General features: G+C 42.0%; 1 long non-coding RNA gene across 1 annotated transcript; it reads left to right on the forward strand.

Moving 5' to 3' along the window:
* The first annotated feature begins 30,339 nt into the window (after positions 1–30,339).
* On the forward strand, positions 30,340–39,237 carry LOC112445826 (uncharacterized). The gene is made up of 3 exons (XR_003033822.2): positions 30,340–31,348; positions 33,081–33,212; positions 34,462–39,237. It is a non-coding gene; the product is annotated as an uncharacterized lncRNA (long non-coding RNA).
* The last annotated feature ends 32,852 nt before the right edge of the window (positions 39,238–72,089 follow it).

The following is a 72,089-nucleotide window of genomic DNA, read 5'->3' on the forward strand; positions in this document are numbered from 1 at the left end:
TATTGGGCCAACAGTAAGTACTGTGTCACAAGAACCAAGTTCACCCAGTTACAAGGAAGCGAGTGGCTCTTGCTTCGGTGGTGTCAGCTCCACAGGGAGTGAACATTCACAGCTCTCACATGAGAAGGCTGTGACCAAGAGTACACTGAAAGCCAAGTATGAAGGCTGATGGTTGTTATTACTTAGTAGGTCCACGGTAAGAACTAACCAGTAAAGACTCATAAATCTCAGCATGCTGAAGTAATGTCACCTCAAATAGTCCTAAGGCTACAGTAAGTCCGTGTCATCTTAATAGTCCCGAATAATATTTTAATCAATTCTATCCATTTGACAGTCAGCTTGTAACTATCGCTCTCTTCCTTCCCTTCACCATCGCCCCTTTAAGAAGACTTGTCTGTATCTCCTTCCTGCATGTCTTAACCCTGCTCCTTAATCCCTTGTAATTTGGCTCCTACCCTCAGCACTCTACTCAAATGCAGTGTGCTAGTTCTCAATCACTGCATCACAAATTAGCCCAAAGTTTAATGACTTAAGACAACATACGTTTATTCTCTCACAGTTTCTGTGGGTTGGGAAATTGGCATGGTATAACTGGAGCCTCTGGCTCAGGGTCTCTGGAGCTGCACTCTTCTGGAAGCTTGACTGGGGAAGGATTCAATTTCAAGTTCAGTCATGTGATTGTTGGCAGGATGCAATTCTTCATGGACTCGGAATTAATGAGGGCCTCAGTTTTTTGCTGGCTGTTGGCCGGAGGCCACCCCCAGTTCCCTGCCCTGTGGGCCACTCCACAGAACTGCTTGCAACATGGCAGTTGGATACATCAGCCTCAGCAAGTGAGAGAACAACAGAGAGAAAGCATGTCAGTAAGATGAAAGTCACAGTCTTTTTAAACTTAATCTTAGAAGTCATATCCCATCATGCATGCATGCTAAGTCACTTTACTCTTGCAGCCCAATGGACTGTAGCCCACCAGGCTCCTCTGTCCATGGGATTATCCAGGCAAGAATACTGGAGTGGGTTGCCCTGCCCTTCTCCAGGGAATCTTCCTGACCCAGGGATCAAACCCATGTCTCTTTTGTCTCCTGCATTGGCAAGCAGGTTTTTTACCACTAGCGCCACCTGGGAAGCCGCATATCCCATCACTTTCACTGTATTTTGTTCGTTCAAAGGTATTCTATTTGCTAGAAGCAAGTCACTAGGTCCAACTCATAGAAAAAGGGAAGGGCTTACACAAGGGCATGAAATCCTGGAGGCAGAGATCACTGGGGTCATCTTAGAAGTCTGTCTACTACATGGAGATCACTTGAGACCTCATTGGCAAACCCAATGAACTCTTAGTAGGCTTCATCCTCTCCAGCCTTTCTGGAGCCATTCATTCTTGCAATAACTCCAGCTTGAAATGCTCTCTTCACCGCAACTGCATGGCACTTTATCTTCCCACCTCTCTGTCACTCCTTTCTTGTCTCCGTCTCTCTTCCTCTCCCTCCTCCTCCCCACTAAATACGTGGCCTAACTCAAAGTAGGGACACTAACAAAAATTTGCAGACTGACAGGGTAAGTACGGAGTCTCTCAAGGGTCAATCCTTGACTCATACCTACCTCTTCCCTTTCCTGCCATGACAGTCCCCTCCCATCTCCCACCTCAGTTATCATCTTTATGGACATACTTCTGAAATCTTGATCTATTGGGTTGGTGAAAAAGTTTGTTCGGGTTTTTCTCTTACGTTACTGTATGGGAAAAGTTGAACGAATTTATTGGCCAACCCAATACAACTTTGGTGCTTTGCCTGAGCCTCACTTTTGACTGACTGCTGTGAGACAACCCAAAGGATGGTGGGCTGGGACCTCAAAATCGGCTTACCTTTTCCCACCTTTTCCCACCTTTTCCCACCAAAGCCTGCTAGCACCGCCACAATTCCCAATTTCAGGCACTGCCATTTACCCAGTCATCCAGACATAAAACGTCAGCATTATAATATGATTCCTCTTTTCCTTCCACCTGTCACATCCAATGAATTAATGCTGCTGTGCTGCTGCTAAGTTGCTTCAGTCGTGTCCGACTCTGTGCGACCCCATAGACGGCAGCCCAACAGGCTCCCCCGTCCCTGGGATTCTCCAGGCAAGAACACTGGAGTGGGTTGTCATTTCCTTCTCCAATGCATGAAAGTGAAAAGTGAAAGGGAAGTCGCTCAGTCGTGTCTGACTCTTCGAGACCCCATGGACTGCAGCCCACCAGGTTCCTCCGTCCATGGGAGTTTCCAGGCAAGAGTACTGGAGTGGGGTGCCATTGCCTTTTCCGAATGAATCACTAGATTTTGTCTAGTCTTAACCCTTGCATCATCTGTCCTCTCCGCTTTGTCCCCAGAGTCTGTAATTGGTCTCCCTGCCACTGGACTCTATCCTTTTTCATCTCTCCTACGCATTCCCTTCAAAATGAATCTTCCTGGAGTACATCTCTGATCATTCCACTTCTTCGCTTACCCACCATCAATGGTTGCCATTGTTTGCAGAATAAACGTCAACTTCTTTGTCTGTTCATTGAAGGCCTGATGTAATCTGGTCCTATCCTTGGTCCCTACTCATTTCATTATGCTGTGTCCTCAATCACGTGGAGCCCCTATCTTCTCCTCCTGGAGCTCTCATGCTTTCCTGCCTCAGTGGCTTTGTTCCTACTCTTTGTTCCTTCAGCCTGAAATTCTCTTTTCCCACTCTTTACCCCGATTCTCCACAGTCAGCTCCCTACTTCTCCTCCATGGCCTGCCTCACAAGACACCGTCTGCCTGGAAGTTTCCCTGACTGTTCCACACTCTCCAAAGTCTAGCCTGAAGTTTATACTTTCGTTCTGAGACCTCCTAGGCTCCTTCACTTCTCTATCTTATGGCACTTTCCTAGATATTTCTGTTCAAATGTACCTTTCCTACCTACACTGGGAGCTTCTTGATGGTAGGGTACATGCTTGATTCTTTTTTGTCCTCTGCATCTCATAGTTTTACTATATCTGTATCACCAATAGATTTTTAAATGTTTTTGTAAAATCCCCATTGTATATGTATGCCCATTTGCCACATGGTCACAGAAAAAGAGGGCAGATCCAGTTAATGCACTGCTATTGCTTAAAGTGTAATTTTAGATTTTGATGACATCTTATTATTTCTTTTTATGTTCTTGATTATATCTGAATTTGTTCTCAAAAGGGTAAACAATACATACTTCAACCCTAAGAAATGATGTCCAGGTTTTCCTGTTGGAAATACTAAATTAATAAGTGTATTAGTCAAACAGTTCACTGGAAGACAATTGTGGTATTAAGCTCAATACAAATAGTCATCGGGCATCTGCAATAGATGATAGAGAGGTAAGCCCTAACTCTTTAGAAAAACCTTTCAGTGGGGGAATGGGACTGTAGTACAAGAACAACAAGTAATATAAATGCTGAGCCTCTTCCCTGCAGTTTCCAAAGACTGCCACCATCAATTAAGTGCATAAACTCATTTGCTACAGTGGTGGGAGAATCTCTAGGCAAGACTCAGTCACTTATAGAGGTAAGGGCATCGGACTCCTAAGTTTTAGGTGGTTTACCTTATAGCAAGTGGTTCTCAGTGTGGTGCCTGGACTGACGGCAGCATCACCAGGAGCTTATGAGTGATGTAAATTCTCGTGCCCCAACCTAGACCTACTGATTTGGAAACTCCACTGGCGGTTCTCAACAATCTGCATCTCAATAAGCCTTCCCACCCAGGTGATTCTGATGCACATTACAGTTTATGAAGCACTGACTTAGGATTTACTTCAGTCTCTCCAAGTTCTTCCAGTTACACTTACTCCTTCTTTAAAGAGATTCCACTGGTCTTCCACCTAGGACTTGTATTTTTCTGGGAGTACATGAAGACTCTCCATGAAGTGATTTTTTAAAAAATATTTATTTATTTGGCTGTCTCAGGTCCTAGTTGCCACACACGGGATTTCGTTCCGTCATGTGAGATCTTTCCATGCAGTGCATGGACTCTCTAGTTGAGGCAGGTGGGCTCAGGAGTTGCCCCTCTGCATGTGTGATCTTAGTTTCCCGACCAGGGACTGAACCCGTGTCCCCTGCATTGCAAGGCGAATTCTTTAAACCACTGGACCACCAGGGAAGGTCCTTCCATGAAGTTTTAAGGAAACCAAGTTCCAGATCCTCAATTTCACTGTGTACTTTTCCTGAAAACTTATCTACTTGAGGAAGTGTCCATGGCGGGGGCAGCAAACCAGTTTTACTTTCTCCCTCTCTTTTACCATAAACCTTCTCTCCGTTCACCAAAGAAAAGCTAACTTTTACCCACCATAACTCTCACTATGGTGCATTCACCCGGGAATGTAAACACCTCGGGGAAAACAGTCAATTTGAAAAACTGTGCCATGTTAAAAAAAAGCCGATGACTCTTAATCAATACCAGGTAACAAGTCTCTTTTCAAGTAGGTAGTATCCAATTCTTAGCTTTTAACAAAATTGCAGAAGGGCCCTACTTGCATTGTCACCTGACTGATCCTTAAACCTGATTTTAATGGCACTCTTGTACATTTCTGGTGGAATGTAAAATGTACAGCCACTGTGGAAGACAGTAAGACATTTTCCTCAAAAAATTAAAAATAGAAACTACCATATGATCAATAAATTCCTATTCTGGGTTTAAACTCAAAATACTAGAAAGCAGGACTCAGATATGTGTACACTCATTATTCACCATAGCCAAAAGACTTCCCTGATGGCTCAGATGTTAAAGAATCTGCCTGCAATGCAAGAGACCCGGATTTCCATCCCTGGGTTGGGAAGATCCCCTGGAGAAGGAATTGGCAACCCCACTCCAGTATTCTTGCCTGGGAAATAACATAGATAGAGGAGCCTGGCAGGCTACAGTCTATAGGGTTGCAAAGAGTCAGACATGACTGAGCGACTAACACTTTTCAAAGATAGGAGCACCTCAGATGTTCACTGATGAAAAATGGATAAATAAATGTGCTCTTTTATACAATGGAATATTATTCAGCCTTAAAAAGGAAAGAAGTTCTGACACATGCAACAACATGGGTGAAACTTGAAGACATTATTCTAAGTGAAATAAGCCAGACACGAGATGAAAAATGTCATGTGGTTCCCACTTATCTGAGGTGCCTATGGTATTCAAATTCATAGAGACAGAAACTAGAATGGTGGTTGCCAGGGGCAGGGGGGAATTGGAGATTTAGTGGTTAGTGTGTATAGAGTTTCAGTTGTGGAAGATGAAAAAGTTCTGGAAATGGATGGTGCTGATGGTCACTCAACAATGTGAGTATACTTAATGTCACTTAACTATACACCTTAAGTGATTGCAATGGTAAATTTTGTGATATATATTTTGCCACAATTTTTAAGTTTTTAATGATAAGCATTATGTAATTTGGGGTCGTGGTAACATGAAAAGAGTTTTAAAAAATCAGGGTGACATTGCTTGAACAAAACTTCACTCTTCCTTCTAATCTAGTATACTTAACTTATAGGAATAAGGTTTCTTTGAACTTACATCTGTAAAAATAAGAAAATAGAAATAAAATCAATGTTGATTCTTGTCTCATTTTAGCATTAAGTAATAATCTCAGGTACATGAACTAATTTCACAGAAAAAAAAACCTCATCAATAATTGATGACAAGACTGGAAGAGAAGGTAACCTGTGCACTACTGATAGGAATGTAAATTGATGCAGTCCCTATGGAAAACAGTATGAAGGTTCCTCAAAAATTTAAAAATACAATTACCACATGATTCAGTTCAGTTCAGTTCAGTTCAGTCGCTCAGTCATGTCCGACTCTCTGCAACTCCACGATCACAGCACGCCAAAGCCTCCCTGTCCATCACCAACTCCCAGAGTTCACCCAAACTCATGTGCATCAAGTCGGTGATGCCATCCAGCCATCTCATCCTCTATCGTCCCCTTCTCCTCCTGCCCTCAATCCCTCCCAGCATCAGAGTCTTTTCCAATGAGTCAACTCTTCTCATGAGGTGGCGCCCACTTCTGAGAATATATCTGAAGTAAATAAAAACAGTATCTTGGAACAGTCATATGGATCAATTGAGACAGAAGAGGGAGCCCGGAAATAAACCCATACACCTATGTCAATTAATCTTCAACAAAGGAAACAGAAATATATACAATGGAGAGAAGACAGTCTCTTCAGCAAGTGCTGCTGGGAAAGCTGGACAACTGCATGTAAATCAATGAAGTTTAGAACACACCCTCACATCATACACAAAAATAAACTCAAAATGGCTCAAAAGACTTAAATATATGACAGGACACCATAAGACTCTTAGAAGAAAACATAGGCAAAACATTTCTCTGACATAAATCAGAGCCAGTTTTCGTAGGTCAGTCTCCCAAGGTAATAGAAATAAAAGCAAAAATAAACCAATGGGACCTAATCAAACTATAAGCTTTTGCACAGCAAAGGAAACCACAAAACAAAACAAAAAGGACAACTTATGGACTGGAAGAAAATGCAAATGATGCGACCAACAAGGAGTTAATGTCTAAAATATACAAGCCGTTCATACGGCTCAAACAAAAAACCAAACAACCCAATCAAAAAATGGGCAGAGTTCCTAAACTGACATTTTTCTAAATAAGACATGGCCAATAGGCAGATGAAAAGATGCTCAACATCACTAATTATTAGAGAAGTGCAAATCAAAACTACAATTAGGTACCACCTCACACTGGTCAGAATGGCCATCATCAAGAAGTCTACAAATAATAAATACTGAAGAGGGTGAGGAGAGAAGGGAACCCTCCTACACTGTCAGTGGAAGGTAAATTGGTACAGCCACAATGGAGAACAGTTATGGCAGGTGCTCAAAAAACTAAAAATAGAGTTACCATATGATCCAGCAATCCCACTCCTGGGCTATATCTGGAAAAATCTCTAATTAAAAAAGACACATGCACGCCACTGTTTATAACAGCACTGCTTACAATAGCCAAGACATGGAAACAACCTAAATGTCCATCAGCAGAACAATGAATAAAGAAAGTGTGAGATATATCACACACACACACACACACACAAACATATATATATATATATATATATTCAGGCTTCCCTGGTAGCTCAACTGGTAAAGAATCTGCCTGCAATGCCAGGAGACTGCAGTTTCAATTCCTGGAGAAGGGATAGGCTACCCACTCCAGTGTTCATGGGCTTCCCTGGTGGCTCAGCTGGTAAAGAATCCGCCTGCAATATGGGAGACCTGGGTTCGATCCCTGGGTTGAGAAGATCCCCTGGAGGAGGGCATGCCAACCCACTCCAGTATTCTTGCCTGGAGAATCCCCATGGACAGAGGTGCCTGGTGGGCTACAGTCAATGAGGTTGCAAAAAGTCGGACAGAACTGAGTGACTAAGCATATATGTATATATACTGGAATACTATTCAGCTATAAAAAGAAGGAAATAGTACTATTTTTAGCAACATGGATTGACCTAGAGATTATCATACCAAGTGAAGTAAGTCAGAAAGAAAAAAACAAATTTATCATATGATATCATGTATCAATAATTATATAAGGGGATGGAGATATTCACTAACATTACCATGGTAATCATTTTCCAGCATCCATTTCAAATCATTTTTAAAATGTTTATTTATTTATTTTCGGCTGCATCAGGTGTTAGCTGCAGCATGTAGGATCTTTCATTGCAGCGTGAGTGTTTGTTGCGGCACGCCAGTTTCTCTCTAGTTTGTGGCCTGCAGGCTTCAGAGTGCCTGTGCTCCACAGTGGCCGCCCGTAGGCTCTCCAGTTCAGGTTAGCATGCTCAGTTGTGGTATTTGGCTTAGTTGCCTAGCAGCTGTTCTTCGGACGGGTCACCACAGGGGCCCAGGAACGACCTGAGGAAGGTCACCCAGAGCACCTATGCCCAGATTGTGCAGTTCGGGATGAGCGAGAAGCTGGGCCAGGTGTCCTTCGATCTCCGCGGCCAGCGAGGCGCTGGTGGAGAACCGTTCAGCGAGGCCACGGCCCAGCTCATAGACGAGGAGGTGCGGCGGCTCATCGGCTCCGCGCATGCGTGCACCTGGACCTGCTCACGCCCTGCCACCAGCAGGTGGACAAGGTGGGCAGGCGGCTTGCTGGAGAAGGAGTGCTGGAGCGGGCCGACATGGTGGAGCTGCTCGGGCCGTGGCCGTTCGCCAAGAAGATCACCTACGAGGAGCTCGTGGAGGGTGCGGGCGGCCCTGGAGGAGGCACACGGCCCCTTCCCGAAGGTCTGCAGGGCTGGCGTGGGGGGCCCACTGCAGGAGAGCCCAGCCTAGCGCTTCCGCCTGGAGAGCAGCCTCTGGGACCCCCAGGAAGCAAATTAAAGCACATGTAACTGAAGCAATGGCACCCCAACTCCAGTACTCTTGCCTTGGAAATCCACGGACAGCAGGAGCCTGGTGGGGCTGCAGTCCCTGGGGTCGCTAAGAGTCCGGACACGACTGAGCGACTTCACTATCACTTTTCACTTTCACACATTGGAGAAAGAAATGGCAAGCCACTCCAGTGGTTCCTTGCCTGGAGAATCCCAGGGACAGGGGAGCCTGGTGGGCTTGCCGTCTATGGGGTCGCATAGAGTCGGACACGACTGAAGTGACTTAGCAGCAGCAGCCTGCAGTATGTGGGATCTTAGTTCCCTGATCAGGGATCAAGCCCGCATCTCCTGCACTGAAAGGCCGGATTCTTAACCACTGGATCACCAGGGAAGTCCCACATTGTACACTTTAAACTTGTACAGGTTATATGTCAATAATAGCACAATAAACTGGGAAAAGTTTTGAAAGGCTTGTTTTTTATTGAATGAGTGGATCTATGTAATTGCCGTTGTTGTTCACTCTTTGTGATCCTATGGACTGCAGCATGGCAGGCTTCCCTGCCCCTCACTATCTCCCAGAGTTTGCTCAAACTCATGTCCATTGAGTTGATGCCATCCAACCATCTCATCCTCTTTCTCCTCCTGCCCTCAATCTTTCCCAGCATCAGGGTTTTTCCCAATGAGTCAGCTCTTCGTATCACGTGGCCCAATATATTGGAGCTTCAACTTCAGCATCAGTTGTTCCAGTGAATATTTAGGGTTGATTTCCTTTAGGATTAAGTGGTTTGATCTCCTTGCAGCCCAAGGGACTCTCAAGAATCTTCTCCAGCACCACAATTCAAAAGCATCATTCTTTGGCACTCAGCCTTCTTTATGCTCCAGCTCTCACATCCGTACTAGAAAAAACCATAGCTTTGATTATATGGATCTTGTTGGCAAAGTGATGTCTCTGCTTTTTAGTATACTGTCGATGTTTGTCCTCTTGCCTTTGGAGTACCCTAAAAGCCCTCAACTTTTTATTTGCTTGGGTTGCTAAGTCACTTCAGTCGTGTCCAACTCTGTGCGACCCATAGACAGCAGCCCACCAGGCTTCCCCGTCCCTGGGATTCTCCAGGCAAGAACATGGAGTGGGGTTGCCATTTCCTTCTCCAATGCATTGCAAGTGAAAAGTGAAAGTGAAGTCGCTCAGTCGTGTCCGACCCTCAGCGACCCCATGGACTGCAGCCTTCCAGGCTCCTCCATCCATGGGATTTTCCAGGCAAGAGTACTGGAGTGGGGTGCCATTGCCTTCTCCGTTGCTTGGGTTAGGGGTTTCCAAGTCTTGTCACTTTCTTCAGATATTCACCTGAAGCTCTCATCACTGTAAAAACTTCTGCTTTCTTTTAATTGAAATACAGTTGTACAATATTATATTAGTTTCAGGTGTTCTACATAGCGATTTGACATTTTGCATGCATTATGAAATGGTCACCACGATGTCTAGTATCATCTGTCCCCATACAAGTTATACCATGTTATTCATCACATTCCTTATGCTGTGTATTACATCTTTTGTGGTTATTTTTATATAACTGCAGGTTTGTACTTCTCAATCCCTTTCATCTACTTTGCTTCCCCTATCCTCTCTCCCCACTGGCAGCTACTCATTTATTCTCTGTAGCAATAAGTCTGTTTTCATTTTCTTTTGTTTGTTTTTGTTTTTATAGATTCCACATGTAAGTGAAATCATTAGTATTTGTTTTTCTCTCTCTGATATTCATTAGCACAATATCCTTTAGATACATCCATTTGTTGTAAATGGCAAGATTTCATTTTTAATGGCTGAGCAATATTCCTACTGCATATATATATATATATATATATATATACACATATATCATATCATATATATATCTATACACATCTCACATCTTTTTCCATTTGTCAATTGATGGACACTTTGGTTGCTTCCATATCTTGGTTCTTATAAACAGTGATTCAATGAACACAGGGCTGCATATATTCTTTTCAAATTAGTGTTTTTGTTTCCTTTGGGTAAATATCAAAAGTGAAATTTCTGGGTCATATGGCAATTCTATTTTTAATTTTTAAAGGAACCTCCATAGTGTTTTTCATAGCAACTGCACAAATTTAAAATCCCACCAACAGTGCACGATGGTTTCCTCTGCTCCACATCCTTGCCAACACTTTTTATGTGTTGTCTTTTTGATAATAGCAATTCTGACAGGTGTGGGATTATATCTCATTGTGGTTTTTAACTTGCATTTCTTTAATAATTAGTGACATCGAGCATCTTTTGATGTGTCTGTTGGCCACCCATATGTCTTCTTTGGAAAACTATTCAGTTTCCCATTTTTTAATTGGGTTGTTTGATGTTCAGTTGTATGGATTCTTTGTATATTTTGGATATTAACCTGTTATTGGATATGTTGCTCACAAATATCTTCTCCCATTCAATAGACTCCCTTTTTATTTAGTCAATGGTCCTCTGCTGTTCAAAAGCTTTTTAGTTTGATTAAGTCCCATTTGTTATTTTTACCCCTTGTATCCTTTGCCTGAGAAGACAGATCCAAACAATATAACTAAGATTGATGTCAAAGAGCATCTTGCCTGTTTTTCTTCTAGGAGTGTAATGGTTTGAGGTCTTACATTTTATGTTTTTAATCTATTTTGTGTTTACTTTTGTATATGGTGTAAGAAAGTAGTTCAAACTGATTTCTTTTGCATGTAGTGGTCCAGTTTCCCAACACCATTTATTGGTAACACTTCTTCCCTTTAAAACATCCTCATGACTCAACAGCATGACTCCTGACTGAGCTGCTGCATTCCCACCTCTCTGGTTTCAGTCGGCTAGCTGACAGCTGAGATCACTGCAATCACCCTGGGGAAGGGCTCTTGCCCTAAATATCTCTTAAGAAGTACATATACCATATACAGCCTCATTTACAGACTTGATCCCTGTATTTTTCACCTATGCTTAATTTGGTGGCATCTGAGAATGTCCTCTTCTAAATGGTTGGTAGATAAGTTTAAACAATAACTACCAGCAGTCACTTGGCAAAGGACCCTAAGAGGCTGATGTTTGCTTCAGTCCTCCTGCTGCATCCTGAGTTCTTAGGGCCTGACGAGTCTGTGGGAAGATCTTCACATTGGGAGCCTACAGACCCAATCTTTAGTAATGCAGCCTTTTGGCAACATCTACAAATACAATGGGCTTCCCTCATAGCTCAGTTGGTAAAGAATCTGCCTGGAATGCAAGAGACGCTGGGTTTGATTCCTGGGTCAGGAAGATCCCTTGCAGAAGGAAATGGCTACCTTACTTCCAGTATTCCTTGCCTGGAGAATCCCATGGACAGAGTAGCCTGGTAGTGATCATCCAACCATCTCATTCTCTGTCATCCCTGCCTCCTCCTGCCTTCGATCTTTCCCAGCATCAGGGTCTTTTCTAATGAGTTTGCTCTTTGCATCAGGTAGCCAAAGTATTGGAGCTTCAGCCTCAGTGACATCAGTCCTTTAATCAATATTCAGGATTGATTTCTTTTAGTATTGACTGGTTTGATTTTACAGTCCAAGGGACTCTCAAGAGTCTTTCCAACACCACAGTTCAAAAATCATCAATTCTTTGGTGCTCAGCTTTTCTTTATGGCCCAGCTCTTCACATCCACACGTGGCTACTGGAAAAACCATAGATTTGACTAGAATGGACATTTGTAGACAAAGTAACGTCTCTACTTTCTAATATGCTGTCTGGGTTGGTCATAGCTTTTCTTCCAAGCAGCAACGTCTTTTAATTTCATGGCTGCATCACCATCTGCAGTGATTTTGCAGCCCAAGAAGATAAGTCTGTCACTGTTTCCATTGTTTCCCCATCTATTTGCCATGAAGTGATGGGACCAAATGCCACAATCTTAGGTCTTTGAATGTTGAGTTTTAAGCCAGCTTTTTCACTCTCTTCTTTCACTTTCATCAAGAGGCTCTTTAGTTCCTCTTCATTTTCTGCCATAAGGGTGGAAAGGGCAGTAGCAGCCCAAAGAAAGCTCTTCTCCATGGCCATGGCAGAAGTGCAAGACAGCAAGTCCAACTACTCAAGCACATTCAAGCCCTTGCTTACATCACAGCTCTATTGGTCAAGGTAAGTCACGTAACTGAGTCCAAAGCTGAAGGGTGGAGAAGTAATATTCCGCCTCTAGTGGAACTGCACAGCTACATGCATAGTGTGTAGATACAGGGAAGGTGAACAATTTTGGAATAACCACAGAAATTTCAGGCAGAGGAAAAGTGCAAAAAGATGATCAAAAGCAAGGAAGTATGATGAATATGGATCGTTTAGAGGGAGATACGAAGAATAAAGTATGAAGTTAAATTTTAAAAAGTTTCTAGCAAAATTATGTAGAGCCTTGAATGTTATGCCTTGAATGTGGGCTTTCTTCTGCAGGTTCCAGGGAGCCCCTGGGGTTCACATGATTATATCTGGGTTTTAGGACAAATTGAAAGTGAGGAGACAATTTAGGAGGCCAGTATAATGGTCTAAGAATGCATAAAGTTGGGTAGATATGAGATGTTTAGGAGATTTAAAGATATGTCCATTAAATTATCTGATACACCTCCTTTCAAAAGGACTTAATTGTCCTCTTTTAGTGTATATTCAGTAACTTGTCTCTACTGAATAGAATATGGTAGAAGTGAGGGTGTAAAGCTTCTTAGACTAGGTTATGAAAGACACGTGGTCTCCTTACTCTCTCTTGGGTTACTCACTCTGGGGAAGCTAGCTGCCATATTATGAGGTCACTCAAGCAACCCAGTGGAGAGACCCATCTTACAGAGGAATTAGTACTTTTGCTGATAGCCAGTGAAGAAGTGAGGCCTCCTGCCCATGGCCACTAAGTGAGCAATTTTTACTATTGATCCTGAAGCTCTAATCAAACCTTCAGATGACTACATCCTCAGCCAACATTTGACTGCAACCTCACGAGAGACTCTGAGCTAGAACCATCCACTTAAGCTGTTCATAGTTATCACCCACAGAAACTGAGTGAGATAACAAGTGTTGGCGGGCTTCCCAGGTGGCACGAGTGGTAAAGAACCCATCTGCCAGTGCAGCAGACACAAGAGACTCAAAGTTTGATGCTTGGGGAGAAGAAGATCCCCTGGAGTAGGAAATGGCAACCCACTCCAGTATTCTTGCCTGAAAAATCCCATGGACAGAGGAGCCTGGCAGGCTACAGTCCATGGGATCTCAAAGAGTTGGATGTGACTGAGCATAAGGTACCTATTGTTAGTAAGATGCTAAATTTAGGGATTAATTTGTTTACATAGAAATACATATGCAGCTTAGATGTAGAAAGTGATGTTGCTCAGTCATGTCCAACTCTTTCTGACCCTGTGGACTGTAGCCCACCAGGCTCCTCTGTCCATGGGATTTTCCAGGCAAGAGTATTGGAGTGGGTTGCCCATTTCCTTCTCCAAGGATCTTCCCAACCCAGGGATTGAACCTGGGTCTCCTGCATTGCAGGGAGACGCTTTACCCTCTGAGCCTAGATGTAGAAGTTGAGGGAAAAGAATAAGGCAACGATGATTCATTAAGTTTTTGGCTCAAGCCACTGATGGTATGATTTACTGAGAAGGAAGAGATGGGTAAGGGTAAGTTTGAGGGACAGTGATAGAAGAAATAGGATAAAGAGTTTATTTTAGGACAGTTTTAGCGCGAATGATTGTGCCCCCAAAACAAAATTTATATGTTGAAGCCCTAAACCCCAATGTGACCATATTAGGAGATAAGACCTTTAGGGAGGTAACTAAGATGAGGTCATATGGTTGGGACCCTACTTGATACGACTGGCATCCTTATTAGAGAGGAAGAGATACTGGAGATCTCCTCTCTCTCCCCTCATGTACGCACAGAAAAGAGGTCATGTGAGGACCAGAAAGAAGGTGGGATTTTCAACTCGAGGAGAGAGAGTTCTCATCAGACACCAACCCTACTGGCACCTTGATCTTATACTTCCAGTCTCCAGAGCTGTGAGGAAAGAATCTTATGTTGTTTAAGCCACCCAGCCTGTGTGTTCTGTCATGGCAGCCCAAGCTGACTAACAACACAGGTTAATCTGTCTCAGCAGGGCACTTACATTGTGGATATGTAGCGGTCGTTGGAAATACACCTGGAGCTCAGAAAAGAGTTGTTGCTGTGGGAGTCATCTCATCCACTGGCATTTGGAAGTGAATGAGAAAGATCATCCAGAGAGAAAAAGAACACAGAAAAGAAAGAGGAGAGCCCAGGATGGAACAAGGAGGTGGGGACAGCAATCTATGACTGAATGGTTCACTGAGGAACATAGAGCAATGACTTGGAAGGAGTTTCAGAAAAGTTAAAAGTGAACTACAGCAGAAGTGAGGGAGGTTTCAAAGCCAGACAGTTGATTAACAGTGCCAAGCGCTCAGGAATTCATGTAAGAAGAGGATCAAGACAAGGCTGTTGAACTTTCTACTGAGGGGTTCGTTGCTAACCTTGGCAAGGGCCAATTTAGTTGGCTTTCTTGAAAAGCCAGCCTGCGGTGGGTTGCAGTAGCCACTGTGATGCACCACCCAGATCTCCCTTCAATGAAAGTATCTGCTTGCTCAGCTGCTGGGAGGACTATCTGCTGAGTCCCAGCAGCCCCTTCAGAGATGGCTTCAGCTTCAGAGAGACCCTTTACCCAGAGGTCACACTTCTTTTCATGGAAGCATATATCCAATAACTGATCTGTGTGGGAGCGTAACGTTCCCAGTCATCTCAGTTTAACTCAGGGCAGCTCTGAGAATGATCTCCATCCGGAGAGCCCTGTGAGGTTGGCTGAGCAACCACTGAACCTGCATTATGGCCCTTCTCCAGAGAGAGAAGTGCTTCCTCTTCCTGCTTCCCAAGCCTGCTTCCTCTCCCTCCCTCCCACAGATGTTAATCCTGAGGGAACTCACTCATAAATACCCCACATTCTACCTCTGTCTCAGACTCTGCTTCCCAGAGAATCCAACCTGAGACATAGGTTAAAGGAAAGACACAGAGGCTTCACGCATAGACTGCTCTTCAAGGCCTCAAAGGGCTGAAGAAAGATGGGTGGTAACCTGAGGGCAAGGACCTTGTGCTCCAAGCCTCCCTCTATATCAGGAACAGAGCTGGACACAGAGTAGGTGTTTTCCCCTTGGCTAGATCTCCGATTGGCAACTGGATGACTCACCCCTCAGATTTTTTCCTTTTCAAATATTTAAATGAAAGTATGGAGCCAGAAAAATCTTTTAATTGATTTGTGTTGCCCCCTCCCTGCTCCCCAAACCCACTGCGCACTTACGCACATGTGCGCGTGCACACACACACACACACACACACACACACACACACACACACAGGTCTTCTCATCTCTAGAAATAACTGATCCCCTTTTAGCCTTTCCCTGGTTTAGGTCAGAGAGTAAAAGGTTATTATGCTGTCTATCTATTTCCCCTAACTGAGACGGTTATGGGGAAAGGAAAAGAGAAGGAGACAGATGACTGCTAGAAGCACTTTCAGACTTGAACTACTTAAAACTTTTCCTCAGATGACAGGAAGGCAGTCATCTGGGAACAAACACATGGCTGGCTTGAAATGTCTAGGAGAATCATGGGGCAGTCCAGACGGGAAGCTATACCATTCTCAACAGCCCTCCAACATGACAGACCCCAAGTCTGCTCTCTTTAGAAAATGAGGCAGAAAAGAATGCTTAATGAGGTGCGTTGTGATCACTGAAGAAGGAGCTTCCCCACTAAGGCTCCAAGCCCTCAACTCAACGGGCTCCTTTTTCATAGAGTGCTCTGACTGGGAGCCAGTCACACAAGCTCTGACTTGCAAGGAAGTCTTGTGTGTGAGAAACATGCAGGGAGACAGGTGGGACCATGGGTGTCATGATTACCCAGCACCAGAGCAGCAAAAGGCAGGCCGCTGGGGCATTTTAGGAGGTGCAGATGCTGACTGCAATCTGCCTAAGCACAAAGTTAAGGGCTAGTGGAAAGATGATGAATTAAAGGACACAGGAAAAAAAAATAGGAAGTATTTTCACAGGACACTTGACAATCACCCACGTGAAATCATCAGTCCTTGGAAGCTTGTTAAGTGGAAAGATAACAAGAAAAGAGTGAGATATGAAAGGTGGCATATCAGTCAGAAGGCTGCGATCCAAAAGTCTACAAGCCAATAAAGGCTGGCGAGAGGGGTGGAGAAAGGGAACCCTCTTACACTGTTGGTGGAATGCAAACTAGTTTCAGCCACTATGGAGAACAGTGTGGAGATTCTTAAAAAAACTGGAAATAGAACTGCCATACAACCCAGCAATCCCACTGCTGGACATACACACCGAGGAAACCAGAATTGAAGAGACACGTGTACCCCCAATGTTCATCGCAGCACTGTTTATAATAGCCAGGACATGGAAGCAACCTAGATGTCCATCAGCAGACGAATGGATAAGAAAGCAGTGGTACATATACACAATGGAGTATTACTCAGCCATTAAAAAGAATACATTTGAATCAGTTCTAATAGGTGGATGAAACTGGAGCCTATTATACAGAGTGAAGTAAGTCAGAGGGAAAAACACCAATACAGTATATAACACATATAATGGAATTTAGAAAGGATGGTACATGACAACCCTATATGCGAGACAGCAAAAGAGACACAGATGTATAGAACATCTTTTGGACTCTGTGGAGAGCAAGGGTGGGATGATCTGCGAGAATAGCAATTGAAACATGTATATTATCATATATGAAACAGATCACCAGTTCCAGGTTCGATGCATGAAACAGGGTGCTCAGGGCTGGTGCACTGGATGACCCAGAGGGATGGGATGGGGAGGGAGGTGGGAGAGGGTTCAGGATGGGAACACATGTACACCCATGGCGGATTCACGTCAATGTGATGGCAAAACCAATACAATATTGTAAAGTAAAAATAAATAAAACCAGGGGAAAAAAAGAAAGGTGGCAAGATGAGGGTGCATTTAGGTTTAAACAGTTCCCTAGGAAATGTGTGTGTGTGCGGCGGGAAGGACATGGTTCAAACACTGTCCCAGTATAAGAGACTCTTCAAAATTTCTCTGATGGTGTTTGTATTTGAGGTTAAGAGGATGCTATTCTAGAAATACAGAGGACTTCCCTGGCAGTCCGGTGGTTAAGACTCCATGCTTCCACTGCAAGGAGGTTCGATCCCTGGGTCAGGGAACTAAGATTCCACATGCCACTCGGTGTGGCCAAAAAAAAAAAAAAACCAAAGAAAGAAAATACAGAGGTGTTATGGGCAGAGAAAGAGATGGAAAAGAAGTCAGAAAAGCTATAGAAAAAGGAATTGGAACACACAGGAATCTAAATGGCTGGATACTATAAGTCAGTACAACTGGAAATGTAATGCTCATTTCCCCAACAATTGCCTTTAAGTAAAAAAGCTTCACACTATTAAAAAAAAAAACCCAAACCAAAAAAGAAGAAATAATTCAAATCCAGGAATATAACCATATGTTTTGCAGCCACTCACTCCCGCCTCCCCACATGCTAACCTCATACTGGTTTAGTTTCCCCACATTATTTTTTTCAGGTTCAAAAGCATTTTTAAATCTAAAGAGCAAAAAAAAAGAAGAAGATAGATAGCTAGAGATATTGAGCTGGATATGTATTATAGACTTAGAATCTATATCTGTAGCAGGAAGGGTTGAAAAAAATAGACTCCAAGGATATTCTTAACTTCTGCTTCAAATTAACATCTCCTCCAAAATCTAGTGGTTTTCCACTGAACTACCATGTCACACTGTTTCATATCACTCTAAAATGGAATAGTCAGATGACTGCAATGAGAGCAGATTCTAACATGGAACTTCGATCACTCCAGAGCCAAGATGCTCTTTCCCTCTTCTAGCAACCCACTCGCTACTTTGTATTCAACCTCAACTACAAATTGTTTGACTCCAATATCCTTAGTTCTCATTGGTCAAACTGTGTATAGAACTGTCAATTTTTCATCCACTAACTCAGCACACTTTGTGTGCTACTTCTGTAACAGGAGCCATGTCATGCCCTGGGAGTGCAGCAACAATGGGACCCAAGTTTCCACCCTGTGAGCAGCAGAGAGTCCACACTGGGGGACCTTTAAGTGGACAGGCAACTAAAACATGGAGCAACAAGGTCTGTGGCAAGGGACACACAAATTACAAGAGGGACAAGGGAAGAGGATAAGGAGCCATGGAGGCTTCCTCCAAGAAGTGATGTCTGGGTTCCACTAAAGCCCGGCCTTTGCTATTGTCAATCATGAGCCCTGTGGGAACAAAGGACTGTTTATCACATCACCAGGGCATCCTTAGTACCAAGGAGAGTGGCTGGGACTCAGCAAATGATACTCAGGATATATGCCTTTCTTTATAAAGGTTACAAGGGAAAGAATCTGCTTAAACAATTTTCTCCTTCCATTTTCATAGCAGAAAGCATATTCGTCATGGATGTGTGCTAAATAAATAAATGAATGGGGAAACAAATATTTAGGGAATGAGACAGTTCAGTTCCATAACTGTCCAGAAGGACAGTTCCGTTCATTAAGCTTTGAGCACCGGACTTGGGTGCTGGGGCTATGGGATGGCTTAGACACAGGCCCTGTCTTCAGACTGCTTGTTGTCTGCTGGGTGACCAATGCAGGATGACAGAAGAGTGATGACTCTGTGTCTTGAGGTCATTTGGTGTGAAGACATCTTATCCCTCAGCAGATAGAAAGATGCATGAGTGAGGCAGATGTGGCCTTGGCAAAATGTTCTTTGAGACACTTCCAACTCCATGACAGCTTGGACACTTTCACAGTAACTCTTCTCATTAGAAGAAATGGCAAGTTATCAAGAACTCCAGCTTTTGTTCATATCAGTACTAGGACTTTAAGTTTTTGGAGAAATCTGCTGAACATGTATAATCATATTTCAAAGAATGCAAATCTTACACAGTCTGTTTGCTTCAGTTTAAATTTTAACATAACTAATGCTCAAGCGACCCTTGAAAGCAATGGAAGACTCCAGGGTGGAGATGAATGCATTTCTAGGACTAGAGGAAGAAGGCAATGGCAACCCACTCCAGTACTCTTGCCTGGCAAATCCCATGGACGGAGGAGCCTGGTAGGCTGCAGTCCATGGGGTCGCTACAAGTCGGACACGATTGAGCAACTTCACTTTTCACTTTCATGCATTGGAGAAGGAAATGGCAACCCACTCCAGTATTCTTGCCTTGAGAATCCCAGGGACGGGGAGCCTGGTGGGCTGCCGTCTATGGGGTCGCACAGAGTCGGACATGACTGAAGCGACTTAGCAGCAGCAGGACTAGAGAGTAGTGGAAGGAAGGGAAGGTTTGCATATGCTCATTGGAAATTAGAGTTTAAATATAGACTATGAGTTCTAAAGTTATTTGTCTTGGTATGTCATCGACCATCTTAAGAAATCTAGACAGAATCTAGCCAAAATCTAGATGATAGATAAGCTAGGAAGGATGGCACACTTTGAAGTATTGGGTTGGCCAAAAAGTTCATTCAGGTTTTTCTGTACTATCGTACAGAAACATCCGAACGAATTTTTGGCCAACCTAATATATTGGCTGGTTGGATCTCCTTGCTGTCCAAGCGACTCTCAAGAGTCTTCTCCAACACCACAGTTTCAAAAGCATCAATTCTTCGGCGCTCAGCTTTCTTCACAGTCCAACTCTCACATCCATACATGACCACTGGAAAAACCATAGCCTTGACTAGACGGACCTGTGTTGGCAAAGTAATAGCTCTGCTTTTCAGTATGCTGTCTAGGTTGGTCATAACTTTCCTTCCAAGGAGTAAGCATCTTTTAATTTCATGGCTGCAGTCAGCATCTGCAATGATTTTGGAGCCCAGGAAAATAAAGTCTGCCACTGTTTCCACTGTTTCCCCATCTATTTCCCATGAAGTGATGGGACCAGATGCCATGATCTTTGTTTTCTGAATGTTGAGCTCTAAGCCAACTTTTTCAACTCTCCTCTTTCACCTTCATCAAGAGGCTTTTGAGTTCCTCTTCACTTTCTGCCATAAGGGTGGTGTCATCTGCATATCTAAGGTTATTGATATTTCTCCTGGCAATCTTGATTCCAGCTTGTGCTTCTTCCAGCCCAGCGTTTCTCATGATGTACTCTGCATAGAAGTTAAATAAGCAGGGTGACAGTATACAGCTTTAATGTACTCCTTTTCCTATTTGGAACCAGTCTGTTGTTCTATGTCCAGTTCTAACTGTTGCTTCCTGATCTGCATACAGATTTATCAAGAGGCAGGCCAGGTGGTCTGGTATTCCCATCTCTTTCAGAATTTTCCACAGTTTATTGTGATCCACACAGTCAAAGGCTTTGGCATAAGTCAATAAAGCAGAAATAGATGTTTTTCTGGAACTCTCTTGCTTTTTTGATGACCCATCGGATGTTGGCAATTTGATCTCTGGTTCCTCTGACTTTCTAAAACCAGCTTGAACATCTGGAAGTTCACGGTTCACATATTGCTGAAGCCTGGCTTGGAGAATTTTGAGCATTACTTTACTAGTGTGTGAGATTGAGTGCCATTGTGCCAGTAGTTTGAGCATTCTTTGGCATTGCCTTTCTTTGGGATTGGAATGAAAACTGACCTTTTCCAGTCCTGTGGCCACTGCTGAGTTTTCCAAATGTGCTGGCATATTGAGTGCAGCACTTTCACAGCATCATCTTTCAGGATTTGAAATAGCTCAACTGGTATTCCATCACCTCCACTAGCTTTGTTGGTAGTGATGCTTTCTAAGGCCCCCTTGACTTCACATTCCAGGATGTCTGGCTCTAGGTCCATTCTAAAGGAGATCAGCTGTGGGTGTTCTTTGTTAGGAATGATGCTAAAATTGAAACTCCAATACTTTGGCCACCTCATGTGAAGAGTTGACTCATTGGAAAAGACTCTGATTCTGGGAGGGATTGGGGCAGGAGGAGAAGGGGACAACAGGGGATGAGATGGCTGGATGGCATCACTGACTTGATGGACATGAATTTGAGTGAACTCCGGGAGTTGGTGATGGACAGGGAGGCCTGGCATGCTGCAATTCATGGGGTCCCAAAGAGTTGGACACAACTGAGCGACTGAACTGAACTGAACTGAATACATTGGCTATGACCCTGATTCAGGCTAGAGTTGTGTTTTGCTTGGTCACCACAGCATTTAAAAAATCAAAAGGAAGAAGACTTTGAAAGCCTTTAGCTACAATCAGCTCACTCTGGTTTGCCACGACTCTCACCATTTCTTATTGTCTCACCCTAACCCACTCTGCCTGGCCCTTGAGAAAGCATTTGGCTCTTTGACATAGTGGCTTTTTGTTCCTGTTCAACAGCTAAATGAGCAAATGCTTCAAACTGGCACTATAGAACTCTTAACTTTAGGGAAAACTGTAAGAGTGCCAGCAGGTGAGCAAATGGCAGCGAGCGGAGCTGAGACTGTGACGATGCTCATGCTCAGTTGCTAAGTCGTGTCTGACTCTTTGTGACTCTATGGACTGTAGCCCGCCAGGCTCCTCTATCCATGGGATTTCCCAGGCAAGAACACTGGATGGCTGGACTCTTGCCCTAGCTCCTCATTGCTCTATACCTTGGACCCTCATTTGCTAGCACTGTCCCTGACCGCTGCCAGAGTCCTAGAAATCCAAGAGGACCACTCCCTCCGAAACCTGCTGTGTTTCCACTTCCGGGATGGGAAATCACTTCCGGGATGGGGCCTTCCTCATTTTCCATCCCCAGCAACTGGAGAAGTATAACAACACAAAAACAGGAGAAAGATAGTTCTGGCATTGCTTTGGGGGACAGAGGGTAGAGACAGAATCAAGAGCACAGAGTGTAATGGAAAAAGGTGAAGAGGAAACGAGGAAAAGTAAAGCAAGAACGAGGAAGTGCAAAGAGAACTTGAGACAGGCCCGGTGATTATGAGTGGGCAAAGGCTTCTCTACCCCTCCCCGTTCAAAGAGTCCCAACACTGGAAGGTGCTGAGAGTAGCTACTTGGCACAACCTTCTTCCTACGCCGAGGAAGGAAAGGAGGTTAGGAGACCAGTGACTTGCTTGAGGTCACACAGTGAGTGAGCGACTTGCTGAGCTGCACCTTGAACTAAGGTGGCCTGTAATTTTCCAAGCTCTTTTCACTCACAGTCATGCAATAGCAGGTGGAGTTGCTTGGGGGTAAGCATTTCCTCCTAGCTGTCTCTTCCAAAGTCAATGTTTCCTCACTTTGGAGTTTTGGAAGGCGCATTCATCCAAGTGTAAGCCCCTAGGATCTGTCAGGCACTGTACTTGACTCTGGAGATGCATCAGCAAGGAAACAGGGTCTATTCTACTGCTGGACACAGACTAGGTGTGTAGGAGCTCCTGGCCAACTGTCTAGGGAGTGCTACCCAACAGAGCTGGAATCTGAGGCACAATTGTGAACCATGTGTGTAATTTTTATTTTCTGGTAGCACTATTTAAAAAGTGAAAACAAAAAGCACAGCTGAAATTATTTTAGTAATGTATTTAACCCAGAATCATTTCCACATGTAAAATATGAAAACTATTACTGAGATATTTAGCATTCTTTTTTTTTTGGTAACCAAGTCTTAAAAATCTAGTGTGCGTTCCCTCCTTACAGCACACCTCAATTTGGGCAAGCCACGTTTCAAGTGCCCACGTGGCTAGTGACCACGGTGCTGGACTGGGCAGGCCTAGAGCGAGTGTCAGAACCTGCTCCCAAACACCTCACTCGGCTGAATTCCAGCTTAATCTGTCTGGGGCTTCAGAGTCTATGGAGCTTATGAGTCCACAGCTTGGCCACATAAAGCTGGGAAGTGAAGTGGAGGGGACAGAGGAAGGCAGGTTCCAGAACAGTGTCGACCTTAGACCTTTGAGTATGTCATGATTTTGCCTACTCACAACACATTCTAAGCTATTCAGCAAGTGAACAAGTGTACATCCACAGCTGCAATGACTTTGTCATCAGTTTTAGAAACTTCATGCCAGTTGAGTGGAATAACAAAATTAGCGGTGGCCCTGCTCTTTGTGTTAACCAATCTAGTATCTGCTCTAGACAGAAACAAGAAAATCCAATTCAAGCAACTGCTTCAGGTGTTCACACCAGTGTATAAATTACTCACTTGAGGAAAACCAAAATTTCACTGTGGGTTGAAAAGGCCTGAGGAACACAAATCTGTCAACAGACATGACAGTGATCTTCTTGAATCTGAGGGTTCCCCAAGGTCACTAGACTGAGCATGGCAGAATGTTAAAGGTCCACTCAAACTTAAGCATTCTGGCCTGGCCCGGGGACCTCAGCCTTCCCATAGTGGACAGTGCCCTAGTCTCAAGGCTTTTTTTTAACAACTTCTACTTACAACTCAGTTGCTGGCTGGGTCTATCAGCCCAAGAACACTGTTTCCACCATGTAAGCTGTAGTTACATGGTGGAACAGCTCTCAAGCTGGATAAGGCAAAAAGTTAGCATCACAGAGTGGTCAGCATTGCTTGCTACCTTCATCCCTGCCTGCATATTACCATCTTTGTGAAACCAGGGTTTGAGTATCCTAGAATATGAAGATTAAATTCTAAGTGGGTTCAGATTTCATTTTGTTTCCAGGATCCTATCCTGTTAGAGCAAGAAGGGACTTTAGAGGTGATCTAGTTCCATTTCTACTTTGTATAACAGATGGAGAAACTGAAACGCAAAGACAGGAAGTGACTGGACTAAGAACTCACTGGAATGTACTAAGACCAAGAGCTTTCAGTGTCATATTCAGTGATCTTTACAGCATTTACAGCTGCCTCCTGATTTTGAGAAAGCAAACGTGTTTCGGGGTATCATGGACATACAGCGAACGTCAGCTCTTTATTCAGTGGATACTCTGACCTCAACCTCATACCTGAGGAATCAAGATTTTCAAGGTCGTTTTTCCAGTCCTGAGATACTTTTACTTTTTGGACTACACATGGCTATAAAGTATACCAACATGTCCTCTCTTGCTCTCTTTGTCTTTACTTTCAAGAAATAGATACTTTTTTGCATTTTCTAGATCTCCACTGGAGCCCCATTCCAATGAGATTATATCCATCATTCTTGCCCTTACCTACCATTTGGTAAGTGTTAAGTTGCTTCAGTCCCGTCTGACTCTTTCCGACCCCTCAGACTGCAGGCCGCCAGGCTCCTCTGTCCATGGGATACTCCAGGCAAGAATACCGAGGTGGGTTGCCATTTCCTTCTCCAGGGATCGTCCCAGCCCAGGGATCGAACCCTCATCTCTTTTGTCTCCGGCATTGACAGGCGGGTTCTTTACCACTAGCGCCATCTGGGAAGCCCCTAGGTACCATTGTCACCTCCAAATCTGGCAATAGGGTTTCACAGTGACGAGTGCGCCCTCTGCTGACTGAATGTCTGTCCTGCACTCATGTCTGCATAATTCACACTTGCACATTTGGAGCCTCAGCTACATGAGAGATACAGAAACACAAACAAGACATGAATGAGGGTTTCCTCATTTCTTATCAAGAATCCACACATATTTTTGGTCAAATCAATGTTTTGTTACTCCTAATCAGCTCTTATCATGAGAAAACTATTACTGAAGAGGCTGCCAAGTTTTGATTTTCTACAGATCCTGCCAGAAAAGTACATTTCTCCCATTTGCTGTCCTTCCACCCTATACAAAAGTTCACATGTATAAACAGTGCTTTCAACATGTGGACTGTAACTCAGCACAATAACAAGCTTTTAAAATAGAACTTAAAAGGGGCCCCTTTCCTGGGAGCATGAAAAGTAATTAGAAATACATTTTGAGTCCTTCCTAGATCTCCAGCTCTCCTGGGGTGTGCTTTAGGACATGTCACTTTTCTCACACGCCTCCTCCTGCCCTCCCCCCACCAAAGCTGCCTTGGGAGCCTCTCATACTCAAGCCTTTTCAGCTGGAGGCCTCTCAGAACTCTCCCAGAGTTGTTTTCCATAGGGGCCTCTCCTTTCCCACTCTCCCTTCCTTCTTTCCTTTCTTCTTTCTTTCCTTCCTTTCTTCTTTCTTTTTTCCCCCTTTCCTTTCTTTCCCCCGCCCTTCCTTCCTCCCTTCCATCCTGCCTGAGAGTAAGAGAGGCACTTTCAAGGCAAGCGCAGGGTTGACACTGGAAGGCATTTGCCACCTGCATCGAAGTGTAGATACCACAGAGGAACAAACACCAACCCATATGGAAGTTGCTCAGACTTCATTGACGAAGCTTAGATCTAGTTGGAGGGTGAAGTGAAGTGAAGTGAAGTCGCTCAGTTGTGTCCGACTCTTTGCAACCCCATGGACTGTAGCCTACTACATTCCTCTGTCCATGGGATTTTCCAGGCAAGAGTACTGAGGTCTATATCTCTCATTTGTCTGCACATTCTCTCAAACCACCTGGGGGATTGGCATATGCTGAGTTCTGCTTGGGATTCTGACTTCACTGTAGTTAGATTCTCCGTGAAGACTCAGGGATAAGAGGACAGGAAAGCTGTTTCAAAGAATTTTAGAAGGAGAGGGAGAGAGAGGTCAAGGGACGGCTCAGGATAAACCTCAGGTTGAGGCAGGAAAAGAAGCAAAACAAAACCACCAGTCCGAGAGGATGAAATAAATCCAAGAGAATCCAGGAGGAAGAATGCTGAACAAAACCCTACTTCCTATTCAACCCCCGGAAGGCCTTGTGCAGAGACAGAATAATTAGGGCCTTCCCCAGAGCCAACCCAGTTCACACCTTTGCTACAAGTGCCCAATGTCAGCCACCTTTAATCCCTAGCTAAGCAGCCCATGGCCACTGCTTCTGAATCTAAGTGAGGGAGACCCGGAAATCCAGTTAGAAAGGACAATTGCTAGAATTCAGTTCAGTTCAGTTCAGTCCCTCAGTCATGTCCGACTCTTTGAGACCCCATGGACTGCAGCACGCCAGGCTTCCCTGTCCATCACCAACTCCCCAAGCCTACTCAAACTCATGTCCATCACATCAGTGATGCCATCCAACCATCTCACCCTCTGTTGTCCCCTTCTCTTCCCATCTTCAATCTTTCCCAGCATCAGGGTCTTTTCCAGTGAGTCAGTTCTTCGCATCAGGTGGCCAAAATATTGGAGTTTCAGCTTCAGCATCAGCTAGAATTCATGTTGACGATAATTCAAGGTATGGCCTCAGTGTGTGTGGGTGTGTGGGTGTGTGTGTGTGTAGGGGTGATTCAAGATACCTTAGGAGATGATAGGCAAATTGTTGAATACAATGGCTAACACAAATTCTCTCTCCAATTTAATTAGAAGCTAGAAAAGATCATCAAGAAAAAGTTTAGCAACACCCATTACTGTTGAGAAAAACTTAGCCCTAGACTGAAGAAAAGAGCACGTTTGGAGTGGGATGGGGAGTGCTGGGTCCTGGGCTGGTGGTGAAGCTGAGAGTTGGTGGCGGCTGCCCCGTTTCCGGAGGCGGTGGAAGCTTATCCCAGCTGATCCGGGACAGTTAGAGAGGGGGTCAGCTCACCCCCACCCCCCAGGAGGCGGCACGCCTAAACTTTCCACTTTTGTTTCTTTGATGAGAGGTTTCCTGGCTCTGGCGACCAGTGGCGAACTGGGGTGGGGCGTGAATTTGTGGGCCCTGGGAATATGTGTGAAAGCAAACATCCCAGGCTACTAAGAGATGAGAGTGTGTCTTCCCAATTTGTGGAGATCGGCTTGAATTGTGCCCGGCGAAGCTGGGCCAAGCCGATCAGTTTTTAACAGCTTTGTGGGGGTGTCACTGGGAACTTCAGGTCCAGTTTCTTCGCGACAAACCGTGAAGTGTGCCAGGTGCTGTACCAAGAGGTGGAGATCTCCCGTCACTGCGTTTGGCTGTGGGCTCGCGTCAGGGTTTTCGGTGCTACGCTCCCCACTCCACAGACCCGCTGCCCCTCACCGCATCCTCTGGGCCTGGAGGGCGCCAGCGTGGTCCTAGACCTCAACCCCGGCACCGTCTCCCCCGCCCGGTCTACCTGTAGCTCTGGGTCTCTGGAACCCCGGGCTGGGTCTCTGGAACCCCGGGCTGGGCCGCTTAATGAGCGGATTGTGCGGCTCTCTCTGTTGATCTAATACGAATGCACCGTGAATGCTGAAAAATAAATAGAAGGACCGAACATACGATTCTCCGGAGTGAAAAGTCTTTTAGAATAAATAAAAAAAGGCAGAGTTTTCACTGTTGAATGTAAATTCCTTTGCAGTGGAACGAATCATTTCAAGGATAGTTCACGTTGTCCTAACAACGCGGGTGAATGGCCAGGGTCTGTCTTTTTGTTAAAGATATGTTTTCTTTCTTTCAGTCAGAACTGATGATGATACCTCTTTCACGCTCTGTCCTCCGGGATCGTAAATCTCCACTCCCAGCTACCCAAATCGCACTTTCAGATGCCAAGCCCCCGCGGGTGACCGCTTCTCAGGCGGGACCCGCGAGCACCCGGCTTCCCGCCCCCCAACCGGACCCAGCCCCCGGCCCGGGGGCTCCCCAGGGCCTGCCGGCTCCCACCTCCGGGCCTTAGGGGGCGCTGCAGCCGGGGGGGGGGAGGGGAGTGGGCCTCCTGGACTGGGGGCGCAGCCTTGTCCTGGGGCGCACAGGCTGCAACGTCCAACTAAGCGGGGTGCCGCGACTCCCGTACCTTCAAGGCCCCTGTCAATCTTGTCCTGGCCCCAGGAATGTGAAAAATGTGCACAAAGACTGCACGCCCCTCGTGCGCGATTGTCAGCTGCTGGTGCCCACTTACTGGGGAGAAAAGGTCATTCCGAAACAATCCTGGCCAGCCAAACCTCTCAAATCTAACTTTTCTTCCCCCGCCCAACCGGCGCCTCCCTCCACAATCCCGAAAACCCTTGCGGCCCAGGCCCCCCGACTTCCCAGCCCCATCCTCGACACCCCAGTCTCTGGGCCGGCGTTTGTACCGAAGCCGATGGGGGCAGAGGGGCAGGCAGGGGATTCGCGGCCCCAGAAAGTGTGCTTGTGACCTTGGGCTGAAGAAAGTTGCTCCCAGTTCACCCACTCATGGGAGAGGGGGCTTCAGACGTCCGGACAGACCCTCTAGGGTCCCAGAAATGATGAGCCTGCGGCAGGGGCGGCTAGCTGGGGCTCCCCGTACCGAGGCGAGGGCGCGCCCCCCCCAACCCCGGCCCCTTCCTTCTGCGTCCCGGAAAAAAAAAAAAAAACGAGGAAAGGGCTCCGCCGAGACAAAAGGAGAGGTACTTCGGTCGGGGCCGGCAGAGAGCCCCCGAAAGGGTGGGCCTGCGAGCGGCGGACCCGGACAAAAGCGTGGGGAGCGAGCTTCCCCAGAAGGAGCAGGCTGGGCACTTGGGGCCCAGTTCCACCCGGGGACAAGGTGGCGCTTCTGGCGGCCCGGCCCAAGGCGGGTCCCGCTTGCTGCTCGGGCGCTCGGGGCCGGGCGTTGGGACGCTAACCCAGTTGGAAATGTCCAAGGGGAAAGCAAGGGACGGGTTCCTCCGCGGGGTTTCGCGCCAGGTCTGGCCCCTCGGGAAGAGAACGTAGCAGCGATCGGACCCCAGCGGTGACCATTTGCGTTCGCCCGGGTTTTCAACTCGCCGCCACCTCCGAGGAGAACCGGCCTGTACCCCGCGGGCGGTCCAGTCCTTGCGCAGCTGCCCCAACGTGGGTGGAGGGGCTGGGAGGGCCACCCCTCGTCCCTACAGCCGGGCTCGCGGGTCCGGGCAGCTAACGCCCGCGGGGCAGAGCCGGCACCCCGCCCCCCACGCCCAGCTTCACCCAGGCCTCCGAGCGCCGGGGGATCCGGATGAGCGGCTCCCGGACTCGGGAGGAAGCAACTCGCGGAAAGTTCATCAGTCGGGCTACTCCGAGGAACTTGGAGCCAGCCGCTAGCTCAGCTCAGGCCTTGATTATTCAGACGAGTTCCTCTTTCTCGAAAACAAAACGAAACAAAAATTGCAAACTCCAGCCGCCGAATGTGTGCAGCCAACTCGGAGGCATGCGCCGGGCACGGCGGCCGGTTCTGCCCTGGCCCCCATGCCCTCCAGCCTGAGTTACCGAGCAGAACGTTTTTGGAGGACTCTGAGGGCAAACTGGGCAAGGTTTTTCTCGAACTTGCCTTCTTCCCGAAGAGCCGGGCTGGGCAAGGAGTAGCCAGGACAAGTATTGGCAAGTCGCTGCCAAGGGTCCTTCTGGCCTCAGTGTCTGCATCTGTTAAGGGGGAGCAATGATACCCTCCGCTGGGATAGAAGGAACTAACTGTGGCTCAGCAGGTGCTCAGAAAATTCTGATTCCCTTTCCGCACCCCGCCAGCCCCAGCTCCTTAACTTGCCAATTTGGTTAGAAAGGCTTGAAAAGGAAAGCCGGCATGAGCGCCGAAAGAGCCTTCGTTGTCCAGATTCTCGGCTGCGGGATGGGCCCGGGCCCCGCCCCCCACTCCGGAACCCCCACCCCCACCCCACGGGCCGCAGGAGGTGGCATGTACTCGCCACCGCAGCTCTCCCCCAGGCTGCGGCCTGGGGGCCGGGGCCGAGCGGGGAGCCTCCTGCCCCCCCGCCCCTCTTCTCGCTCAGCCTCCTGGCCTCTGGCCTTTGGGCCGGGAAAATGGCTTAGAGGCCGGCGTCGAGACTTCGGGAAGAGGGGGAACAGAATCGAGCCGCAATAGCCTGTGCGATCTCGGCAACTCCGAGGACGCTGGCGGCCGTGCCTGACACTGAACGGCGCGTCCCGGGCTCCCGGGGCCGGTCAGGGCGCGGCCGCCTGCGCTTCGTTTGGCCGGACTCGGGGCTCGGCGGGCGGGCGGGCGGGCGGGAGGCGTGATCCCGGAGGCTCCTTCCCGCCACAGCGTCGACTGCGGAGGTAACATCTGTGCCCACCCCCTCCTCACCACCCCCTCCACCCGCCACGCCACTTACATATATATGTGTGTGTGTTTTTTTTTTTTTTTTTTTAAGAAAGAAAGAAAACGAAAAAGCAACCTTCCTTTCCTACACAATAGACGCACCAGGGGGCCTTTCACTTGGCCAATCTCAGGAGTTTCATATGAACTTCATTAAATCAATTACTCGGTGAACACATCACAATTTATTTGCAATTAGTATCAAAATGTCTTACTTTTCTTAATAGGTCGGAGCAGATGTAGCTACAGAAGGGACAACGCGTTTTCGTGAAATCTATCTCTTGCAACACATTAAATCTTCTGGTCAGAAGAGAAGGAGAAATTCAAAGGCAGTTTAGAGGAGGAGAGAGAAATCAAGCTGGAGACAAATGCGATCCGTGCAGGTGTTGGAGCAGCTTGCGTTATAATTGTATCTAGCGAAAAGGTTGCCTTTATTATCCGTAATGATCGAACAAAAGTCACCATAATTAAACGTCTGGTTTTCTCCGATGACTGAGAGGTGCATGTCTGAAAGGCGCCGGGTACAGCGAGGGACTTCAGAAATGGTTAACAAGACGCCCCGTTCTTTGAATAGTGGCTTTGTCTTATGGGGATGGGGGGAAGAGAAGAGACGGAGGGAGAGAGAGAACAGTTATCTAATTTTCATTGCCCCAAACCAGAGATTTATTGATTGCGACAACAGTTTTATTGTACTCGGGGAGGGGGTTGCTGTAGGTTTATAGAAACTGATTTACTTTCGTTTGGAAGTAAAATCATATGCAACAGTCTCCCCGTTGGAAGGTTGGACCTCAGCTCCTGTTAATACCATTAGTGACACAGGATCGAATTTCAAATGAAGCCTGGTGACAATTACAGACGGAAACAGATGCCCTTGGAAATTTAGGTCAAGTGTTCAAGATTCTGGTTTCATGGTCAAGGTTGTCTTGGGGGTAACCTTGAGGAGATGCTCATAAATCTATCCTCCTCTCCGAACTGGGGATGCGCCTTCCAGCGGGAGTGATATGGAGAAGGGGAGGGGGCAGAAAATTTATTTAGAGGGTCCTCAGGTCACCGAAAACAGAAGAGAGGCTGAAGTATGGTAAAACCGGGCAAGTGTGCTGGGCGGGTAGCCTGAGTGTGTGTGGTGGTGCGGGGCGTACCAGCCTGGGGGTACCGCGGGGAAGAACAACTGCTCCAGGGACTCCCGCGTCCACTTATTAGTCCCCAGCAGGCAGACCTGGAGGCCGGCCCTTAGCCTCCGAGCCTTTTTTTTTTTTTTTAAACCCATCCGCAAAATGGGAATCAGGGTCCCGCCTGGTCTTTCTGGAAGGGTGGTGGCGAGGATTGAGGGTGATAACGAATTTGAAAGCGACCAGGCTTTCAAATGGAAGTTATTATTCTGAAAGTGCAGCCTCCTTCCTTTGCATTTTAATCCTTTGCCCCTTAGCTCAGTGAAAAAGGCGTCGTGTCTCTTCCCTCCTGCCCGCGGGAACCTTCCCCCAGAGCCGCCAGCTCCGGCTCCCGCGGCACCAACGCCTTCGTTCAGGGTCGAAAATCATGTTGTCTTTTCCCCGGTTCCCCATCCCAACCGGCGTCTTTAAGCGTGGCAATCTTCGGGGTTTACATCCCTCTGGTGGGTGTTTTCCACTTGACAACTCTTTTAAAGACATAGAACCATATTTTATTTACTGCCTACTATAAATTATTTACTAGCAGGCTGAGGTAATTCCATTAAAGCCTCACGGTTTGTTTATACTAAATAGTTATCTGGGGACTCCTGGCTCGCCTTCGAGCTGCGAGGATCCGGGGAGGTGGAGACGGTCCGCTCGGGCAAGAGAGGCCCCCGGAAAGGAGAGGGTCCAGGGGAAACGAAAAGGGTCCTCTGTCTCTTGAGGATTCATTAAAAATTAAACACAATCTGATAATCGTCGGTTTTGCTCGGTGCGAGGTGTCATTACTGCCCCCGATACCCTTCCCGTGCCCCCGCGTGCACGGGCTCACCCTTGAGAGCAAGATGACTTCGTCCTAGGAACTAACTCGACGGTGGCATCAATCCGATTTGGGGGAGGGTGGAGGATACAGTTGTGGGGGGTGGGGGGAGAGGCAGGGGGCCGTTCCAGGGATGAAGGGAGGAGAAGGGGAGGGGAAGGCCGGCCCTCTTCGCCGGGGTTGCTGCGGAAAGCGTGCAAACCCTGCGAACTTTGCCTCTGGTCCCCTCCCCCAACGCGTGTACCCCGGGCAGAAAAGAGGGAATAGAAAAAAACCAGCCTGAGGGAAGGCACTGTGCTTTAGACGCTGTCTGCGCGCGCACATCTGTGTCTTCCCTTGCCAAGATCTTAGCACTGGCCTGCTGAGTTGCTTCTTTCTACTTTTCTGACTCTGAGTCTTACGCGTATATAAAACAATTTACTTCTGTCTCTCAACTTAGGGACCTCTCTGGAAATACCAAACACCCCAGGAAATATATTGGCCTTTAGGGGAGGGACGGGGGATTCAGCCAAACAACTGTAAATGAATTTTTGTCTGATCTGTCTGCCATAAGTTATGTTGGCCTTGGAAGAAAAGGCGGGGGGGGGGGGGGGGCGGGATTTATCTGTTTCTGTTGAAGGCTTTTTCAGAAGGGGCTCTGGAGGCATGTAGTAATGGTGTGTAAGTTTCCCACGTGGTTTTGCAGACAAGGATTTCAGAATAGTCGGGTTATTGCCTGTAACACAGGAAGAGATAAACAAGACACCTGGACACAAAGCCAGTTGTCTAAAGCGACTGTCTAAAGTGATCTGCAATAAATAGAAAGGTCACCATATTTCATAATTTTTCTCTTTTTCTTTCAGCTGAAATAGAGATGCAAGGTAGTGGGAAAAAATCATCTTGGTCTCAGTGAGTGACAGGCCTACTGCTGTTCATTACAGAGCTGAAGAACTGGAACTGACAAACATTCAGGATACAGCTTTCATTCTCAGTAGGTAGGTTCACCAATAATTTAAAATTCAATGACATATTTTTAATATTCTCAGTTTATATTTTCTGGTAATTTGGTTACCTTTATTAACTTAAATCCTGTTTTATCAAAAATGAGGAGAAAATTGTAATATGTATAAATACTTAAGTATGCAAACACGAAGGAGGCATTTTATGGTGATGGAGATGCAGGTTAACCCTGTGAACGCCAAGTTGAATGTGTTATGTAACCACTATATTTCAAAATATTTCAATACCCACATGTATACATTGTAAAAAGTAGAGGTGCAATTTACATAACAAAATTAACCATTTACACTTGAACAATTCAGTGATATTTAGTACATTCGCAATGCTGTACAGCTACCACGGCTACCAAGTTATAAAACAGGTTCATTGAAGACCGTGATGATGGTCACACAATGACGTAAATGTACTTACTACACCTGAACTGTACACTTTAAAATGGTTAAGATGCTAAGTCTTTTTTTAATTAACTTATTTTCACTATGAAATTCAATCCTAATCCAATCATACAAAAATACCTACTTAAAAAAAAAAAACAAAAAAACAGAAAATGCTACCCAAACCAAACCAACCAACAAAAAAAATGTTCATCAACCCCAAATAAAACCTTGTACCCAGTAAATCATGACTCCCCATTCTGCCCCACTCCAAGCCCCTGGCAGATCTTTTTATTGGTGCTGGTATTTCTTAAAAACAAGTATTTTCCTCAGCAGCAAAATTTCTGTCTGCTACTATTTCCTTAAAATCTATGTCATCACATTCTATTCCATACATCTAACTACAGATACAAAGAGGGGATAAACGACATAATCTGCTTATTTGTATTTGTTCTAGAAGCCAATAGAAGGTTTCCAGATTGGTATTTGCAACATGGGTCTTTTTAATGAGCGGGTGGATCCCTGGGCAACACATACAAATACTTTGTTAGTCATTGTGGGAGGGACATGAGTTTGAGGCAACAGTTAATCTTGCTCTCATCAATAGAAAGTGGATTAGCATGGTATTTTCTCTTTTGAAATGTAATTCATAAAGTTTAACAAAGCAATAGTTATCATCAACCTTTTGGGAAAAAGAGTGCTAAGATGAGTTTTTTTGCAAACCATTTGTTTCTGGGCATTAAAACTGTGCCCTGAATTCACAATAATGGAAAAACTTTGTGAATAGCTTACAATGTCAGAGTCCCATCTCCTTGGTCTTGTGTGTGCTGACGCATTCATTTATTCACAGGGTTCACCACAAAGACGAAAGGAAATATGACTGTGGCTAAAGAATTTTAATCAAAATGGAAGCTACCATTCATGTAACTAGGACCACAGGGTTCGAGGCCATTGGAGAAGCTATTTCTGTAAGATGGCAGCAAGAGGTCAGGACTGGCCCAGAGTTGTGAGCTCAGACAGATTTTTGAACCCTATCCACCACCGTGGATTAATGGGAATGAAAGGAGCAAAGAATATGTTGGTGAACAAAAACATGGGTGGTCAGTTCTGTAGTTCAACTTTGTGCTTTATTCTATTTGAAGAATGATAACTGTCAAAAGAGTTAGCTGATTTTGACCTGTGTTGTTAGCAAAAGTGAGTTAGCAAAAGGCATGTTTTACATTTAATGTTCAGATTAGTTTGTCATGAGGGGAAAACAAAAAGTGGCACTTAGAGAAATTCCATTCCTCCTGATACATTCCTCCAATGAAACCTATTTCCTTCCCCCCCGCACTATCGACATTTTGGGCTGCTTAGTGAGTTAGTATCTATGACAGCGTGAAAGTGTTAGTCACTCAGTCATGTCTCTTTGTGACCCCATGGACTGTAGCCCACCAGGCTCCTCTGTCCATGGAATTCTCCAGGCAAGAATACTGGAATGGGTTGCCATTTCCTTCTCCAAGTATCTATGAGCTAGGTACTATTATTATTTTCATTTTATGGAGGGGAGAAATTGAGGTATGGAAACCTTATATAAATTGCCCAAAGTCACAGAGCTACTAAATACAAGCCAGAATTCAAGTTGAGGCAGACTGACTCCAGAGTCCAGACTCTTAACCACTCCACTACCTTGCCTCAGTTCAGTTCAGTCGACTCTTTGAGACCCCATGGACTGCAGCACACCAGGCTTCCCTGTCCATCACCAACTCCCAGAGTTTACTCAAACTCATGTGCATCACCTTGGTGATGCCGTCTAACCATCTCATCCTCTGTTGTCCCCTTCTCCTCCTGCCTTCAATCCTTCCCAGCATCAGTGTCTTTTCCAATAAGTCAGTTCTTCGCGTCAGGTGGCCAAAGTATTGTAGGGCATGGAGAAAGCAAGGGTGAGTGTGGGCTGTGAGGAGGCTGGTCGGGGGGACAAATTGGGGCCAATCCCTGTGAGGATTGTGTAGGTCTCAGGAAGGAATTTATCTTTATCCTTGACAGGAGGGGAACCCCTGAACTGTTTTGAGCAGAGGAGTGACATGATCTGGTTTACGTTTTCACAAGATCACTCTGGCTTCTTGTTGAGGACAGACTGTAGGAATAAAAGTCGGAGTCAGCCAGATCAGCTAGAGGCTACTACAGTTATTCAGGTGGGAGATGAGGGAGATTGCAACTAGGATGGTGGTGATGGAGAGGAATGGAAGGATTTAGTAAATATGTTGGAGATAGCACTTATGCGACATACTGGTGGTGCCAGACTTGGGAAGGTTAGGTGGAAAAGAGAGGAATAAATCAGACATGATTGATAGGTTTCTATTGAGCAACTAGATGGATGTGGTACTTAGCTTCTTCCCATGGAGAGGGATGGAGGGATTTAGTAAATATGTTGGAGATAGCACTTATGTGACATACTGATGGTGCCAGACTTGGGCAGGTTAGGTGGAAAAGAGAGGAATAAATCAGACATGATTGATAGGTTTCTATTGAGCAACTAGATGGATGGTGGTACTTAGCTTCTTCCCTGCTCTTTACCCATGTGGATTCTGGGTGCCATCTTGCCTTCCTGACCTCTAGGAACTATTCAGCCATTACCTCTTATTCTTTTCTGGAACAAATGTCAATGCTTTATGTCCAGAATGCTCAGAATGCCCCAGGTTCTCCCCACTCAGTCCTAGTGTTCAATATGAACCAATACCTAGCTCAGAGCCAGTTTGCAAGACAAGTATCAGTGGTTAACACCATTGAGAGTTCTCAGGTCATCCCTAAGACATTCTAGAATGGGTCCCCCAGGTAACTCCATTTCTGATGTATAGGCAGTATGGAATAAAGAGAAGATAGTATAGCATGGAAGATGAGATCACTGGCTCTGGAGTCAGATACATATTCAGAGTCCTACCCCACCATTGATTATCTGTATGATCTTAGGCAAGTTACCTAACCTTTCAAAGCTCCAGTGTCCTCATCTGTAAAATGGGTATAATATTATATTTTTCATTATTAAATGAAAGAATGTATGTAAAGTGCTAATTATAAGTATCTGCTACATCAGTATGTTAAAATTGATCTTTATTATTGTTTTATTTGTATTTCTTATTTTTATATTCAGTTCAGTTCAGTTGCTCAGTCATGTCTGATTCTTTGCGACCCCATGGACTGCTGCACGCCAGGCCTCCCTGTCCTTCACCAACTCCAGGAGCTTACTTAAACTCATGGCCATTGAGTTGGTGCTGCCATCTAATCATCTCATCCTCTGTTGTCCCCTTCTTCTCCTACCTTCAATCTTTCCCAGCATCAGGGTCTTTTCCAGTGAGTCAGTTCTTCGCATCAGGTGGCCAAAGTATTGGAGTTTGAGCTTCAGCATCAGTTCTTCCAAGGAATATTCAGGACTGATTTCCTTTAGGATGGACTGATTGGATCTCCTTGCAGTCCAAGGGACTTTAAAGAGTCTTCTCCAACTCCACAGTTCAAAAGCATCAATTCTTTGGTGCTCAGCTTTCTTTATAGTTCAACTCTCACATCCATACATGACTACTGGAAAAACCATAGGTTTGACTAGACGGACCTTTGTTGGCAGTATTATTTTTCACATACCAGTTTTAGTTCTGCCCAGGAAGCAATATAAATATGACTCCTCTTCCTCAAGGTGGAATTTAGCATCTGTGAAGAATTTCCACCTTACTGAATGTACCCTTCTAAGAAATGTCTGTCTTTGATTTGTTCATGGGGTGAAACATTTCCAGATCTCTCTACATCCTTAGTTTGTTCATAGGAATATTGTGAAGAATGAATGAGGTAATGTTAGTGAAAAGACCTTGTGAACTGTGGAAGAGCTAAACAAATATTTTTATTCTTTAAAACATATATATGACATATAATAATAAGTTATCCTAATTTGCATATGAAAAATCAGGGCACCAAAATTCAACTGAAACAAATCATGAATTTCTAAATTTTTATCTTACGTTATTGAAAAAAGAAAGCTGGAAATCCATTGTAAGCAAAGATAACTGCATTACAAGAAAGGAGTTTGAATGTATGGTTAATTCCCAGGATATATATATTGTGGTTTGAAATGTTTATTACCTAGCCTACAATTCAATCTTGACATGCAGTGTATAAATACCATACTTAATTCTAGATTTACAAATTTAACTCACCTCTATAACACAGGAGATGAAAGAGAACATGGAATGCTTTTGTGCCAGGTTCTGTGCTAAATCATATATTTATCTTCTAAAAATCAAAGTAAATATATATCACCAATTAAAAGACAAATATATATGTTACACCTATTAGTTAAAATTATTCAAAATTCAAAATTCAAAAAAAAATATTCAAAATTCAGAACTATTTGTGACCAAAAATCCACATTTTAATTTGAAAGTATATCCATGATTTTGGTGAATGTCAAAAAAGAACTGTTTTAATTATACATGTCTCAGTTTGATTTAAAATTGTGAAATAAAATAGGTCTGGTGCCTCTTTCATCGAGGTCTGAAAGTCTTAGAAATGTTTGAGGTTTTACTTCATTATCAGAGTTGATGAAATACCCTTCTACTTTGTACAAAGAAGCTTCAACATTCTTTGTATTATTGAAGTGGTTCCAAAAGGAGCTATCTAATAGCTTTTTTTGCTATCTAATAGCTCTATAAAATAAATTTGGCAAAGTATTAACAACTGGTGAATTTAGGTGAAGGCTATATTCTTTAAAATTTGTTGTAGTTTTAAAATTTCCAAAATGAAAAGTTAGGAAAACATATTTTAAAAAAAGTTTTCATGAGTGGTAAAGATTTCATTGCATATTGAAATAATTAAAAACTAATACAGAAATAAAATAGAAATTATTTGGCAAAATACAGAGTAGATTTACTTTGAAATGTATGGGTTTATAATTAACTTAAATAATATTTGGAAAGTGCATTTTAAATTTTATTAAACTGTTTATTTTACTTCTTTAAAAAATACTTAATATCTCTTGGCTTCTGCAGTCATTCCTTCCACAGGTATTTATTGAGAACCTCCACCATGGCTAGTAATTGTCTAGATGCTATGTGAGATACAAAGATCTATAAGACATGGCCTGTGCCCTCAAGGAATTTACAAGCTAGAAGTGGTATCATATTCTTCAAAAAGCTTCCACAGTGTAAACAGAAACTGTAAGCTTATAAAAGAAAGTAAGCAAATCTACTCCAGAAGTCCACTTGGCAGTATCACTACCCTGATTCTGCAGTTGATGTCTTTTTCTAAGGCAGTAGTCACTAAGTTGTATCTGACTCTTAACGACCCCATGGACTGTAGCCCAGCCAGCCTCCTCTCTCCATGGGACTTCCCAGGCAAGAATATTGGAGTGGATTACCATTTCCTTTTCCAGGGGATCTTCCCCACCCAGGGATCAAACTCACATCTCTTGTGTCTCCTGCATTGCAGGCAGATTCTTAACCACTGAGCCACCAGGGAAACCCTCTCTCTAAGGCAGAGAGGGTGCTTACCATTGCTTCTTCATCCTCTTTGTCCTCTTTCTCTGCTTCCTCTTCCTTCACCTCCACTTTCTTCTTCCTTTTTCTTCGTTGTTCACATCATCACATTTTCATCCATAGTTTTTCAGTGCTTACAAATAATTTTCCATCCTCAAAGTTATTTATTGTCTTTATGCTTTTAAATTGTAGGAAAGACAGAAGTATAAACTATAATTGACCTAGGAATATTGGGGGAAAGTAAATAAAATAATAAAAACATTAGCTTCACATGATCAGTGCTTTTCTCATTAAATAATGTTTTACTACTTCAGGTAAATTTATCCAATAAGACATTAGAACATCTTTTAATACCCCATAATAGAGAACTTTCCTGTGAAAAGAGTGCTTCCTTTATGGTTTCCATTACCTGCTCTCTTGGGTTCCTGCCTTAATTCTTTTTTAGTACAGTATCTCAAAAATAAGGATTGAGAGATGTGACTTTGCATATCAGCAACAATTACCACAGAATATGACTTCTTTCTTTAGCTTGCCTCTGGAGCTTTTTTTGGTTGCAAAGGAAACAAAATGATCAAATACCTGCTTGATAGTGTTTGCGTTTAACTATAGAAGTATGTTCACTTTATGTCAGCAAAACATGGAGATTTGTGAACAATAGCAACAATAGAGGTGATGAAGGGTTTAGCCTGATGATAAGATTCAAAGCTGAGGACTTTTTAAGGAAGGAAGGAAGAGACTAGCAATGAGAAGCAAAAGGACGTCTGCTCCATCTCTTTACAAACCTTGGGGATCTTTCTGTGTCAACTAGTACAGAACTACTTTATTCTATTAATCTGCTGCCTACTATTCCATAATGTGGGCAAGTCATCACTTAGTTAACCTTTCAAACATCTAATGGATATTTAGGTTATTTCTAATTTTTTTTGATATCACATACAATCTCATGCAGTTTTTTACCATGGTTCTTATACAGAAAGAACTTGCTGCTCCCTACAAGGGGGCAAAAAGTGAAGGCTCTTTTGTATTTTATCTTGTGCTTCAAGATCACAGAATGTCAGAATTGAAAGGGGTTTTAGACATTTTCATTTCTCTAGTGCCTCCTCTAGTACCTCTCAAGTTGCTAGTACCTCCTCTCCCATCCTCATTCTCAGCTAATGATCTTGTTTCCTATTTCCTTGAGAAAATAGAAGAGATCAGCAAAGATCATCCACAAGTTGCCAGTACCATGTGCACATATATCTACCTGGAGCTTCTGTACCCCTGGAATTGTCCTTCTCTCCAGATATTCTGGATGAGCCATTGTGCTACTGGCTAAGGAGGAGACAGCCTCTAGTATACAGTAGTTCTCTTCTTGCATACTCAAAGATACAAGCTTAACAATTTTTCCCTCTATCTTCTGCATCATTAAAATTTCTCTCTCTAATGGATCGTTCCTGTTACCATGCAATCATGTTGCTATTTCTCCTATCTTTTTTTTTTTATTATTTCCCCTATCTTAAAAAAGGATACTCTTTCCTGACCCTACTTCCTCTTCTATATACTGTTCCACTTCTCTGCTCCCTTCTACAGCAAAATTCCTCAAAAGAGTTGTCTATACTTATGAATTTTAATTCTTCTTTCACTATGTTTTGAACCTGATTCACTGACTTTTGTCCCTACTACTTTGCCAAAATTGCTTTTACCAAGGTCACAAGGGAATTCGACCAAGAGCGGTTTTGCATCCTCATTATTTCTTGACCTAGCAGCAGCATTTGGCACCTTGATTGCTTCCTCTTACCTTGAAACTTCCACCTTGGGTTCCAGGATACCACTTGTATGATGTCCCCTCTCTCACTCTTAACATTGGTAATTTGTAGGGTGTTTTCCTTCTTCCTGATCAGTCTATATGGAAATCAATTTATCAGTTTTATTGAACTTATCAGTGAACCGGTTTTTGGTTTTATTGATTTTCTCTATTGTTTTTCTACTTCCTATTTCATTGACTTCTGCTTTCTTCTACTTTGGGTTTTCTTTGCATTTCTTTTTTAAATCTTCTTAAGGTGCAAATTGAGGTCATTCATTGTCTTCCTTTTCTAATGTAGATGTTTCATTCCATACATTTCACTGCAAGTACTGCTTTAAGTGACATCCCATAAATTCTGTTTTATTGCATTTTCATTTTTATTCAGTGTAAAAAATTTTAATATTTCTTTGGATTACTTTCTGTGACCCATGGGATATCCAGAAGTGTGAGGGTTTTGGCTTTGTTTTAGTTTCCAAATATTTGGGAATTTTCCAGTTAACTTTCTGTGACATAGTTTCCATTTTAATTCCACTAAGTCAAGGAACAGACTGTCGATCAAAACCACAATGAGATATCACTTCATACTGGTCCGAATGGCTATCATCATAAAGAACACAAATGACAAATGTTGCTGAGGATGTGGAGAAAATGGAACCTTCCTACGCTATAGGTGGGAATGTAAATCGGAGCAGCCACTGTGGAAAACAGTATGGTAATTTCTCAAAAAACTAAAAATAGAACGACCATATGACCCAGCAATTTCTCTTGTATATCCTAAACAAACCAAAAACACTCATTTGAAAAGATACATGTACCCCATTGTTCATAGCAGTGTTGTTTATAATTGCCAAGGTGTGGAAGCAACATAAGTGTCCATCAACAGATGAATGGATAAAGAAGATGTGGTATATATATACAATGGAATACTGCTCAGCCATAAAAAGAACGAAGTTTTGTTTTTTGCAGCAACATGGATGGATCTTATGGGCATTATGCTAAGTGAGATAAGTCAGACGGAGAAAGACAAATACTTTATGATATTGCTCACATATGGAATCTAAAAAGTACAACAAACTAGTGAATAAAATAAAAAAGAAGCAGACTCACTGATACAGAGAACAAACTAGCGGTTACCAGTGGGGAGTGGGAACGGGGCAGGGGCAACATAGGGGTGGAGGAGAAGGAGGTACAAACTATTGGGTGTAAGATAGGTTCAAAGATACATTGTACAACATGAGAAATACAGGCAACATTTTGTAATAACTGTAGATGGAAAGTAACCTTTCAAATTTTTTTTTAAAAACTAAAAACAAGAAAAACAAGTGTTATTATGGGATTATATGAGACATGTGTGTTCAACTTTTGAAAACTGTAAAGTACTATAGAATTTAAAGAATCTTGCATTTCATAAAAAAAAATTACTGCCACTTGTTTCATGGCCTAGAATGTGATATATGTTGGTAAATGTTCCCTGTCACGTGAAAAGAATGTGCATTCTGCTGTTCTTGGGTAGAGTATAGTAATGTCATTTAGGTCAAGATAGTTCATAGTGTTTTTCTAAACTACTGTATCTTTGCTGCTTTTCTCTTTACTTTTTATATCAGTTATTGAGGGAAGATTATTGAAATCTCTAAACATCAGTATAGGTTTCTCTATTTCTCCTTGCAGTTCTATCCTTCTCCAACTTTCTCCTCATTCTTTTTCAAAATTATCTTGACTATTTTTGATCAGTTATTCTTACATATGGATTGTAGATTAGCTTATTGAGTGCTATGAAAAACCCATGTTTGGAATCTATTTAAATTCTAGATTATTTGGGAGAAGGAGTTCTTATCTTTATGATACCATGTCTTCTTATCTGTGAATATGGTATGTTGCTCTGTTGATTTAGGTATTCAACTTCCTTTTTATAACTTTTATTATTTTTGTCTGTGAAGGTTGTACAAAGGAAATGCGTGCATCAAATATATATTGAGTCACCATGGTGCATCAAGAACTGCTCAGGCTCTGAGAATCCACGGACAAGTAACAGGGTCCCTGTTCTCCTGTAGCTTGTATTTGGGGGTGTGTGTGTGCAGTGAACAGGCACAGAATAAAGAAGTAATACATAAATAGAATAATTGCAGAGTGACACATGCTCTGAAGAAAATAAAGCAGAGTAATATAATATAGAATGATGGAAGAAAGTTTCATGCATTGAGTAGTCAGGAGAGTTTCTCTAAGGAGGTAACATTTGAACAAAGACTCAAATGACAAGAGGCCAGCCACAAGAAGTCCTAGGGAAAGAAAAGTGTAGGCAGTACATCAAGTATCTTAAAAATAATAGCTACTGTTTATTGACTATGTCACTTGTACTGTGCCAGGCACTATTTTAAGCACCTAACTTTCACTGTATCATTATTAATCATTATTGAAGCAGATACCAGCTAGCAAGTGCCAGAACAAGACTTTAAACCCAGGCAGCCTGATTTCAAGCCTTTTTTCTTAAGCAGTATGCATTGCTAATCTTCCCCTCTTAAGCACAGATCAGTGTGGCTGAATTGTATGGGGTAAATTGTGTGAACTGTGTGGTAGAACTTGAGGTTAGGGAAGGAGCATTTTAATAAGACTCCTCTCTAGTGATGCAGATACTTCAGTGACCACACACAGAAAAGAACATAGACTTCAGGGAATTCATTCAGAAAAGTCACTAAATAGACATACTACAACAACAAACTCTGGGAAGGGAAAGAATCTGATTTCCAGAGTTGCCACATTATATTGTTTAAAATGCTCATTTTGCAACAAAAAATTATGAGGCATGCAAAAAACAAACAAAAAAAAACACAAGAAATTATGGTCCATACACAGGAGAAAATATAAGGAATAGAAACTGTGTTTGAGAAAGTTCGGATATAGTGTTTACTAGACAATGACTGAACATCAGCCATTTTATATATATTTAAGAACTAGAGGCAACCATGTCTAAAGGACTAAATAAGGTGTGAGAAAAATGTCTCCCTAAATATCAATAAAGGGACATAAATGATAAAAAGCAAATCAAATGGAAATTCTAGAGGTGAAAAGCAGAATAACTGTAATGAAAAAGTCACTAGAAGAAGTCATCAGCAAATTTGATTAAGCAGAAGAACCAGGGAACATAAGTCAACTGAAATTATTCAGTCTGAGGAGCACAAAGAGAGAAGAATAAAGAAAAACTGAACAGAGCTACAAAGAACTCTAAAAATTCAACAATAAGAAAATGAACAATTCAATTGAAAACATGGATAAAAGATCCGAAGAGACATCACACCAACAGATGGCAAATAAGCATCTGGAAATATGCTCAACATTAGAGAATTAGGTCATTAGGGAAATGCAAATTAAAACAACGAGATACCATTGTATACTTAGCAGAGTGGCCAAAATCCAGAATATTGCAACACCAAATGCTGCAAAGGAGGCAGAACAACCGGAACATTCATTCATTGCTGGTGGGAATATAAAATGGGACAACAATTTTGGAAGACAGTTTGGTTGATTTGGAGGTTATAAAACTTAATATTCTTTTACAACATGATATAGCAATCACCTCCTTGGTATTTACCCAAAGGAGTTGAAAACTTAGGTCCACACCAAAACCCTACCCGTGGATGTTTATAGCAGCTTTACTCATCATTGCTGAAACTTGGAAGTAATGAAGGAGTCCTTCAATAAGTAAATAATTAAACTGTGCAATGCAATATTATTCAGTGCTAAAAAGAAATGAGCTGTCAAGGCATGAAAGGACATGGAACAACTTTAAATGCATATTACTAAGTGGAAAAAACCAATCTGGAAAGTCTACATGCTGTATGATTTCAACTATATGACATCTTAAAAACGCAAAACTATGGAGACTGCAAAAATATCAATGGTTGTCAGGGGTTCGGTGGGAGGGAGGGGGGATAAATGGGTAAAGCACAGGAGATTTTTTATGGCAATGAAAATATTCTGTACAATTTTATTATGGTGGATACATATCGTTACATATTTGTAGAATATACAAGAGTGAGCCCTGACATAAACTATGAACTTTGGATAATAATAATGTGTCAATAGAAGTTTGTTGATGTTAATAGTCAGAGAGGTTGTACAGGTAGTATATGGAAACTTTGTCTCTTCTGCTTAATTTTGCTGTGAACCTAAAACTGCTTTGAAAATAGTCTATTAGAAAATAAAATAAAATTGTCTCATGTCTTTTGGATCTCTCTTGTTAAGTATATATATGTTTATAGGTGTTTTTTGGGAAAGATGAACACTTTTAGCATTATAAAATATCCTTTTTGTCTCTCCTAACAATTTTTTAACTTAAAGTCTATTTTGTCTCATATTATTGAGAGTAGCCATTCCAGTTCTTTCTTAGTTAATGCTTTCATGGTGTGTCTTTTTCTATTTTTTTACTTTCAGCCAACTTGTGTCTTTAAATCTAAAGTATGTCTCTTATAAACAACATATAATTATATCATGTATTTTGTACCAAATCTGTAAATCTTTTCTTTGGAGTGTTTAATTGATTTACATTTAGGGTAATTGGTGATAACATTCATTTTCCATTTTGATATTTGTTGTCTATATGTTTTCATTTTATTTTGTTTATTTATTCCCCCATCAGTGCTTTCTTTTATGTTAAATATTTTCTCATCTACTATTTTAACACCTGTGTCATTTACCTTATGGTAATTTTTGAGTTATCTTCTTAGTGATTTCCCTGGGAATTGCAATTAACATTTTACCATAACAATCTAGTTTAGATTAATACCAATTAAATTTCAATATTACATCAAACAAAACTTTGATCCTCATATCTTCTTTCCTCCTTCCTTTTTTTTGTGATGTTGCTGCTGCTGCTGCTGCTGCTAAGTTGCTTCAGTCATGTCCGACTCTGTGTGACCCCATAGACGGCAGCCTAACAGGCTCCTCCGTCCCTGGGATTCTCCAGGCTAGAACACTGGAGTGGGTTTTGTGATGTTACTGTCATACAAATTAAAAGTTTATCTATTGTGTGTCCATCAATTTACACTTACAATTTATTACTTTGTACAGCTGTCTTTTAAAATCAGATAGAAAAAGTGTTAACCAACAAAAATACAATTCAATAATAATACTTGGAGACTTCAATACCCATATTCAATAATGAATAGAACTACCAGACAGGAGATAAAAATGGAAATATAAGACTTGAGCAGCACTATACACAAGCTAGAATAAACACAGGTCTACAGAGCACTTCATGCAACAGTGGCCAAACACAAATCCTTTTCAAGTGCACATGGAGGATTTTTTAGGATAAACCAGAGGTTAGGCCATAAAACAATAAACTTAAAAGAATTAAAATCGTAAAATGTACTCTGACTAAAATGGAATAAAATAAAAAATCAATAACAAATATGTAGAAATTAAAGAACACAGTTCTAAATAACCAACAGGTCAAAGAAAAAATTTCAAGGAAGATTAGAAAATATTTTGAGATGAGTGAAAATGAAGCACAATATATCAAAATTTATGGGATGCAGTGATAACAGTGCTAAGAAGGAAATTTACAGCTGTAATACCTATATTACCAATATTTTGGTCATCTGATACAAACTCATTGGAAAAGTTCATCATGCTGGGAAAGACTGAGGGCAGAAGGAGAACAGGGCATCAGAGGATGAGATGGCTTGATGGCATCACCAATGCAACGGACATGAACTTGGGTAAACTTTGGAAGATGGTGAGGCACAGGGAGGCCTGGTATGCTGCTTTCCACGGGGTAACAAAGAGTCAGACACGACTGGACGACTGGACAACAATACCTATACTAAAAAAAAAAAAAAAACACCTCAAAATCACTAGCTTAAACTTCCACCCTAAGAAACTGTAAAAAAGATCAAACTAAAATCAAAATAAGCAGAAGGAAGGCAATAATAGAGATTAGAGTAAATAAAATAGAAAACAGAAAAACAATAGAGAAAAACAACAAAACAGAAAACTGATTCTTTGAAAAGATCAACAAAATTGACAAATCTTTAGCCATATTGGCCAAGAAAAAAAGTGAGAAGGTTCAAATTCCTAAAATCAGGAATAAAACAGGATACATTACTATTGACTTCACAAAATAAAAAAGATTATAAGGGAATATTATGAATATTTGTATGCTAACACATTAGATCAGAGAAGGTGATGGCACCCCACTCCAGTACTCTTGCCTGGAAAATCCCATGGGCAGAGGAGCCTGGTAGGCTGCAGTCCATGGGGTTGCGAAGAGTCGGACACAACTGAGTGACTTCACTTTCACTTTTCAGTTTCATGCATTGGAGAAGGAAATGGTAACCCACTCCAGTGTTCTTGCATGGAGAATCCCAGGGACGGGGGAGGCTGGTGGGCTGCCATCTGTGGGGTCGCACAGAGTCGGACACGACTGAAGCGACTTAGCAGCAGCAGCAACACATTTAGCTATCCTACCATATGACCTAGCAATTTTTTCTTAGTTATATTCTGAAAAAAACAGAAATGTAAACAACCAAAAAGTCCATCTTCCTGATGATCAGATAAACAAAATGTGATCAATACATAAAATGGAATAGTAATCAGCCATAAAAAAGAATGAAGTAGTGATACATTCTTCAGCATGGAAGGAAGTACATTAAAAACATCATGCTAAGTAAACGAAGGCAGACACAATAAACCACGTATTGTATGATTTTATTTATATGAACACTCTAGAAAAGGCACATCCATAGAGGCAGAACAAGTATTAGTGTTTTCAAGGGGCTGGAAGTAGGAAGCAATGGAAAGTGATTGCTAAAGGTATGCTGTTTCTTTGGGGGTGATTAAAATGTTCTGGAATTAAATAGTGGTGATAGGTGCATAACATTGTGAATACACCAAAAAGCACTGAACTGTACACTTTGAAAGGGTGAATTGTATGGAATCTGAATGATATCTCAAAAATTTTTAAATAAACATAAAGCCAGACTGCCTGGATTTGAATTTCAGCTTTGGACACTCTCATTCACCTTAGCTAAATCATGAATTAGTAACCATGTTAGACTTAAGAGTTGGTCCCACTTCTTCATTACATCAGTAGTGGTATACACTCATACCCTTGTCATTTCATTATGGAGAGCAGGTTATATTCCCCCCACGTCTTGATTTTGGCCTTGGTCATGTGACTTGCTTTATCCAATAAGATGTTAGAGGACATGATGCCACTTCACAGTTTAAAATATGCTTGACAACCTAGATGTCCATTGGCAGACAAATGGATAAGAAAGCTGTGGTACATATACACAATGGAATATTACTCAGCTATTAAAAAGAATGCATTTGAATCAGTTCTAATGAGGTGGGTGAAACTGGAGCCTATTATGCAGAGCGAAGTAAGCCAGAAAGAAAAACACCAATACAGTATACTAATGCATATATATGGAATTTAGAAAGATGGTAATGATGACCCTATATGCAAGACAGCAAAAGAGACACAGATGTAAAGAACAGACTTTTGGACTCTGTGGGAGAAGGCGAGGGTGGGATGATTTGAGAGAATGGCATTGAAACATGTATATTACCATGTGTGAAATCGATCGCTAGTGCAGGTTCGATGCATGAGGCAGGGCATTCAAGGCTGGAGCACTGGGATGACCCCGAGGGATGGGATGTGGAGGGGGGTTCAGGATGTGGGACACATGTACACCCATGGTGGATTCATGTCAATGTATGGCAAAACCACTACAATATTGTAAAGTAATTAGATTCCAATTAAAATAAAAAATAAAATAAAATATGCTCGAGCAGTTGGATTTGCTCTCTTGGGATTCTGCCACTGTGTGAGAAGAACAAGCTACTAATAGCTGGTGGTCCTCCATCTTGGGCCCTTCAATGAGACACATGGAGCAGGCGGCCCCATTGACCCGACATCTTGAAAGCAAGAAATAAATGTTTATTACTAAATGCCAGTGAGATCTGGTAGCTGTATGTTACACTGCTAAAGATGAGCATGGCACTAGTGGTAAAGAACCCGCCTGCCTGGCATGAGGGAGTTTGTACTGTGTGGTTCAGCTCCATTTCTGTTCCACCTGTCTTCATTCTCAAATCCCATATGAAAGAGTGTCCCTTCTCTCAAACACGGGTTTGATTTCTGGGTTGGGAGGATCCCCTGCAGGAGGGCATGGTAACCCACTTCATTATTTTTGCCTGGAGAATCTGATGGACAGAGGAGCCTGGTGGGCTATAGTCCATGGGGTTGCAAAGAGTCAGACACGACTGAAGAGATTTAGCATGCATACATGCACGCATGCAAAGAAGACAAACATATGAACAAATAACCCAAGGGTTTGGGTGGTTTGCAATCACAAAGGTTTAGTTCTTGGTCATGTTATGGGTACTGTGTGGGTCAGCTTGTTCTGTTCCACCTGTCTTCATTCTCGAATCCCATATGAAAGAGTGTCCCTTCTCTCAAGCACTGTTGGGCTTATGGATAAAGAGGAAAATGAACACGGTGAGCTCTGAGCTGACTTGAAGGCTTTTGTTCAGAATATTTTACTTCTGTTCATATGTCACAGGACCATGCAAGTTACATGGCCAACCTGAATGTAAATGGAGAAAGGAAGGCACCACAAGTAACATAGCTCAGATTGATGCCAACAGGGAGGAGCACCTAATATTTTAAACACTAATATAATCCACTACAGTGACCTTGAGCATGGTATTTGACCTCTTGTAGGTTATTATAAGGATCGCAAGACTTCTTCTGGCAAAGCACTTAAACAGTGCCTGACATGCTAAACACTATCTGTTAAATAGAAATAAATCCAAGGCTCACCCATCCCATTGTTTCCTCTTGCCATGGAGAAAATCATGCATTCACCCCTTCATCATCACATGCCGAAAGGAAAAGTACTTTATTTACCAGCATTTAAAACAAGACACTTCTATTTTTCAGAGTCTGTGCTTTTAAAATGAAGCCTTAAAAAGTTGTGTCATTGCTTAAACTCAGTGAAAGACGTTTCTATCGTGGGCTTTGCAGTCAGATTAGTTCTTGTCTGGAGAAGGGGAGAAGAGTTCTGTGTGGTAGGAACAGGACAGCAGGTGGTGGTAGCATAAAACAGAAGAAAAGCTTCCTGGCTGGAAAAAGACGGCAGCCAAAAGAGGTCCAAAAAGCTGTTTATGGCTATGATGGGAAGAGCATCGCGGGAACTCAGGTGTCTAAGCTGCTGTCTGAGTTGACAGTACCCTTGGAATCAAAGGATCTCTATTCACATTATGCTTTTTTTCTCTTTTCCTGCTATACTCTGAGTGCTCACTGTGTATTTTGATTGAAATACTCTGCTCACACAGCATGCCTGTTAATGCCCTTCAGGAGCACTGAACACACACCTGGGATTTGCTAAAAGCATTCAAACTTTTTCCCTCACTTTCTTCCTGAGTTTAGTTGAGGTTTGACAGAAAACAACAAAATTCTGTAAAGCAATTATCCTTCAGTTAAAAAAACAAATAAATTAAAATAAAAGACTGCAGAGGAGTTTAGTCATAGATGAAAACTCTCTGAAGAATTGTACTTTATAGGTAACATTGAAAACAATAATAAAAAAATTACCAGATCAAAAAAAAAAAAGAAAAAAGCAGTAACTGATACACACCTGAAAATAAATTGGGGAAAAAAACGTAACGACAGACAAATGCAGCCTGTTCAGTACAGGGTCCAATTCCTACCAAAATAACAACTACTTGTGTGAAGATTAAGAAAGGAAAATTCTGAATATCTTTTCTTACTGACCCTGCCTTGCACAAGAGAGTTTAATAAATGCCCATGATATTACACTTCTCATGTACTTCCTATATCTTTTCTTTGTATATCCTGGGATTTTTAAGGTGACTTCCAGTCCTAGAGATTCTATACAGGGTATAAATATAATATAAAGCTTCACTGTGAGAGTGGTCGGGGAGGGGCGATCTCAAGTTCCTCTGTCTCTAATCACTTATGTTCTACAGTCTTAAATTAGAATGAGTTGAACCATTTTCCAGCTTAGCCAGAAAGGTTTACTCTATTTCTTTCTTTTAAAAAAAATTTATTTATTTTAATTGGAAGCTAATTACTTTACAATATTGTAGTGTAGTGTACAGTAACTGACATAGCTGACATCCATTGAGCATTTTTACCATATGTCAAGCACAGGTACTATTTCACCGAATCTTCTCAGTTAGAATTCATCACCTCCATTTTACAAACGAAGAAACCTAAGTCCCCAAAGCTAATGTAAATTGTCCAATATTAGCATATGGCATTGACTGAGAGCATAGATTCTGAAATTAGCTTGGTCTGAATTCTGACTTTGCTGCTTACTAGCTGTTTTAACTTGTTTCATTTATTTGCCCTTCCCGTGCCTCACTTTTCTTATCTTTGAAAAGAAGATGCTATTGACAGTTCCTAACTCATAAGATTTTTATGAGAATTTAATGAGTTAACCATAAGATTTAATTATGAACTGTGCATAGCACATAGTAATTATCATAAAAACGTTTCCTAATTCAATACCCATTCAAACTCTCAGCAAAGTAGGACTGAAACAGAATCCTTCAACTTAATAAAGAATACCTGCAAAAAACCCTACAGGTAATATATTTAATTCAGTGAAAGACTGAATTTTTTCCCTGTTGCTTGGAAAATCCCATGGACAGAGGAGTGTGGTAGGCTACAGTCCATGGGGTCGCAAAGAGTCGGACTCAACTGAGTGACTTCACTTTCACTTTCTTTCAAGAATGGGTAAAAGGCAAAGATGTCTGCTCTCATCACTCCTCTTCAACATAGTGCTGGGAGTCCTAACCACTGCAATAATAAAAGTCAATTAAGTGTGCAAATCAGAAAGGAACAAATAAAATTGTCCCTATTTGTAAATGATGCCATTGTTTATACAGGAAATCCCTAAGAACACACAATGCAAACTAGTACAGCCACTATGGAGAACAGTGTGGAGATTCCTTAAAAAACTGGAAATAGAACTGCCTTATGACCCAGCAATCCCACTGCTGGGCATACACACTGAGGAAACCAGAAGGGAAAGAGACACTTGTACCCCAATGTTCATCGCAGCACTGTTTATAATAGCCAGGACATGGAAGCAACCTAGATGCCCATCAGCAGATGAATGGATAAGAAAGCTGTGGTACATATACACAATGGAGTATTACTCAGCCATTAAAAAGAAAACATTTGAATCAGTTCTAATGAGGTGGATGAAACTGGAGCCTATTATACAGAGTGAAGTAAGCCAGAAGGATAAACACCAATACAGTATAATAACACATATATATGGAATTTAGAAAGATGGTAACAATAACCCTGTGTACGAGACAGCAAAAGAGACACTGATGTATAGAACAGTCTTATGGACTCTGTGGGAGAGGGAGAGGGTGGGAAGATTTGGGAGAATGGCATTGAAACATGTAAAATATCATGTATGAAACAAGATGCCAGTCCAGGTTCGATGCACGATACTGGATGCTTGGGGCTAGTGCACTGGGATGACCCAGAGGGATGGTATGGGGAGGGAGGAGGGAGGAGGGTTCAGGAGGGGGAACACATGTATACCTGTGGCGGATTCATTTTGATATTTGGCAAAACTAATACAATATTGTAAAGTTTAAAAATAAAATAAAATTAAAAAAAAAAAAAACTCCTAGAACTAAGTGAGTTTAACAAGATTGCTACAAGATTAACATGGAAAAACTAATTGAATTTCTATATACTATCAACAAACATATGGACATGGAAATTTTAAATGCATAACAGTTTATAATCACTAAAAAAGTAGAATACCTAAATGTAGATCTAACCAAACATGTGCAGGATTTATATAATGAAAACAACATAATGCTCATGAAATAAAGAGTTAAATAGTCACTAGGTCATGTCTGACTCTTTTGTAACCCCATGGACTGTAGCCCACCTGGCTTCTCTGTCCATAGGATTTCCCAGGCAAGAATACTGGAGTGGGTTGCCATTTCCTACTCTAGGGATCTTCCTGGCCCAAGGATCAAACCTATGTCTCCTGCATTTGCAGGTGGGTTCTTTACCACTGAGTCACCTGAGAAGCCCATAGTAAGTGATGAGGCATACTATTTTCATAAACTAGAAGATGCAAAAGAGTAAAGATGTCCCTTCTCTTCCAAATTTATCTACAGGTTGAATGCAATTTCTATCAAGCTCCCAGTAAGAGTTTTGTGTAAATAAACAATAAAGTTCTAAAGTTTAAAACAACAATTAACAAAATGAAAAGGTAACCTAAGGAATGGAAAAAATATTTGCAAATCATATATCTGATAAGGAGTTAATAGCCAAAATATATAAATAACTCATACAACTCAATGACTCATACAAATCAACAACAAATAATCTGATTTTATTTATTTTTTTAATTTAAATTTATTTATTTTAATTAGAAGCTAATTACTTTACTATATTGTATTGGTTTTGCCATACATCAACATGAATCCACCATGGGTATACACGTGTTCCCAATCCTGAACCCCCCTCTCACCTCCCTCCCCATACCAGATTTTAAAATGGGCAGATTATAAAAAACAAAAGACACTGTAATGAGTGAGTGAGTGATGGTCGCTGTCATGTCCAACTCTTTGCAACCCATGGACTGTAGCCTACCAGGCTCCTCTGTCCATGGAATACTCCAGGAAAGAATACTGGAATGTGTTGCCATTTCCTTCTCCAGACATTGCCAATAAACTCCCCCTCAAAAGTGGAAGAGAAACTGTATAGACATTTTTCAAAAAAAAAAATATATAAATGGCTAACAAGTACATAAAAGGTGCTCAAAATTACTAATCATCATGGAAATGCAAACCAAAAGCACAATGTGATATCACCTCATATCTGTTAGAATGGCTATTATAAAAAAAACAAAAGACACAAATATTAGCGAGGAAGTGGAGGAAAGGGAACCCCTGTACATTTATGATGGGAATGTAAATTGGTGCAACCACTGTGGAAAACTGTATGGAGGTTCCTCAAAAAATTAAAAATAAAACTATCATATGATCCAGCAACTCTTCTGGGTGTGTATCAAAAGGAAATAAAATCAGGGTCTCATAGAGATATATAGACATTCATGCTTATTGCAGAATTATTCACAAAAGCCAAGTCATAGAAACCACCTACTTGTCAATGGATGAATGGATAAAGATGTGACAATATATACACATACATATATATATATGTATCTACACACATACACTATGGACGCAGGTTCGTGACATTGTACAAGAGACAGGGAGCAAGACCAATCCCAAAAGAAGAAGGGCAAAAAAGCAAAATGGCTGTCTGAGGAGGCCTTACAAATAACTGTGAAGATAGAGAGATGCAAAAAGCAAAGGAGACAGGAAAAGATAATATCCATTTTGAAAAGCAGAGTTCCAAAGAATGACCAAGGAGAGGATAAGCAAGCCTTTCTCAGTATCAGTGCAGAAGAAATAGAGGAAACACCTAGAATGGGAAAAGAATAGAGATCCTCTTCGAAAGAAAATTTAGAGATATCCATGGGAACATTTTCATGCAAAGATGGGCCTCAATAAAGGACAGAAATGGTATGGTACTCTAACAGAAGCAGAGATATTAAGAAGAAGTGGTCAAGAATACACAGATTACAAAAAAGATTCTTCATGATCTACGATTAATCACCAATGGTGTGATCACTCACCTAGAGCCAGACATCCTAGAATGTGGAAGTCAAGTGGGCCTTAGGAAGCATCAGTACGAACAAAGCTAGTGGAAGTGATGGAATTCCAGTTGAGCTATGTCAAATCCTAAAAGATGATGCTGATGAAAGTACTGCACTCAATATGTCAGCAAATTTGGAAAATTCAGCAATGGCCACAGGACTGGTAAGGTCAGTTTTCATTCCAATCCTCAAATCAAGGCAATGCCAAAGAATGTTCAAACTACCACACAATTGTACTCATCTCACACACTAGCAAGTAATGCTCAAAATTCTCCAAGCCAGGCTTCAACATACATGAACCATGAACTTCCAGATGTTCCAAGCTGGTTTTAGAAAAGGCAGAGGAACCAGAGATCAAATTGCCAACATCTGCTGGATCATGGAAAAAGCAAGAGAGTTCCAGAAAAACATCTATCTTCTGCTTTACTGACTATGCCAAAGCCTTTGACTGTGTGGATCACCAATAAACTGTGGACAATTCTGAAAGAGATGGGAATACCAGACCGCCTGACCTGCCTCTTGAGAAATTTGTATGCAGGTCAGGAAGCAACACTTAGAGTAGAATGGACTTGGAACAACAGACTGATTCCAAATAGGACAAGGAGTACGTCAAGGCTGTATATTGTCACCCTGCTTATTTAACTTATATGCAGAGTACATCATGAGAAATGCTGTGTTGGATGAAGCACAAACTGGAATCAAGATTGCCAGGGAGAATATCAGTAACCTCAGATCATGCAGATGACACCACCCTTATGGCAGAAAGCGAAGAAAGGCTAAAGAGCCTCTTGATGAAAGTGAAAGAGGAGAGTGAAAAATGTTGGCTTAAAGCTCAACAATCAGAAAAACAAAGATCATGGCATCTGGTTCCCATCACTTCATGGGAAATAGATGGGGAAAACAGTGGAAACAGTGGCAGACTTTATTTTCTTGGGGCTCCAAAAATCCCTGTAGATGGTGATTGCAGCCATGAAATTAAAAGACACTTGCTCCCTTGGAAGGAAAGTTATGACCCACCTAGATAGCATGTTTAAATAGCAGAGACATTACTTTGCCAACAAGGGTCCATCTAGTCAAAGCTATGGTTTTTCCAGTAGTATGTATGGATGTGAGAGTTGGACTATAAAGAAAGCTGAGTACTGAGAATTGATGCTTTTGAAACTGGTGGTGTTGGAGAAGACTCTTAAGAGTCCCTTGGACAGCAGGAGATCCAACCAGTCCATCCTAAAGAAATCAGTCCTGAATATTCATTGGAAGATTTATGTTGAAGCTGAAACTCCAATACTTTGACCACCTGATGTGAAAAGCTGACTCATTTGAAAAAACCCTGATGCTGAGAGAGATTGAAGGCAGGAGGAGACGAGGACGACAGGGGATGAGATGGTTGGATGACATCACCGACTCAATGGGCATGAGTTTGAGTAAACTCCGGGAGTTGGTGATGGACAGGGAGGCCTGGCATGCTGTTGTCCATGGGGTTGCAAAGAGTCGGACATGACTGAGTGGCTGAACTAAACTGAACTCACACACATACACACACACACATATGTGACAACATGGAAGGATCTTGTGGGCATTATGCAAAATGAAGTAAGTCAGACAGAGAAAGACAAATACTGAATGATATCACTTATATGTGGAATCTAAAAAAGCCAAATTCATAGAAACAGAGGAGAATGGTGGTTGCCAGGGGCTGGGTTCATGGAGGGGGGTGGTGGTGGAAAGATGTTGGTCAAAGGCTACAGCCTCTCTGGGCAAAAGTTTGTCAGTTCTAGTCAAAACTAAAAATAAGCTCACCACATTATCCAGATATTGTACTGTCAGGCATTTATTCCTAATGAAAACTTATCATCTATGGCCATACCACCCTGAATGTGCTCAGTTTCACCTAATGAAAACTTAAGCTGACAGAAAAGAATCCTCTATGCAAAAGTTCATAGCCGCTTATTCATAATAGCCCAAATTGGAAGTAGCCAAGATATTCAGTGGGTGCATAGTTAAACCCATTGTGGTACATTCATAACATGGACTACTACTCAGCAATAAAAAGGAATGAACAATATTTCTTGAGAGTCCCTTGGACTGCAAGGAGATCAAACCAATCAATCCTAAAAGAAATCAGTCCTGAATATTCATTGGAAGGACTGATGCTGAATCTGAAGCTCCAATACTTTGGCTACCTGATGCGAAGAACTGACTCACTGGAAAAGACCCTGATGCTGGGCAAGATTGAAGAGAAGGGGACAACAGAGGATGAGATGGTTGGATGGCATCACTGACTCAATGGACATGAGTTTGAGCAGGCTCTGGGAGTTGGTTGTGGACAGGGAAGCCTGGCGTGCTGCACTCTTTGGGGTCACAAAGAGTTGGACACGACTGAGCGACTGAACTGAACTGAACTGATACAAGGAACAACTTGGGTATATTTCCAGGGAATTATGCTGAGTGAAAAAAGGCAGTCTCAAAAGGGTGCATACTGTATGTAACACATAACATTCTTGAAAGAACAAAATTATAGAGATAGGGAACAGATTATAGTGCTTGCCAGAGCGTAGGTATGGTAAGAGGAGTGCTGTGTGTGTGGTTATAAAGGCATGAAGGACACCCTTGTGGTAACAGAATAATTGTATACTTTGACTGCAGTGGCAACTACATGAATCTACACATACATAAAATAACATACGTATACATTATACAATGGCACACTTCCGGTTTTGATATTGTACTATAACTATGTAAGTTAAAGTCCTTGGGAAAGAAATCTGGGTTAAAGGTGTATAGCACCTCCCTGTACATTTTTTGCAGCTACAATTACTGCAAAATAAATTTTTTTTAAAGTTTGTTAAATGAAATGTTGGAAATGAAGCTGGAATTTTAATGTTAATTTTTCTGATTTTAAAGTTAGCATATAATAATAGAAATGATTAAGTGTTTAGATCAAGTTCTGTTAAGTTACTTGCCAGACATCACACAGTTAGAAAGTGATAGTGCAAGAGAAGAACCCAACTCTGATTCCAAACACGCACTTTTAACCCCTGTATTGACTCTCTGAATCATATGGGAGGGGGACGAACATGGCATGAATGGAGGAAAAGAACTGGATATGGGAGAAACTAAAAGAAAAGAAGGACAAAGTGACAAATTTAATTTACTGTAGTCAGAAAAATAAAAACTAGATCCACAATAAGATGCCATAACCCCACTACCAGATTGAGAAAACTGACAAGTCTGACCATACAAACTAGTCAGGTTGTGGAGTACTGGAACTCTTATATGCTGGGATGGGAGTGTACATTGGTACATTTTGGGAAATAGGCACTGGCCAGTGAAGTGGCCAGTGGAAATAAGCACTTTGCACAGTGAACATGTGCAAAATTTACACACAGCAATTCCACTCCTAGGTATATGTTATGAGAAATCTGTGTATCAGGAGATATTTTTCTACATCTTTGTTTATAACAGCAAGAAATTATAACCAATGCAATTGCCCAGCTGTAGTAGAATGGGTAAATAAAACGTTGTATAGGAAATCTTGATGAGGGTGAAAGAGGAGAGTGGAAAAGTTGGCTTTTCACTCTGAAAATTCAACATTCAAAAAACTAAGATCATGGCAGCTAGCCCCATCACTTCATGGAAAAAAAAAAGGGGGAAAAAGTGGAAACAGTGACAGACGTTTATTTTCTCGGGTACCGAAATCACTGCAGATGGTGACTGCAGCCATGAATAAAAGATGCTTGCTTCTTAGAAGGAAAGCTATGACAAACCTAGACAGCATATTAAAAAGCAGAGACATCAATTTGCCAACCAAAGTCCATGTAGTCAAAGCTGTGGTTTTTTTCAGTAGTCCTGCACGGATGTGAGAGTTGGACCATAAAGAAGGATGAGCAGTGAAGAATTAATGTTTTTGAATTGTGGTGCTGGAGAAGACTCTTGAGAGTCCATTGGACAGCAAGGAGAGCAAACCAGTCAATCCTAAAGGAAATCAACCCTGAATATTTATTGGAAGGACTGATGCTGAAGCTCCAATACTTTGGCCACCTGATGCAAAGAGCTGACTCATTGGAAAAGACCCTGATGCTGGGAAAGATTGAGGGCAGGAGGAGAAGGGGACGACAGAGGATGAGATGGTTGGATGGCATCATCGACTCAATGGACATGAGTTTGAGGAATCTCTGGGAGATAGTGAAGGACAGAGAAGCCTGGGGTGCTACAGTCCATGGGGTTTTGAAGACTTGGACACAACTTAGCGACTGAACAACAACAAATAGGAAATCATGGGACTTGAATAACACTAAAAACCAATGAGACATATCAGAAATATATAGAAGACTCCACTCAACAACAGCAGAATAAACATTCTCCTCAAGTCCACATGGAACACTATCCAGGATAGACCACAGAACAAGTCCCAATATTTTTTAAAATATTGAAAGCATGGCAAAGTATCTTTTCCAGCTACAGTGGAATAATGCTGTAAATGAATAACAGAAGGAAAACTAGAACATTCCAGGGAGCCCAGGCTCAGTGGTTGCAGCAGATGGGCTCTAGATCAGGGGCTCAGTAGTTGTAACGCATGGGGGTTAGGTGCCCTGCAGCATGTGGGATCCTCCCTGACCAGGGATTCAACCAGTGTTCCCTGCATTGGCAGGCGGCTTCTTAGCCACTGGACCACCGGGAAGTCCACATCACTGAATCTTAAAGCAGCCTGAAAGTAGGCTCTCTAATTGTCCTCTTTTTACAAATAAGGAAACTGAGACAGAGAGGTCAGGTGATATATCTGGGATCCCCAAAGCTTCTGGTAATCTGCAAAATCTGCATTCCAAAGCCTCGCATGAAGAAGAGTGAATTCCCAGAGTTTCTGCAGTAGAAAGAAGGAGGACTCTGGGCTGCTGCCCTGATCAAGGAGGGTGCAGGCCAGGGAGCAGTGGTGGCGTCTGTGGGGAGCAAGGGGGAACCGCCCCCAGCCGCCCTTGGACCAATCCTCAAGGCCATGCCTTTGGCTTCTGTAATCTGGGCCTACACAGCTCCTCTGACTTCCAGCTGCGTGGTGCTGGTGATGGCTGTGGCTGGGGGTGGAGGTGTGGCTGTGGTTACTGGACCTGGCCTGAGGACAAGCCCTCCCTACTCTGCATCGTGTCCAGGTTGGAAGACCACGTTCCGGAGAAGGCAATCAAAGTCTTGGACTCTCTTGCATCGGTGCCACCGAACTCGGGAGCCCTGCGTGGTGCGTGCTTGGGGACGGGCGGGACGCTCCGTGGCCTCACTGGGGCGATTTGAAGAAGCAAATTAGGACCAGGGGTCGCTGGAGCGCGCGGTCAAAGGCAGCTGGGGTGTCGCTGGCGGCTTCTTTTCTTCGCAGAGGAGCCGGTGGGGCCCTCCAGAGCTTGGGCTCACTGTTCCACTGACAGAGATTTTGTGCTTTATCTCCACCCCGCAACAATAAAAGATCTAAACGCTGTACTTTTCTGATATTTCACCCGCCCCCACCCCAATTTTTTCTTCTGCACAAACTCTTTGAATGAAAATCACAATGTAACGAAAGATATCTAGCATTTAATACCTTTCTGTTGTCTTGTGATTCTCATTCAGAGTTTGTGCAGAAGAAAAAAATTGGAGGAGGGGGTGTGAAATGTCAGAAGGTATTTGGCATTTAAAAGGCTTCCCAGGTGGCTCAGTGGTAAAGAATCCACCTGCAATACAGGAGACATGGGTTCCATCCCCGGGTTGGGAAGATCCCCTGGAGGAGGAAATGGCAACCCACTCCAGTATTCTCCCCTGGAAAATCCCATGGACAGAGGAGCCTGGCAGGCTAGAGTTCATAGGGTCACAAAGAGTCGGACACAACTTAGGTACTAAACAACAATCTGGCATTTGAAAACATTTTGAAAACTAGCTTGGGTTTCCACTTAGGGCCCTTAGTTAACTGACAATACAGAGTATTATTTTCAATGTGTAAAATTATTTGTGGTGAGATGGAAATGGGAAAACATTATTCTTGAGGAAAGCTATAAGTGCAAAATGCTTTTTTAAAACCAGTACTATGGATGGTAATCTACTACAGAAAGCAATATTATTTTTTCAGTGATTTATTATTCACTACAATTATAATGAAAGATGCATGATATTAGGATTTAAAGTATAATGAAATGTTCTTTCTTCAAGCTTTACAAATCCAGCTGTTTGTTTTCCATATTTGTGATAACCTATTAGTTTTAATTACACTAATAATTTCCCTGGGTTCTTAAATTTACATTAGCTTTTAAAGTATAGAGAAAACATTTCTCATATAATTTAATCATTTGTGCAAATGGCAGACAAGGAAGTTATTGGCTTGTATTGTAATTATTGTAGTTCATGTTTTGAGCTCATTTGTACAATTGGTAAATTAATAATTATCATTTACGTAAGCAGATTAGGTCATCTGCACTCATTTACAATTATAATGCAGAAATGATTAGATGTTCTTCAAATTTCTCAATTTCTTTAATGGTCTTATAAAAATTGTACATTAAAGACTTTTCCAATTAAGTCCATTATCATAAGTAAATTTGGCTTAGCACCTATAATTACTCCCATGCTATTGCATATAAAATTTCAATTAATCCATGTCTTCCAAAATGTATGGCAAAACAAGCTGATTGTCATACTGTTGTCTGCAGCATTCGCTCAAAAGCCATTCTAGTTAATATTCACAAGATAAAACCATTATGATTAGTATAAAATAGTATATGAAATTAACCTATATAAAAAACAGATATTACACCAGGTAAAACTTGAATGTTCCTTGCTCTTTACTGTGATGTATAGTTTGTGGGAAGAAAACTTTTGACTAACTGCATAGATTCTTCAATATCATAGAATGCCAGGAAATATTTAAAAGCCACACAGAGTTGAAACACACTGACTTTTTTTTTTCAAATTATAAATGTAATGCACATTTGGAAAATACAGAAAAGTGCAAAGAAGGAAAAATATCATATATAATTTTGCCACCAAAAGATAGTCTTTGTTATCATTTTCTTTTTTATCTGTCAAGTCCTTTCTATGGATTTTTATCAGTCTATCCATTTGTGTGTGCTATGCAGTAAAAAAATTGGAGTTATATTATACATGCTGTTCAAATTCTTCTTTTTTATGGTAGCAATAAAAAGAATGATGTTTTGTTCCATTTTCTTTGCCACAGAACTGACTTACTGTTGTATTTATTATAAAAGTTCTATACTTTGAAGAACAAAGTTCCTTGTAAACAAAGGTAATTGAATCCCAACTCTTACACTTACTAGTTGTGTGACCTTGGATAAAATATTTAATCACTGTGCTTCAGTCTCCTTATTAGTAAAATTGGGATAATGATGGTGTACCTATTTCAGAGAGTTTGGAGGATCAAACGTCTTAATTTAATATGAAGTTCACAGAACAATGCCTGACACATAGTAAATGTTATATAAATGCTTGCTATATGATATAAATTATTTTACTAGATTTCTGGAGCTTAAATAATTAGTTTGCTGCTCAGGCATCCAAATCTTGGAGATTTTATCTTAGGTTAGTGTTACTATTACTATATGAGAATAATACCATCTTCTCAGGCCATTCATGAAGAACATCATGTCTACTCTGCAGGTACCACATGAAGACAGCTGGGGCATGGACAGTGAGAGGTAGAGGAGGAGAACAAATAGGAGAACAACTTAGAGATAGTGTAGAAAAGGTAAGGATTAAGTGGGCTCTTTCTGAGTGCCAGAACTACTGGTTTTTTAATGTTTTAATGAATGCTCTGAAAGTAAGAGTACATAGATAAATGTCTGTTTTTGCAAGTAACATTATGTCCTTCCAGTGCTGAAAAATCAAATTAACGGACATAAACTTGAGGAATATTTTACTAGTTAGTAGGCAAAAAACTAGAAAATAACCTTTTAAATGAACTTATTGAGGTATAATTTACATAGAATAAATTACACCCATTTAAAGGATGCAGTTTGATGAGTTTTGATAAATATATTCACCTGAATAACCACTGAAAATCACCTTCACCCCACCTCATGGCCAGACTTGAAGAACCATCTATCTTTCTGTCATCTAAGATTTAGTTTGCATTTTTATATCCCTTCCCTGGTAGCTCAGATGGTAAAGAATCTGCCTGCAATGCAGGAGACCTGGGTTCAATCCCTGGGTCGGGAAGATGACCTGGAGAAGGGAATGGCAACTCACTCCAGTATTCTTGCCTAGAGAAGTCCATGGACAGAGGAGCCTGGCGGGCTACAGTCCACGAGGTTGCAAAGAGTCAGACATGACTGAGTGACTAACACACTTTCTAGAATTTCTTATAAATGGAATTATACGGCATGTACTCTTTCGTGTCTGGTTTCTTTCATTCAGCACACCTTTGAAATTCATCCACGTTGTACCATGCATCAGTAGTTTATTCCTTTTCATTGCTGAATGGCATTCCATGACATTGAATATACCACGATTTGTTTATCCACTCAACTACTAATAGACATTTGGGTCGTTTTCAATTTTGAGCTAAAAATTAGTGATATACTGAAGCTGGCTCATATTGGCTTATAGGAGCTGATGGTGCACATTTGTTCTCAACTCCATGTTTGGTGATGCTACAGGATGGTAGCTTGAAATTAACCATGGTAGGAATATTTACACAAACGAAATTGACAAGTCAGAACTCCCCCCACTCCCTCCCTGCAGAAGCCAGTTTTACCAGGACTGCACAGGCTATTATGAATAACGATGCAATGAATATCTGTGTAGAAGTTTTTGTGTAGACATAAGTTTTTTTTATTTCTAGTGGGTAAGTACCTAACAGTATAATTTCTGGATTGTATGGTTAGTGAATGTTTAATTTTATAAAAAACTGCCAAGGAGTTTTCCAAAGTGGTTGTACCAACTTACCATTCCCACAAGCAACATGTGAAAGTTCCATTTGTTCCACATCCTCACCAGTACTTGGTATGGTCAGTCTTTTGATTTTAGCCATTCCAATGTTTGTGTACTGGTATTGCATGTGGTTTTAATTTTACTTTCTATGAAGATAAATAACACAGAACATTTTTTCACAGGCTTATTTGCTATTCTTACATCCTCTTTTTTGATCTTCTATTCATGCATCTTGACCATTTGGGGAGGGGCAGTATCTATCTTCTTATTGAACTGTAAGAATTCTTTACACATTCTTGATATAAGCCCTATATCAAATATATATATTATTAATATTTTCTGGGCTTCCCTGGTGGCTCAGATGGTAAGAATCTGGTGCAATGCAGGAGACTTGGGTTCAATACCTGGGTTGGGAAGATCCCATGGAGAAGTAAATAACTACCCACTCCATTATTCTTGCCTGGAGAATTCCATGGACAGAGGAGCCTGGCGGGGCTACAGTCCATGGGGTCACAAAGAGTTGGACACGACTGAGCAACTTTCACTTCATTTCACTTCACAAAATGCATGCTCTAATTTTCACTGGGACTGTATTGAATCTAAAAATCAATTTTGGGAGACTCAATATCTTATCAAATTTTGGCCTTCTAGTCCATGATCATGGTATGTCTCTCAATGTATATGTTTTCTTTAATTTCTTTTGACAATGTTTCAGAATTCTTTAAAATCTACACAACTATGTCATGTATCAATAAGTGAGTCACATGAATATTTTTGTTTCCAAAGTGCATACAAAAGCTGTATCTACACTATACCATAGTCTGTTAAGTGTCCAATGGCATAATGTCTAAAAAAGTGTCTTAATTGTAGAATACTTTATTGTTAAAAAAATTCTAATCATCACCCTGAGCCTTCAAAGATTTATAATCTTTTTGCTGGTGAAGGGTTTTGCCTCAGTGTTGATAGCTGCCGACTGATCATGGTGGTGGTTGCTGACAATTGGGTTGGCTGAGCAATTTTTAAAAATAAGACAACTGAAATTTGCCAGGTCGAATGACTCTCCCTTTCGTGAACCCCTTCTCTGTAGCATGCAATGCTGTTTGATAGCATTTTACCCGCAGTGGAACTTCTGTAGAAAGTGGAGTCAGTTTACTCAAGCCCTGCTGCTGCTTTATTGACTAACTTCCTGTAATATTCTAAATCCTTTCTTGTCATTTCAACGATCTTCACTAAGAGTAGAAGCTTTATTGTGGTAGTCTGAACCAAACCTGTGACATCTCTGAGGTATGCCTTAACAGTGTTGAAAATAAGTGGTAGGAATCAAATTTTTTGTCTTGTTCTTGAACTTAGAGGAAAAGCAGTCAGTCTTATTTTTTTTTACAGGTGTGATATTTGCTGTAAATTTTACATAAATTCCTTTTATTAGATTGAGGAAGTTCCTTTCCACTTAAGAGTTTGCTGAGAATTTTTCATTCGTGAACTGATATTAAATTTTGTCAAATGCCTATATCTGTTGAGATCATTATATATTTTTCTCCTCCATTCTGTTAATAGGGGGAATTCTATTGATAGATTTGATGTTAAATCAACCTTGCATTCTTGAGATAAACCCCTCTTGGGCCTGGTGTAAAGTTTTTTCTCTAAGTTGCTGGATTCAGTTTGCAGTATTAGAAAGACTGTTTGCCTCTATGTTTATCAGTTGTGTTTGCTTAGTCCCTCAGTCATGTCTGACTCTTTGCAACCTCATGGATCGTAGTCTGCCAGGCTCCTCTGTCCATGGACTTCTCCAGGCAAGAATATTGGTGTGGGTTGCCATTTCCTTCTCCAGAGAATCTTTCCGACCCAGGGACAGAACCCGTGTCTCCTGCACTGCAGGCGCATTCTTTACCCATTGAGCCATCGGGGAAGCCACGTTTATCAGTCATATTTGTCTGTAACTCTTTTCCTGTAACACACAAAGCATACTATTATTGTTCTAAGCTAGGGCCAGCAATCTATGGTCTGTGGCTAAATCTGATCCACAGTCTGTTTTCATTAATAGTTTTTGAACACAGCCACACTCGTTTGTTTCTGTATTACTGTCTCTGGCTGCTTTCACACTACAACGGCAGATATGACTAGTTGTGAGAGAGCCTGTATGACCTGCAATGTCTAAAATAATTACTATCAGGCCCCTTAGAGAAAATATTTGCTGACTCCTGCTCTAAACCCATGCGTCTAGATGTGAAAATCTGGGAACAAATTCAGTCAGTGTTGACTGTAAGTTAGACACAGATTTTTGTGGGTGTGGAAGATTGGGCTCCCTAACTTCCACATTGTTCAGGGGTCAACTATATACAGTTTGGAGGCGTTTAAACTACACACTGGTTAGTGTCACTGCCCCCTCCCCACGTTAAAACCTAAAGCCCTCCACAGTGAATTTCTGTTGTACTTAGAGTAAAATCCAGACTCCTTTCCTCGGTCTACAAGGATCTATATGATCTAGTCTGTTCCCATCTAGCCATTCTCATTTTGAACCACTCTGACCATTCTTACTTCTCTGCAGCCATACTGGCTGTCTCAATTTCTAGAATTCTGCCAAGCCTGCTCCCACCTCAAGACTGTTTACCTGTTGAGGTTTGACAGAAAACAACAAAATTCTGTAAAGCGATTATCCTTCAAAAAAAAAATAAACAAATAAAAAAGAAAAGACTGTTTACCTGGAAGTTCACTTCCAACTCTGCCTCCAAATCCTGTCCAATTCCTACTCATCCTTTAGATTTTAGCTTAAGTGTTACTGACTCAGAGGAGCTGACTCTGAGGCTCCTATCAAATCAGCCTTCATAGTTTAGTTTTTTCCATAATATCCTGTTCTTTTCCTTCAATGACTTATTCAAATTAATAACTTAGATATTTATCTGTGATGCTTTTTAAAAAATGTCTATTTTACTTATTAAGATCACAATGGCATGGATTGTGACTGTCTCTTTCATTTCTGTATCTTTAACACTACAACAGACCCTGGCACCTAGGAGGCACTCAGTGTAAATACTAGTTGAATGAAGAGGGACTTTCAGTTGTAAAAGAATGTCTCCTATTTACCTATCTCTAATGAAAACTGAATCCTACTTATCCTAAGCCTTGCAATCCTTAAGCCCTCTATGCACTATAATCTTATTAAGTTGTTGTGACTATAGCACTACCAGACACCTGCTCCCGGTTTCACTGGGTGTGATTATGCCGTCATTTGTATTACATTTCCTATCATGTTTCTGAGAATTCCTGCTGGAAATAGCCTTTATGCTTTCCTGTAATGTGCTTCGTGGTCGATCCTCACCACACTTCACTGTCCAAGGCCCCCTCCCCCCCCCCCGCCACTGTCACCCCGTCCATGCCATTTTCTGAACTTTTCTGCTTGGATTGACTACAGTCAAGACAAACGATGAGTGTAAGATGTCAATCACTCTGAAAAACACTGAATATTTTGTATTCAAGTAGTCAAATTTAACTCTTTGGAAATGACACAATCCCCCTTTTAATAGAAGCCCCAAATACAGGCATCATGAATTAGAGATGTAGGGAGAAGAGGATCCACACAAAAATCTTCTAAGCCCTGCCTCTGGTGGGGTGTGACTATGGGTGACGACTCAGTTAGCATTAGAAGACTAAGAAGGCAAATTTCCTAATTTATCTGAATTATTTCTTCAGGTTCAAGCCCTTTCTTACTTGCTCTGTCCTAGTGTGTCTGCACTTCTTTGTCCAGTTCAGCTCAGTCACTCAGTCGTGTCTGATTCTTTGTGACCCCATGGACTGCAGCACGCCAGGCTTCCCTGTCCATCACCAACTTCTGGAGCTTGCTTAAACTCATGTCCATCAAGTCAGTGATGCCATCCAACCATCTCATCCTCTGTCGTCCCCTTCTCCCCCTGCCTTCAATCTTTCCAGCATCAGGGTCTTTTCCAATGAGTCACTTCTTTGCATCAGGTGACCAAAGTATTGGAGTTTCAGCTTCAGCACCAGTCCTTCCAATGAATAGTCAGGACTGATCTCCTTTAGGATTGACTGGTTTGATCTCCTTGTAGTCCAAGGGACTTTCAAGAGTCTTATCCAATACCACAGCTCAAAAGCATCAATTCTTCGGTGCTCAGCTTTCTTTATCCACTCTTTATCAATAAGTCCACTCATCCACTCATGTCTTATTTCAGGATGCAGTTTAGCATAGTGACTAAAACTTTGGACTCTGGAGCCAGGTTTCCAGAGTTTGAATCCTTGACTTGAATATTTATTAGCGTATGACCTTGAGTAAGCTGCCTGTGTATTAGTTTCCTCATGTATAAAATAAGGAAAATAAAAAAGGACAATGACAACAGTATGTACTTCATAGAGTTATAAGAGGATACAATGAATTTATATTTGCACTGCTTAGAAGAGGGCCTGACACATGGTTCAGTCCAGTTCAGTTCAGTCACTCAGTCGTGTCCGACTCTTTGTGACCCCATGAACCCTGAATGGGGTTCTTTACATCAGGTGACCAAGGTATTGGAGTTTCAGCTTCAACATCAGTCCTTCCAATGAACACCCAGGACTGATCTCCTTTAGGATGGACTGGGTGGATCTCCTTGCAGTCCAAGGGACTCTCAAGAGTCTTCTCCAACACCACAATTCCAAAGCATCAATTCTTCAGCACTCAGCTTTCTTTATAGTCCAACTCTCACATCCATACATGACCACTGGAAAAACAATAGCCTTGACTAGACAGACCTTTGTTGACAAAGTAATGTCTCTGCTTTTTAATATGCTGTCTAGGTTGGTCATAACTTTCCTTAAAATAGCATGCTGGCACATGGTAAGTATGCTATTATATATATATATATATCTATCTATCTATATATATATATTTCATTTTGAATAAAAATCTTCCTCAAAAGGGATGTGTGCACATTTTTGTGTACAAGCACTTGGCCTTTCATTCTTATCATTGACCATTCTCCAATTTAGGAGGCAAGAAAATGACTGCAAGAAGGCAGGTATCACATACAGTAATAGTCCATCCTATGAAATCATTTATGTTCTCCCTACTTGTCAATCTTGTGCGTGGGGTGGGAGAGTTATTAATAACTGGAACCCACGAATGTTCCATTCTTCTTTAATGCTTTGAAGACCCCCAGAGGCTTGGACAGATTCAGGCATGTCCCAGTCCATGAGCAGTCTAGATTCATGGCATAGGCCCAACTGTGTACATTTTGTTTTCTAGGGTGACCTATCATCCTGGTTTGTCCAAGATAATCCCAGGGTTTAGCACTGAAAATGGGGTTTCCCTGGTGATTCAGATGGCAAAGAATCTGCCTGCAGTGCAGGAGACCCAGGTTTGAATCTGGGTCTGGAAGATTCCCTCAAGAAGGAAATGGCTACTCACTCCAGTATCGCCTGGAGAATTCCATGGACAGAGGAGCCTGGTGGGCTACAGTCCACAGGATGGCAAAGAGTCGGACACGACTGAGTGACTGACACTTTCACTTTCATCAATTTCCACAAAGAAACCAACCGGTATTCTCACGTGCTTGTGTGCTAAGTCACTTCAGTCGTGTCCAACTCTTTGCGACCTCATTGACTGTAGCCCTCCAGGCTCCTCTGTCCACGGGATTCTCCAGGCAAGAATACTGGAGTGGGTTGCCATTTCCTTCTCCATGATTCTCATAGGGATTGTTTTTAATCTATATATCAATTTGGGGATTATTGCTGTATTAACAATATTAAGTCTTCAGATTAATGAACATGGGATTTTTTTCAGTTGTTTAGACATTGTTTAATTTCTTTCAGCAATCTTTGATAGTTTTTAGGGAATTAATTTTATTACTCTTTTGTTAAATATAATCCAAAATATTTTTAAAATACTTTGATGACATTGTAAACAAAATTTTAAAATTTTATTCTTAGATTCTTCATTGCAGGTGTATAGATATTGACTTTTTTGGTATATTGATCCTGCATCCTGCAATTGTGTTGAACTCATTACACTAACAGTTTTTAGTAGATTATTTAGGATTTTCTGTAGACAAGATTATGTCATCTGCAAGTAGGGATTGTTTTGTTGCTTTCAATCTGGAATCTTATATTTTATTTCTATTATATGTGTTAAAATGAATTTCTTAGTGTATTACCTGGGAAATACAATTAATAATATCTTGCTGCTGCTGCTAAGTCGCTTCAGTCGTGTCCGACTCTGTGCGACCCCATAGATGGCAGCCCACCAGGCTTTCCTCTCCCTGGGATTCTCCAGGCAAGAACACTGGAGTGGGTTGCCATTTCCTTCTCCAATAATATCTTAACTTATAACAATCTCAATCAGATTGACACAAAGTTAATTTCAATAGTGTACAAAATATTTTCTCCAATATAACTCCATTCCTTCTCCATTCTTTTGTGCTCTTATCCTCATACAAATTGTGTATTTATACATTGTGTATCCATTAACACAGATATATTTATGTATCATGCAGTTGTCTTTTAAATGGAATACAAGAAAAAAGGTACAAAAATAGACTTATACTATTTTATATTTAATGATGTAGCTACCTTTACCATTGCTCTTTATTTTTTCTTGTGGATTTGAGTTATAGTTCTTTCAGCCTGAATTTTTGTAGGGCAGGTTTGCTAGAATTGAAATCTCTCAGTTTTGTTTACCTAGGATTGTCTTCATTTCTCTCATAGTTTTTTCTTGATATCAAATTCTTTTAGCACTTTCAGAACTTTAACTTTGTTGTTCCCATCATCTTCTGGCCTCCATTGTCTCTGATGAGAAATCAGCTCTTTAACTGCTGTGGATCTCTTTTACATGATGGGTCATTTCTTACTGCTTCCAAGAGACTCTTTGTCTCTTTCTTTTGACATTTTGATTATCATGTGCCTATGTATGAATCTTTTTGAGTTTATTGAGCTTCTTGGATATGTAAATTAATGTATTTTTTCGAGCATTGTTTCTTCAAATGTCGTCTCTCTTTTTTCTCTTTTTCTGGGATTTCTATGTCATAATATGCTCGATGGTGTCCCATAGGTCTCTGAAGCTCTATTCACTTTTCCTCATTCTTTTTCCTCTCCGTTCCTTGAAGTGGATAATCTGACTCGACCTATCTTCCAGTCCACTGATTCTTTCTGCTGACTGCTGTTGGGCTCTGCAAGTAGAATTTTCATTTCCGTTATTGTGCTTTTTAATTCCAGAATTTTTATTTGGTTCCTTTTTATAATGTGTATCTCTTTAACAATATTTTCTGTTTGGTGAGACATTATTCTCATGCCTTCTTCAGTACTTTAGAACTGCTTTTATTTAGTTCTTTGAATATGTTTGCTATTGCTAAGTCACTTCAGTTGTGTCCGACTCTGTGCGACCCCGTAGACAGCAGCCCACCAGGCTTCCCCGTCCCTGGGATTCTCCAGGCAAGAACACTGGAGTGGGTTGCCATTTCCTCCTCCAATGCATGTAAGTGAAAAGTGAAAGTGAAGTTGTTCAGTCATATCCGACTCCAGCAACCCCATGGACTGCAGCCCACCAGGCTCCTCCGTCCATGGGACTCTCCAGGCAAAAGTACTGGAGTGGGGTGCCATTGCCTTCTCCTTGAATATGTTTAAAATACCTGATTTAAAGTCTTTGGGCTTCCCTGGTGGCTCAGACGGTAAAGAATCTGCCTGCAGTGTGGGAGACCTGGGTTTGATCCCTGGGTTGAAAGATCCCCTGGAGGAGGGCATGGCAACCCACTCCAGTATTCTTGCCTGGAGAGTCCCCATGGGCAGAGGAGCCTGGCAGGTTACAGTCCATGAGGTCGAAAAGAGATGGACATGACTGAGCAAATCTAATAAGTCTGAAGTCTTGGCTTTCTCAAGGACAATTTTTATTGATTTCCTTCCCTCTACCCCCAGGGCTGTATATTCTTATTTTTATTTTATACTTCATTTTTTGGTTAAAAACTGAACATTTTACATAATATACTGTGGCAAGTCTGAAAATCAGATTCCACCCATCTCAGGGTTTCTTATTGTTGCTATTTGTCATTGTTCCTGTTGTTGTTGTTTGTTCAGAGATGTTTCTGAATAAATTATGTAAAGTCTGTAGTCTTTATTATGTGTGGGCACAAAAGTCACTGCTTGTTAGCTTGCTGCTGCTGCTGCTGCTGCTAAGTCACTTTAGTCCTGTCTGACTCTGTGCGACCCCGTAGACGGCAGCCCACCAGGCTCCTCCGTCCCTGGGATTCTCCAGGCAAGAACACTGGAGTGGGTTGCCATTTCCTTCTCCAATGCATGAAAGTGAAAAGTGAAAGGGAAGTCACTCAGTCGTATCCAACTCTTAGCAACCCCATGGACTGCAGCCTACCAGGCTCCTCTGTCCATGGGATTTGCCAGGCAAGAGTACTGGAGTGGGCTGCCATTGGTTAGCTTAGAGGTCAGCTAATGATTGGACACAATTTACCACAAATTTCTGGAATCAGTAAGTCTCCCAGCCTTGTCAAAGGGCTCTATGTGTGTGTGGAAGCATGTCTTCAACACTCAGCCATGTGTTCCTAATCTGGTTGACCCAGGCTCAAACTCATAGTCACCC

The sequence above is a fragment of the Bos taurus genome, unplaced genomic scaffold (assembly GCF_002263795.3).
Source record: "Bos taurus isolate L1 Dominette 01449 registration number 42190680 breed Hereford unplaced genomic scaffold, ARS-UCD2.0 Super-Scaffold_1723_ScbfJmS_2085, whole genome shotgun sequence".
NCBI lineage: Eukaryota > Metazoa > Chordata > Mammalia > Artiodactyla > Bovidae > Bos > Bos taurus.